Genomic DNA, 72,089 nt, shown 5'->3' with positions numbered 1-72,089 from the left:
TTGAGGTAGAATATAATACATCCAAGAAAAAAGTCCTCTGTGTTTTTAATTAATATTGAAGGGAGATTTAATGTTTCCATTCCCATTTTCCTTTCCTGGTTATCTTAAGATACTCAATTCTAATATTGACAAAATCTTGAAGTCTTCCAAACAACCATATACAAGGCAGCCTCATTGTGTCACATTTCAAAGTGAGGCATCTTTGTGATAGAAAAGACAGCACAATTATTCAGGTTTGAAATATTTTGTTCTTGAAAAATATGCCAACCAACAAAATTAGAAGCATATGAGACTACAGCAAGAATAATGTCTAAAGAGAGAGCAGCAACTGAATAAACATGGAGAATAAATATAGATAGATTTTAAATGATTGAATAAATGAAACAGAGTTACTCTGGTACTGAAAGAACATGAGTTCATTGTAAAAATCAGAAACTCACCTTGAGTGTTGATAAGGAAGTGTAAGGGTGGCAAATGACAACATGTGTGTCCCAATCTCATGTATATGCTGAAACTTAACATATTTATCTCTGACATCAGGATGCAAATATGTAATTTTCATGAAATATCACCATGCACTTCATTATGCTTATGCATATGATTTGTAGAAAATGGTGTTGGAGGTACCAGTAACTTTAACTATTGATATCTTCATTCAGAAGATAGACCAAGAGTTTGGGATACATTGGAATGGTTTTTAATAGCACTCATCATTTAACAATTAAAGTCAAATAATATTTGACCTTGAATAAAGTAGCAACAACTGAATAATTTGCACAATGGTAGAATGGTCAAAAATTGCAAAGTCCTATTAGATGAGTGGTACGAGAATGTTGTTCTTCATTCCTTGTAGAGATAATGACTATGAAAATCTTGTCAGCTGAAAAGTGTCAAGCATTCCACTAAGCAATTGAGCCATAGAAGTATATAATTAATGCAAAACAAGAACAACTGTCCAAGCGGAATATAACAGAAACTGACAATAAAAATATTGCCTCTTTGTGATCTCTAGAATGATCGTCGAAATTATTGCAAAAAGAAATAATTTGTTATCAAGGAAAAGAAATGCTATAAATAATGCAAGCAGCTGCCCCACAGTAGCAGATCTATATTCTATATTCTGTTCCCATACCTATTCTATGTCCTGACAACATTACTGCCATCCTATTACTGGAAGTGAGCAACCTGGAGTAGGAAGCACTGTGTTTTAGATTTAAATGAATTTGAAAATAAAATCACGGTCTTGGAATATATCAAAATTTAAGTAGGCTTTCTTGGAACCATATCAAAGCTGAAGCAGATGTATTGAATTTCATTATTGATTCAGAGACTCATATGAACATGGTGACAGGGTCAGTCCCTTAGCAAAAATTGATAACTCCTTTCCCAAATGTTCAATATAAATAAGGAAAAAGGAGAGAGGGAAAGATTGTAGCGAACATCTTTGGCTTCTATATATACTGTGTTTTGTGATAGAAATGTTGAAGTAACATACTAGAGCAGTGTTACCTTGAACTTGGCAACTTTAAAGTGTGCGGACATAAATTCCTAGAGTTCCCCTGCCAGTATGAGAGATGACATGCACACGTTAAAGTTACCAAAACAGTCTACTAGAGGAGCGCTCTAGACTTCAATACTTTTTTTTAGTCTCTCTTAGAAGCAAAGATGGAAAGGGAGGATCTGTGGGACTCAGCTGTAAGTAATGAAAGATTGCTTGGAAAATGCAAGTCTGCCTGCTTCTACTTCTGCTCCCTATTCACTATTTCAACTGTCATTATAGTTCCCTAGATGTTGGTGCTAATTGAGCAGAAAACAAAAAAAGCTGTAAGCAGTATTTCATTCATCACCATTTCCAAGCCCCTGCAGCTATCCTTCTGAAATACGCAAGTGCTTTGCCTAGAGTCATTTTATGATATATGTCATTTTTATATAATATCTATTAAAACAAACTCAAAGGAGAGGAAAGGGACTCACTTCCCTCTTCCAGATTTAAAAATCAGTGTTCCTAATCTTCTGAAATATTGTTGGCTTTTTATCTAGGGTTTCTTCTACAGTCTGTGACACTTTATAACATTCTCACTTTGGAAAATGCACATCCTTTTTGGGGTTGTAATGTAAATGTACAGTAATTTATTAATCTGGAATTTAGCTAGTTTGATCCTAGCTAAGGGACAAGTTTGCCAGCTGTTTTCATTTAATTATGCCAAGAAAAAAGGTTTTTCTTGTATTAAAAAAGTAAAGTTAGCCAGAACAAAAACTCCCCAGTGTGAAAATATGCTACAGAGAAAGTTATAGCACTTGTTGATTTCAATTTTTAGTCAAGAGTTTCATGTTTGTACAATAAGATTCAGAATCAGGCCTAAGTTGAATTAAAGGGCTTCCAGATCAATCTGAATTGTATTAAACTATTTCCCAAATTGCCAATTCAGGATTCAAATAGAATATTTCTAGTGATACAACTAATTATGGGATATAAAATGCCTCCAATTAAGTCTTCCAGGAAGGTCCTACTATCTCAGCTGTGGTGGTACACATCGCTTTCTCATAATATACCTGTCTTGTAGATCTCTTCTCTCAGATTTGCTAGTGCCAAGGCTTATAAGCTTTGGATACCTTTTAAACACACACCATTTTAAGTTAGTTCTATAGCCATTTCACTCCCTTTCATCTGAAAAAGAATCTGAATGCTTTCAATGTTCGTATTTGATTTGCAAACCACTTGAAGATTATTTTCTATGAGAAACAATATAAAATACTTTTAATAAAGGGACAACTAAAATATATATGGAAAATTTACTGAGATTGTTTATACATTAGAATATTTTTAATCAGTTATATGTTGAATGACATGCATTTACTATTGTAGCCACAAGATGTATGTTGCAAGGACATTTTACTTAAAGCAGAACAAGAGGAATAATTACATAATGAACAAGCACTGAGCAAAAATATAAGAAGGGGAAAAGAAAGAGAGAAAAAACTTTCTTCTAAAATGTGCTATGACTGTGAGAGCAGAGATGGCCCTAAAGAACACAATATCCTAATCAAGGATAAAACAAGGATAAAACCACACCCCCTCCAGCACCGGCAGGATAAGCTACTGTATATACACAGAGAGCAAACACCACACTCACTTGACTGATATTATCTAGTTGGGTAATGAAACGTCTACAAGAAAAAAACCAAACTCTGAGAACTCCAAAGATTTCATAGTTCTATCCTGAGCTAAAGAATTTTTTCTTTCTGTTGGAACCACATATGGGTTTGATGCTTCAGAATTGAAGAAATTTGCAGGTACACAAAACTTCGTCAAGGAACAACTATTTTTATGCATGAATGCCTACAATAGCTTGCCCCGCCCATCATTGTCAGATACAAACCTCCAATAAACTGCACAGCTGTATGAAAAACAGTTCAACAAAATGATTGAAAAATGTTAAACTAATGATCATGGATGCTTACCCCAGACTAAACAATATTTTTCCATCCTCATAGTTCACCAGCTACCATCATCTCATCCTTCTGGCCAGATTTCTGTAGGTTGAAAAAGGCAGTAGCAGAGCTGTGAATGGGAACTCAGCTCCTCTACCCCCATTCGGTCTCAAATTATCTGAAATGCTTGCTCTGATATTTGTCTTTGGCATTTTGGCTTCATTAACCACATCTAAAACAGCACACATTCAAAAGAGCCCAGTCACTCTCTGTGGTATAAATATGATTCAGCTGGCCAGGCTAGTGTTCTCAGCAGCCCCTCTACCCTAGGCTTTTCTCTGGCCAAATTAGCCCCTTTGTCCAGGCAGAGCATCTCATCTTGCTTCTCAATGAAAAAAAATATGCATATTGGCAAACATGTCTGAAAGCCGGGGAAGTATGTCAAAAAACGTCAAGATTGCACTCTTGAAGGCCATGTTGCATTGATTGCATAGTTGCACCAACTCTCTTCTTCCTTAAGCCCCTTCCCAGCACTCCTTGAAATTGGTACTTAATTTCCAGCCACATTTTCAGTGGGCATTGCTGTTTTAGTTCCTATATGAGGAATTATATTGATCTTTGATCAATAACCCTAGAAATAGTTTGAAATTGTGGTTTTAAAAACCACAACATTAAAAAAACCCCAAGCTTTTCTTGTTAATCCTTTCTAAAACACTGACTTTCATTGTGCTTTTGCCTGAGTGATTGCTTCAGCAGTTGAGGTTGCACTGTTCCATGTCTGAGGCCCTCTGAGAAGGATCAATGCAATGACTTGGATGCCCTGCTTCAGGGACTATTTCTGCTAATATTAGTTAAAAGAAGAAAGAAGAACAAGGAATGTCTGCTTTCCCTCAATTGCAAATGCCTTGATTCCTCAAACCAAATCTTATTCCTTTTGAGGGCTTCCCTAAACTCAGCACCTGAATGCAGGCAAACATCTAAAGCAGAACTAAAGAAGCTTAGCCCTTGTTCTAGTAAGTATGCTATAAATCAGTACAATGTAAAGCCTATTGGCCAACAAAGCCTGTGTTTAATTTCTTCAAAGATGGCCCTGAATGCAAAGTCAATTTCCATATCAATTTGTTTGATATTGTTCCAGTATTGGCCTTCATGTAATTAAACAGTATTTGCTCACCATTTGACTTTTAAATATTTGAATATTCTTTCAAGGTATAACAAGAAATATTTCACATTTCAATTCTTTGGTGTTATTATGAAATACTCCATATTTTCTAAGCATATGTGTTCTGTCACTTGATTTCCTTTTTGGAAAAGAGTTAGGTTTCTTTAAAAAGCTGATCTTTGATAGGAAATAAATTTTCTGGTCCCTGAATCATTATCTGACAGATATAGTGATCCTGTATATAGTTGATCATTCCTGATTGAGATAAGGTTGATATTGGGTGTACTGATACTTATATGATTTGCGTCTAAAGACAGTTGGGAATAGAGAATGGACACAAGGCAAAGGTACTTTAGATAACATTGGAAGGAGAGGAGAGGAGTAAAATATTGGGCCAAGGTTTTCACTCTCTAACAATATTCATGATGCTCTATAAAGGAGTCTTCAAATGTTTGTGAGGAGCAAGTGTGTTCTTGCCAGAGTGGTAGTAACATTCAACTATGGAACTACTTGGTTTTTCAGACAGAAAAATGTATTCAATGGTCCTAGCAAGAAAAGGGGATGAACAGTGCTTATAGGAATAAGTCAGTGGTGGGTTGCTCCCGGTTTGGCCCGGTTTGGTGGAGCCCGTAGTGGTAACGATGTGATGTCACCAAACCGGTTCTCTTTGACTGGGAGCTGGCCCTCCCACCTGCCCCCGCTTTACTCCTACCTTTATTTCTTGTTTTTTAGCCCAGCTGTTAGGCGCGCACCTCAGCTGGGCAGAAACCTAATGCGCTTGTGCAGAGTGCAAGTTTGGCGTGTGTGCGAGTGAAGCGAGCATACGTGCTGCGATTGCGCGCAAAGCGCATGCACTAAGAGAACCGGTGGTAACACCAGTTGGAACCCACCACTGGAATAAGTTCTTCATGTTCACTACAGATTATGGCCCTTATACAGCCTTGGCTGGTCTTGAGAAACTAAACAGAATTGGCCTAATTGTGTAGTACATGGATGTGAAAACAGTAAGAAGTTTTAATGCTGAGAAGTAAAAAGAAAAGAAAATAAATATTGGAAAAATGCAATAGCAACCTAAATATTGTCAACAGAGATGCCTGCAGGTTATGGTTAAAAGAGTCAAAATGTTGTCATGTTGGTGCAAATGAAAGTTTGCCTATTTTTTACGTCCATCATCTGTATGACACACATTAAAAAACATCTGAAGTTTCACTTGTGCCATTTCAGCTGCAATCTTGCCATCCCCCCCCCCCACACACTTGATTGTTAAGGAACCAACATATAATTACCAGGAGTTAATCTTTTATATAATGAGATATTGGCAACAACTCCTTTAAAAAATGGCTCAAAGCCCAAATTATGATAAGTTGATAGAGGTAACTTAGTACATTTCTTTGTTTTTGAGATGAAATATTGTTCTGCACTCCATTCTTTGCACGTGGTAAGTGCCATATTATAACTGCATTAAAATAATTTCGTTTCAGTATCTAACAAGGATTTAGCTATATGCAAGTTTATAAAATATTTAATAGATGGCACCTTTGATCTTTAACTACCCACATTAAAAGGGGAGGTAAGGGGAATCGTGCAGTCATTTCTTTTGGAAATGAAATTCCAAGCATGTGAGCTTAAAAGTTTCAAAATACAGAACATTTGTTGCATGCAGCATTGGCCACTAGAGGTCTCTCTTGGAACAGCTTTCTTTTGAATTAAAGTAAGGCTCCTTTAAATATTTTACTCAAAAGAACAGTTTTAGCTTTTTTATTGCAATTCCTCCCTTTAACTTATGCCAGAGAAAGATATAATGCCTCCTTAACCAGTTCACCTGCTGATGAGTAGATGTTGGCTTGACTGAATGAATCATCTTGGATATTTTAATACACAATGGGTAGACTTTGGCACAGAAGTCTGAGCTTTCACCCTGGTTTTCCAAAGACTGAATATTCTGACCAGATAAAAACAATACAGTAAAAGTGCCTTGCTGTTGAGAGGTAGGCAGCATGAGACTTTCAGCTCCACTGAAAATGTTTAAGATTCAACATATACTTAGATCCCGTAATTGCAAGCACAAACCCTTTTTGACTCCTCTTCGAAGAGAAAGGTTGAGTGCATCATTATGACTTTACCCGTTTTTTTATAAAAATGAATTGGAAATACTCTATTGAAGGCACACATTTATCTTTTATTAAATATAGTCATAAGGTTTATTCCAGTGGGCAAAGACAGCTGAAAGAATGTAAAGTAGCCAGTATAAGTCATACTTTATTTCATTGTGAATATGACCAGGTCATATGCACAGTAGCAAATCATCATTGCTTAGTCTCTGAAGCTATCTGGAACCATTGAATCCCCCCCTGCTAGATTAGGGTTTGGAATTATTTTTCTTAGTCAGCAAATCCTTTTGCAAAGTTTTGGCAGGAACATTGTTTCACTTAGTTTATTCAATTTATGATCATGGAGCAATCATACAAAAAAAAAAAAGAGAGATAAAGGCAAAGAAAAACTATGTCTTCCAGATAAAACAACCAAGAAACCTAAACCATACTACAGTCTTGCAAACATCTATTGGAAATCTGGTTCTGCTGCAGAGCAGCAGCTACATTTTTCAAAGAAAGAATAGGATGAAAAAAATATGGGACAAGTTAACAGGGTACCCAGAAAAAAAAATCATCTTCTAATATATGCCAAGGCATGCATTATTTTAAGAGTAACTTTAATGTCAGCTGATGATAGATCAATTTATTCTAAGGAGAAAGCAATTTTAGACTCGGTGAAGTTGAAATGACCTGCACTTAGCATGTCCACAACATTTACTTTTATTTACTTTTCCCAATATAGTGTTTCCATCTTTACATTCTGAATTAATGTACATTGCTGATACCATAACCCTAGCTAGCAGGATTCCAATAGAAAACCGCAATGTTGGTGTCAAACTAAAGTTACCTGCAAATGTTGGCCTGATGCTTTCATTGCTTCCAAAGGAGAATCCAAAACATTTTCTGTCCTTCTACATCACCATAAACATAGAACATGTTTTTGAATCTTCTCTGAATTTACTTATAAACCTCTGTTGGTGAATCAAATCAGTTATCAATTTAAGGAATTACAATGGTTAAACCATGTTGTAGTCTACATCAAAGATAGGTTGTAGCATTTTTCTCTTGGATACTACAGGAAAATTTCAGTCAGGGGTAAACAGAGGTAGATCACATAAAAACCTAACTGAATATCTGATTAACTGAACAAAATATCTGAATAGGAATTCCTATAACTGCATATAAAATTGCCCATTCCCTCCAGAGATTTACATTTATTTGCACAGAATTAGACAATTTTTGTGTAATAAAAAGCACAAACTCTTCAGTATTTTGGATTTTCTCAACGTTCTGATACTGGCCATTGATTTGAGTAGATCAAAACCAACAGAGGAGAGAAAATTCAGAATATTCTTAATACAGAATCCAGTATCAAGAAAAGGTGTTGGAGTGGGAAGGCACAGCTGAATAATTGTCCCCTGGGCCTCTTGGAAGTTTTAAAAAGTCCCTGGGGAGAGCCTTTTATTTCAGCTTCAAGTAGGTATTATGAAAGATCAGCTGGGGTTCAGCAAAGGAGAAGGCAAAGGAATCTGGGAGCTGATATTCAAAGACCCAATCTGCACCCATCCACATTGTTTCACTATTTTCTTAACAATAGTTTCTTTTGTATTCCAGAGCTCACCAAAATGCATATTAATGCTATTTTCTTTCTGATTCTTCCAGCACAATCTATTTTTCTCTCTCTCTAAAAAGTAAGAACTCTTCTTGGCTTATTTGTAGTGCCCAGTCATTTATGTTAAGGGTGACTTTTGTACCATTTCTCACATGTGAACAAAAAGAAATAAAAATAGCCAATATTATTTCTCCCTAATCCCCCTTCTCCCATCAAGATTTTTTGGTTTTGCATGTATGTTCCTTCTTGAATTTGTTTTCCTATTTTCTTTTACCTAATTATTCTGCTATACTTATATTATTATATATATATTTCTTTTCTAGCCACAAGAAGGGCAGAAAGAACAATCTTGAGCATTGAAAAACTACTCTTAAAAATTTTGCCGTGCCAAATTTTCAATCTGCCCAACTATAGGGCTAGAATCTGTCACAAGGGTGTCAAACTCACAATATCACGCTGTCGTCACATGATGAATTGTGACTTTTCCCCCCTTCGCTAAACCTGGGGTGGGCGTGGCCAGCACATGATGCATCCAGCCTGCGGGCCATGAGTTTGACATCCCTGATCTAGCATTTTAACAAATAAAAGCTGAGATATTTAGCTAAGGAATATGCAACAAAGGAATTAATATGGATAACTGATATTTAGAAGAGAGGGCAGTATTGGCATCAAGCATAAAAAATGGAAGAAACTAGGTGAGTTTTTAAAATTGTCTGTTTAAATAGCTATCCTGGGGGCCATCCTGCTAGGATTCCTCCAAGCTGCCCCAAGGACAAAGGATTCTTTGAAGGTTTTTGAATCAGTCACTTTCAAGATTCTGTTGTTATAGTCAATTCCAATAAAAGTCATTTTAGCCTTCCTGTGGAGCTGATTTCCAGGTCTGGTCTACCTAGTGGACCTGACTTCAGCCTTGATTTTGTTGTATCTCTGCTTTCTTCTTATATTTCAGTAACATTAGGGAGGTGTGTGTCTTCCAAATGTTACCTTGTTCTGAATGTAAAATATGTTTCATCTCTTTTGCCTAGGCAATGGTCCCTACATATCTCTGCCAAGATTATCTGTCTTCTTCTCCCTACCAGCTCTTTATCCTGTCCCAAATTAGAATGTTATTTACACCAGACTTAGTATGTATGTAAAAATAAATAAATGCTATTTTTTTCTTTTCTGCTGATTGTTCAACCTAAGAACTCTTTTAATATGGGTAATGATAATAATATTTATCCACTCAGTCATGTCTGACTCTTGGTGACTTTATGGTAAATATCAGTGCCTTGCCTAATAGTCTAATACCCAGCTACATTTTTTCTTAGCGACACAGAAAGATGAATTACAAAAAGCTGATAATTGTGACACATAATTCAGATTACCTACACTGGCTAACAATACATCTTTAAGTTCTTTGGGCAGATGTCTGATCTGGAAATCTTAGGATTTGAACCTGGAATCTTTTATGAAAAACACAAAGATCTTCATCAGAGTTATGGTTCTTCTCAGTTTAAGGAAATCACTTAGTGTATTCTGCTTTTAAAAAGTTCAATTTAGTAAAGGTTTTATGTAAAACTAAAGTTGAGTTGAGATTTTTCCAATGCTTTAAAAAGATTGGAGTGGGTGGATGTCAGAAATTAATGGAATGGTGTGTGTGTGTGTGAGAGAGAGACGGGGGTGGGGGGGAGAGTGGGGGAGAAAATATAAAACAACATTGGACAGAATGTTATTGGGCAGATCCATAGGACTGTTGCATGAAAACTGTTGCAATCACCCTATGTTAATGGTACCAGCAGATACAGTAGAATCTCTGGTCATGAATGCTTCTGACCAGTTAATTTTTGCTAAAAAATTAACATTTTTTTTTCGTGGCCAATTTTCCTTTCTGCACCATTTTTTTTGTAAGCGCCAAATTTCCAAAATTAGGTTCGGGTCACAACCAAATCGGTTTGTGACCAAAGTTATGGAATGAATTATGGTCATGACCAGAGGTTCTACTGTATTTGGAAATTTGCATTGTAACTTGGGAAAGATTCCTTTCTGCCAAAGTCCTATGGAAAGATATAAAGCCAGGATAGCTATTCCAACCCTGGATGGGCTTGTAATCCATGGCAAAAACTAGTGGAAGCACTTCTTTCCCTGCCCCTGAACAGCCTTTTACACAATGCCTGGCACTTGATAACAAGCAAGTTATAAAGCAATTTCATTTAAATAAACACATATCAATGCTTCAAGAGTCATGAAATCCTACATAAATATACAAATATTGGAAACTGGGAAATTGTTCAAAGAATGAGATTTTTAGAAATGCAAGTAGAGCTGAAAAACTAAAGCCACAATTAAATCTAATTTCAGGTTTCAGTTTTATGGCATTTCTCTATATATACTTTTTTGTACTAGAGAGTTAAATCACAGCACAGTCTCAAATGTAGTTTGGAAGCAGGCCTGACTTTCACTAGATTTTAGCTTATGTCAAGCAGGCTTAGAATATTGCTCTTTTAATGTTACTTTTGAAATCTTGTACATTTTTACTGCCATAAACCTTCTAAAATGACTTTTGCAGTAGTGTTACAATAACATAAGCCCATATGCTTTGCTTACAAATAAATCTTGGCATCAATACATAGAAATATTAAAGAACAATTGCCTTTAGCAGCCAAGGCTGTTAAATCATCCACAAGCTGTCATCAAGAATTGAAATCTCCCTGCATATTTTTGGTATTATGTTTGGCTGTCTAATCAAAACAATATGTAAACTGTTGGCAAGTAGAAAGGTAAACCAAGCCAACCTTGTTTACAAGTTACATCTGCATTCCTGAAAATTTTCTGAAAAGCCAAAGCAAAACACAAAAATAGTATTGCAATGAAGCAATGTCTTTGTTCTGGATATAAATTCTCCACACATCACAAGTGATTTTTTTACTTGCATATCTTCCCCCCTCCACCCTCCTCCTCAGCTCTCCCATCAACAGTAAATGAATTTTCTCAGTTAGGGCATTTTATATATGCACATCTAGATTATCTCTGTCAACATAAAATACCAACATCAAATGTAATTGTAAATGTAAAGGAGAATTCTATGTGTCCACTATTTCTAAATTCTGATGGATTTTAATCTGCCCTCACCCACAATCTGCTAAAGGCACAAAGGCTGAGTTAGGCAAAAGGTGGCAATCTTCTTTGTGATGTTCCCTGTAGTAGTTATTCTTTATGTGACTCACAGGTAGGTGGTACTAATGCTCAAACATCTCACTCCTAGAAATACAAAAGCAATGTTCATGTTCTAGCAAGATTAGCACAATTTTTCAAGAGCTCAAGAAAAATGAAGTCTGTCCTCTGTGCCACGGTATTTTATTTTTCCAATGCCAGCAAATTTTGTCTTTGTTTAGATCTAGGATAATGCAAAGACTTCCTGCTAGGTTGGTAAAGGTGATGCAAACTGGGCTTTTAACTTCCCAGAAACAGTTTCTAAAAACAAGTTCACAAACTATGGTTTTTTTTTAAAAAAAAATTATTTATCTCTGATGGTTTTTATATTGTGATATGACTTTAATTGTATAGTATATAGTATATAGTATATAGTATATAGTATAATTTTGCTTGTAAAATGCCCAGAGTAACTTTTTGTGATTATAAATTTGCTAAATAAATAAATAGATACATAAAATCTCTTTACAGAGTTACTATTAGCATTCCTAATATAGAGGTACAATTAATTTTTGCAAATATTGCTGTAATTTTATGGATGGATAGAAGAGAGGAACTCATGCAGGATTCATTACTGTTGTGGTATGTAGGTGGTGGGTTTTTTAAAATCAGTTTTTAACTGTTTTGTGTTTGTTAGTGCTGCTCTTTCAACATATTTCATTAACTACAAGCAGATCTATACTTGGCCAATTGCCAATACAGGCCAGACACTGCTTCCAGAATGAAAAAAACAGATAATTTGTCTTCCCCCCACTCCCTGGTGTCTCCCAGCTTCAGTTCAAAACTGTTCTTGTTCAACTTGAGCTATCTTAACTCTTTCAAAATGGTTTGTATCCAGCACTTCTCTTCTAGTAGCAATCCCAGTTACAGCTGCAGGCACTCCTTTTCCAGCAGGGCTGGTCGCTGCTCTGTTCAGGCATTTCATTTTGTGCTGCTAGGCTAATATGTTGTCAATATTTTATAATTTTGCAATAGATCCAAGGATGGCTGATAAATCAAGGACCTATTCTTCCAAGCTAGAAGCTCATGCTTCATACAAACTTTACATCTCCCAAGGAGCATACTAATGGTTTATGTCCAGGCTGGGTGAACCACATTTTTCCACCCCCTGCTCATAATACTGCAAATATTCCCTTCCCTTTCTTTATATTTAACTTCTTTAAGTTGCAATGTAAGACGATTCCTTCTTTGTTTCTATGAAGCTAAACTGTTCAACCTTGCTGCAAAATTTCCATGAAATCTCTGCCCTTTTCCTATTGTTATGACTATTTGTAGCATCAAAGCAATGGTGAACCCAAGGGAAAAAAAAGAGTCTGTGTTAGTGTCAAAAGATACAATGTGGGAAGGAGTGTATGAAAGCGAAGTAAAAGCATAAGGACCAGTGAGAAAGAAATAATCACTGAATGCACTGAAAATGTTACCTAGTTGGGTAATGAAATATATGCAAGAAAATAACAAGCTCATAGACTATCAATGACTTCACAAAGGAAAAGGTAAATAGGAATAGACAATCACTAAGCTTGGCTTCCCTGAATGGATGGGAAGGACAAGCAGAAGGATTGTCAATTAGGTCTTGCAGTGGCCATCATTTGAATGAATGCAGCCCAGTCTCATAGCCAGCATATAGAAATTCAGACTGAAGCCATGAATAGCATAGCAGACAAACTGTGCCTGTTCTAATGCAGGTTTGTCCTGTGTCTTTCAATACTAGTTGAAAGGGAAATAAAGGTAAAGGAGGATAGGCACTGGGATGGTAGAAGGCCTTGTTTTTATTAAGATCTTCACTGTGGGTGTCCCCTTCTTCAGCCAGATCTTCCTCTTTATTTCTTCACCCTGAATTCAGATCTTTTGCTGAGATGTCAGTCAACCCTGCTATTTGGGAGGCAGGCAATACAACATATGGATGCCTTACAGTCATTTTAGAATCCAGCTCTTAAGCTTTTATATTTTAAAAAAGTTGATTTATTTTAAAGATTTCTTCCTTTTCATGTAAAGAACTTCAAGGTAGCTCCACAGTCATCCTCAATAAATTAAGGTAAAACTGGAATGCTACAATGCAAGTCATAGGACATAAAAAAACCCAACCTTGATTTCTGTCAAAAGTCTTTTATGATATTTATTAAAATCTTAAGATTTCCCCTTCCTATTGCAACTTTTTAAATCGCTCCCTATTTAAGAAAAAAATCCCAAACACCATGTTGTGAGCTGCAGCTGAGAATGAGAATGTCAAAAAGAATAGTGCCACTTTAAGTACAAAATGGACCCAAATGAACTGCAGTCTCCCTTTTTAGTCTCCAGCTATTTGTTTTCACAATGTTGCAAGTTTCTATTATAACACTTGCCTGCCTGAAAAACTATGGAAAGACTTTGGTTTCCATGGTGATACTTTTTTCCCCCCATACATATTTATCATTTAGAAGCAGGAAACCCACCCTCATTTTTTTTTTCTATCAGTGAATGCTACTTTTAGCACTTAATAACCGAAGTCAGCGCTGATTTATTTTTTGTGTCAGTGTGTCTTAAAAATATCCCTCCTATCAATAAAAACTCATGGAGTGGCACAGTAATTTTCAACTAAGTAGTTTATTTTAAACATGTCTTCTGAAAACATTCTTTGTCTCTCATCCCCTCTAAACAGAAGTGTGTTCCCTTCTTAAACTCCTTTTCAATTAACACATATACTTGGCCAGGTTTCTAACTATTGCATCCTGATCATGCCAAATATCGTCTTTAGCTGGGCACAGAAATATGACTGATTTTCCAATGGATTTTTTTAGTGAGTATTTTTGTATTTTAAAAAAAGACAATTGTAGTAACAATTTAACAAGAAAAAAATCATGTTCAACCTTTCCCTGTTAACTAAAGCCATATAATATGGACTTTTTGGATTTTAGTTCACTTGAAGTGAAGCCTGCTTTAGAATTCGAGTGTAATTGTCTATTTCATAATCTGGATAAACAAAAATGTTATGTCTACATCCCATGTTCACACTCTTTTTAACTGTTTGTATGCTATTGCTGTATGTTAAAGAAAATAGGTTAAACTGCAATGGGTTACAACTAGTAAGCATACTGAAAATTCAACAGTATGATATATTTCAGAAGTCTCCTGTGGCAGAGGTGATTTTTTTTACCCTGTGGGGAAAAAAATGGAAATCAAAGGAATTGATCCCATTGTTCACTTTACCCAGAAGTAAGATAATTTAGGTGTGTCTTCATGCCCTTGCTTATCATTAAATCATTCTGGAATAAGTGAATCTATTTTTTGAGTGGTGATTCAATCTTTTTTAAAAAAGTCCATTTAGAGGGTTCAATAACACTTTAGGGTCAAAAGTGGGTCAAGCAAGCTAGAAATCCAGTGGGCTTGAGTTGGACCTTTGGGCTGTCTCTTCCTGTTCCATCTCCATTAACAAGGTCTCAAGCACTAAATTTGGGAATTGTGAAATAATGGCCACCCAACCAGAGTACTGAGGTTGACCAAGCAGAAGGGTGAATGGCAGGCAGATGCAGTGCTATTGGGACCCCAAAACTTAATGAGCTAAGGACCAGCTTGAAAGAATGGCATTCCCTTTAAGGCAGATAATAGCCATTAATCATTGGGCCATATTAACTTTGGGGATGTTTTTCACATATACCCTATTATCATCTTACAAACAAATGGCCCATTACCCAAAGTGAGGCACAATATTTACTGCTTAGACTAGAGCAAAGAGGTCCTAGTATTCCATAAGGCTTGGGTATGTAGTGGAGTGTGGAAGACATTGCAATAACAGTGGTTATATTTTTATACAATCAGGAACACAATAACAACATTGTCTTAGAAATTTAAAATATAACATTTTAGGATTTTAAACCCATGGAATGTTTTCAGGCCTCTCTGGGCCAACCCCCATGAAGAGGTATCTAGAATCCACCTATTATATTCCGGCTATATTTCTGAGAGGTTTATGTATCAAAAGACACATGTGCTTTGTAACTTAATAATAACTGTGCAAGTTACAAGAGGTTGTTCTGCCATGAACAAATAGCACTAAAGTTAAAAAGATTCCCTGAAATCAGAATGCTTATGAAGGGCATCTCTTCCATATGTGCTTTCCACCCACTTCTTTCACATGTGCTTTGTGTTACAGAGCAGACTTATAATAATATAAATTATTTGTAATAATAGAAATCTAGCCAGCTTCAGAAATGGCTTCTTTTGAAAATAAGCTCAATATAAAGGAGGAATAAGTGTTTTAATGAGTTAGTACTACTTTAGTAAAAAGAGCAGTTGGAGAGATTTTAACATCTGAAATTTTATTGTAGGCCATAATTATAATGAAATTTATTTAGAAGGTCCATTACTTAGCTTGCTTTAGAATGATCCATTATATTTCTGTCCTTACTACAAGCATTTTCATTTTCTTTTGTCAAAATTTGGATGCATCTATCATATATAACTTGTTCCATCCAGTGTGATAACATCTCCTAGATTTATTTATCCTCTATTATACAGCTGAGGTGGTCTTCATATATGCACTAATAATATTTACATTTATAAAATGGAACACAGACATTCTGCTGCAGTGAAAGATCGTGAGGTCAACAAAACACTGAGTCTATCTAAGTTGACTGTGATGCAGTGAAATTCACAGATCTAGATATCTATCTTCTCATTGTGCAACTGAAGCCAAGATGTTACTTAGATAAAAAGTTTCTTCATTGTCTACCTTTTCAGTACTTAAAACAAAACAAAAACAAAAAAGAATGAGTACTACTTATTTGTTAGTTAAGATACTGAACACTTGTATAAACAATAAAGCGATAATTCTCACATGACCACAATCCAGGGTTCTTTTCTATATCAGTTTATCTGCTGAAGAATTTTTGCACAAAGTTAGTGAAACATCATTTTAGATTAGTTTGGAGATATATTTGTCCAAATATTACAATTATGTAGAGTTGTAACCAGACTGTTGGGCTCAATACAGCCATGTTTCCCCTCAACTAGGGGAACTCAACTAGAACATTCCCAGAAGCTTTAATATACAGAGAAAGGGCCATATGATGCTTTAACGATTTTTCCTTTATTACTAAATCTCTCTTTGGAGTCTATATAAAAAAAGATTTATTTTATACTTCCAAATTTAGGTTAAGAAATAAATGTATTATCATTGGGATTGAAGTCCCAATCCTTCAAAAGTATAAAACTTCCTGGCACAGTGAGTCTACATGTGTTGAACTTCAGAGTGTAAGAACTCCAACATATTGTAGTAGAGATTCTAGAAAGACCCATTTGATTAAAAAGGTTTCCTGGATTTAGCTATCCAGATTGAACAATAATTATTTGGAATTATTTGTTTATTGTTTATTATTATGATTTATCCTTGGATTTCTAGCACACATTTCTAAACAATTGAAATTTATTCTCCAAACATAAACATAAATTTGAATCTGAATTCCTGCTGGAGCTTTTGATTTTATCTACTGTTTTCCTTCAACCAAAACAGAACAATCCTGATAAAGAACTTCAAATGACATCCTTCTAAGGCAGTGGTTCTCAACCTTCCTAATGCCGCGACCCTTTAATACAGTTCCTCATGTTGTGGGGACCCCCAACCAGGGGTGGGTTCTAAATTATTTTACTATCGGTTCTCTGGGCGTGGCTTATTTTGTGGGCATGGCTTGGAGGTCATGTGACTGGGTGGGTGTGGCTAACTGGTCATGTGACCAGGTGGCCATGGCTATGTGTATAGGGTAAGGTGAACAGATTTTAACATTGGTAAGAAGGATACCATTGTGGGCGTGACTTATTGTGTGGGCGTGGCTTGGAGGCCATGTGACTGGGTGGGCGTGGCTAACCAGAGGGCTGAAAAAAGTCATTTCTGACAGGTCCTCGCACTTTTGACCGGTCTTCGCAGTTATGACTGGTCATCATTTATGCCCATTGTACCATTCTTAACAACCGTGTCACTCATTTCACAACTGCTTCTCTTCACCATGGTGACAAGATAGGACAAAAACATAAATTGTGAGGACAGTCGTAAGTTCGAGGACTGATCAAAAGTGCGAGGACCAGTCAAAAATAACTTTTTCAGCCCTCTGAGTAGTCCATATGCAGAAAAGGATACAGCAATAGAGAGGGATGAAGAAAGGGAAGGGAAATTAGAGTAGGAGTGAAGGTAAGAGAGGGAGGAAGAGAGGAGGAGAAGGAGAAAGAGGAAGTAGGGAGAAGAAGAAGAGGGGGGGAAGAAAAAGTAAGAAGGAAAGAAAAGACAGAGGTGGTAGGTTTGAGGAGAAAGATTGCTGTACAATAAAAAAGATGAAAGGGAAGAAAGCCAACCCCAAACAAATATTAAGATATTAAGATAAAGAATGAATTGTTAAACTTTAAAGAATAAAAGAGAACAAATAGGAATAAATAGCAATAATTAGAAACACACATACAAACATACAACATATTTTCTTTGAACAGAGTATTTGGCCGGTTCACAAATTTAAACAGTTGTAGGAGGTTAGCACCCACCCCTTTCCTAGAAGAATGAAATATTTTGGGAAATATTAAAAAGGCAGAATATTATATTTCCCTGGATGAGAAATGGAGAAGCATATTTTACAGACAAAGCAGCTCCCACCTTCCTGCCCTCCACCCTTTGTTAATGGGCCAGAGGCAGAAAGTCAGTCCTTTGTCAAAGGACATTTGCAACACAATAGCAACAGAAACTAACACAATGGGCCCCATCAAGCCATGTGATCCTGTCCACCATTAAACCATCTTTGCAAGCAGTCTCCATGTTTCCAGTGTCTTTTTCCTCACTTGGAGCAGAACCCAGAAGGATATTTCTTCCAACACAGTATTTAGTCATTTCAATTAAATTTACAATTTCTATATTTCCTTTTTACCATATTTATTCCTCATCTATTTTTTAAAAAAACCAATATTACCCTTAATCCTCATCTCTAATCTTAATCAAATTCAATTTTTCCCTTCTATTCTATATTATACCCCTTCGCATTGTCATCTATTTTTATATCCATCCTCACATTGGTTAATTATGTAATACAGTTGTTTAATACAAATTCAACATTTTAATATAAATCAATTAGTTATATAACTATCTTTTTTTGTATATTATTCATATAATATGAATATTCATTATGAATATTCAATATGAACATGAATATTCCAATTATTTCCATGCAATCCAATTTCTTACAAATCAATTAATTATATTTACCAATAATAATAAACCAATTAATTTCCCCCATATATTCCTCCAAACCACAACTTAACCATTTCTGCTTTCAACACAATATACAATTAATAGTATCTCAATTATTACAATTCCCTAGTTAAATAGAACTTTTTTTCTTTTGTGTTTTAAAATCTTGAAACTCCTCTTGCCCTAAATTTCCCATTGTTTGCAGTTTTGCACCTACCTTTTTTGGTGAGGAAAAAGAAAAAGAAATCTCTCTGCCTCATTTTGTCACATTGCAAGAAAGACCCTTCTTTACTTTCAATTTCACTTTACAGCATAGCTAGAGGGGAAAAAAATTGCTCCAGGAATTTACTTCTTTGCAGCTAGCTCTTTGAAGCCCCGCGGCAAGAATTTAAAGTTTTTTTTCCCTCTAGCCATCAGCTGGGACTCCGGAGGCAGCAATAGATTGGGAGTGGGCGGGGTAAACGAACGGCAACCGGGCGATCCAACAGAGGCAGAGGGTGAGGGTGAGTGAAGGCGTGGGGGGGGGCGAGAGAGGGCTTTGGCGACCCCTGTGAAATGGCTGTTCGACCCCCAAAGGGGTCGCGACCCCCAGGTTGAGAACCGCTGTTCTAAGGTTTTACCAATATATCTTTGGAAAACTAGTAAATGGATCTAAATAACATTTACAGAAATGCTACTGATATTAGCGTTATTTCTCTAACATGGAATTTATATTTTATATTTGGATAGAATGTTGCATGCCTGTTGCCTGGAGTAACTTTTCAAAAAGTTCAGCACTTTTCCCTTTTCTCCCAGTTGCCCAATAATGTTATTGGACTAAACTCTTAGAAGTATTCATTACTTTCTCGTGGAAAGGGGTTTTTTTAGAGAGGGCTAGGTCAATTTTTTTTATTTCTTCCACAATCACAGCTCAAGCTAAGAAGTCACATTTGAAATAACCATTACCATTAGTATTAATTTTCTCATCGTTCCTATCACCCATCTCCTCCCACTTATGACTATGACTGTAACCTTGTTGCTGGTATCCTTAAGATTTATATTGTCTGTTTCCCTATGACTATCATTAAGTGTTGTACCTTATGATTCTTGATGAATGTATCTTTTCTTTTATGAACACCGAGAGTGTATGCACCAGGACAAATTCCTTGTGTGTCCAATCACACTTGGCCAATAAAGAATTCTATTCTATTCTATAAGAATTGTTTTAAGCTTGTACCCTAAACTATCTGTCAGATAGGTCTGAAGACTGTTTTTGTACAGCGTAAAGGTAATTGTTGCCCATGCAACAATTCCTTTTTGTATGATGTTGATATATGCCATCTGCATTTCCCAATATTGTTTTTTCAGTTCATCCTTCTACAGAAATGTTGTTTTGTAGATTTTGAAAAATAGACTCTAAATGCAGAACTTTCTGAAAACTTTAATCATTTTAAATTCACATTTATCCCATATGTGTTTGGGATAAACATCAATTCATCACAAGTACTGAAATACTTCAACATGTGACTTAATGCTAAAGAATCCCAGGAATTGGAATTTGGTGGGGTACTGAAAAATCTAAGTTAAAGTTTTAAAATTCTATTTGCTATCTTTACTTACTAGGATTCCCTAGGAAAAATGAATTGCTTTTAAATAACTTTAAAGATTGGGCATGGATAGGCCAGGTATAGTTGCTTCATGTTCTTTGATTGCATTTGTGAGTGTATGTTGCTAGCTTAGAATAAATATTGTGCAAAGGTACAATGCCAGGCTCCTGAGGAAAGGGTATAATCATATCCTTGATTTAAAAAAAACACGCATTTCTTATAATAAAATTATTTCATTTCCCAAATCTAGGCTTGATGAAATCCACATGCTCTGGTATTTTTAGGTTTTAGATAGTGGATGATGAGCTAAATCCCATAAGGTATTGACCCTAAGGTCTTGCCAATTCATCTCCAATTTTTGATGCCAGATACTAAGTTGAACAAACAGATATGAATGTTTAATTATTCATGTCTATAATTATCTTTCTTTACACGCAGAGACACTTCAATGTTGCCATTTTCAATTCATAATTCCACTTACTTTCTGCACAAAATTACTTTCCACTATTCTATTTTTCCAATCAGTACCCAATTTTTCTTTCTCTGTCACAAAGCCGAGCAAATCAGCCTGATTCTTCCAGGACTGGAACTCTGAAATCCAAAGAAATACGATGTAGTTCAAGTTTGCAATCTGAGTTTGGAGAGCAAAATAACCTAATGTGGACTATTTAAAACTTCAAATGGGAAAAAGAAACTAGTAAAAAATTATAATAAGAAAGCTGCTGCTTTATTTTTTTCCAGACATGGATGAAAATAAGAGGGTTAGCAAACCCTTAAGAGGACATTCATAATGCTCAGTTTTGGCCAGATATCGTAAAGGATTTCCACTATATTTTTGGTAAGGTTTTTTTTTTTTTTTTGGCAAGGCAAGGCATAGATGTTGGTGTAAGTAAAGGACAGCACTGTAACCACCAAACTATCCAGCCAAAAGCCCAAGTTATTTTGGTTAATCAAAGCAGGAAATGTCATATCTTATCTTGAAAAATAAGAAATTTTAAAGAACTATAATCAATGAATTTTTCATTTGATTTTCTTAGTGCCAAACTTGGCATGACAATGAAGCTCAACCATCAATCTACTCTTATGGGATTTTTGTAACTTTGCTGCCTCTAAAACACTGGATTTTGCTTGCAGACAGAGGATTGTCTTAATTTATTGACAGGCTGGGACCTTCCAAGAAAGGATTCCATCATGTACATCTGTATCCATATATTTTTTGGATATATGTATTGGATTTTTTTCCTATGGAAATTTTTAAAAGCCCCTCTCACTTATAGGACTCAATTTTATCTTGCTCGGAAGACAAACCACATGTTTGTTTGTTTGTTTGTTTGTTTGTTTGTTTGTTTGTTTTAAATATTTATATAGCTGCCCATTTTATGTAAAAATCTGAGTAAATTCCAACCAGGAGCAGAATGCAAAATTAAAGGGACATAACGAGATTCAATGCCAGGGAGATAGACAAGCCAAAAGAAGGATGGTGACACAGAAAAACATCATTTGTTAATCTGCTAGTATATGTTTAGACTAGTATTTATAAATAATCTAACAACTAGAATCTTACTTTTACATTCAGCATGATTGTGGCAGGTTTGTAATAAAATGTGACTCATACACAGATTTATGGAGTTGACAGGCAGACTAAAGATATATTGGAACTGGGTTGGATAAGGGTGGTAATTCTTCCTTTAAGTTTATAAATTCGTAAAGTTCAATAAAAATATAATTGTTGCTCTATGGATGTATTTTTGACCCTCTCTAAAGCCAGCTTGTTCTGCAATGACATTGTTCTAAATTAACCAGTCAACCAATTCACCTTTAAAATGTCCAGCATACAGTTTATATAGTGGAACTGTTTAACAGATTAACAGAGTTGGAAGGGACCTTGTGGGTCATCTAGTCCAACCCCCCATCCAAGCAGGAGACCCTACATCATTTCTGACAGATGGCAGTCCAGTCTCTTCTTGAATGCTTCCAGTGGTGAAGCTCCCACAACTTCTGAAGGCAAGCTGTTCCATTGGTTGATTGTCCTCACTGTCAGAAAATTTCTCCTTATTTCTAGGTTAAATCTCTCATTGATCAGTTCCCATCCATTATTCCTTGTCTGGCCTTCGGGTGCTTTGGAAAACAGGTTGACCCTCCTCTCTGTGACAGCCCCTCAATCTAACAGTGATAGATTTCCCCAATTTTTAGGAAATATGAGCTATGCGATCTGAGTAAAAATATTTGCCAGAATTGAGGACCATTGTTTGTTCTTAGCCTTCAATAATTTTACAGGGAGAAAGTTTTGTCAGGGCTTTTACTTGCTTCAGCTGCATGGGGGAAAAAACCAACAGAAAATTGCAACCTGCTAGATCTTCTGGGCAAAGCAATGTACTATTGCTGAAGTTAGTGTTGTCCTGGAATTGAGCCTCTCTACATAGTATCTGATTTTTATTAGGTTAGGGTTAGGTTAGGATTCCCAAAATGTTTTAAATTCCATTCCCAAATGTACATCCCAAGTTTAAGCACCCATTCTTAGTGGCCAGGTATCTCTTTATCTCCTGTGCAACCTTAGAAAGCTTTTACATTAGCCACCCTTAAAGGGGGGGAGGCGTTTAGCAAGACACCTACTCAACAGTTTCTTTGCTCTTGTCTATTGGGAGAAATTAATTCTATCACTCACAATCTCTTCCATGGTTGTAAGTCAAGGACTACCTGTAGTTCCATTGTAACCACTTCCGGAATACCACCAGGGATGATGCCATCTGAATGAAGGAATATTCTTCTGCAGTAGCAAAAAAAAAAAAAAAAAAAAGTCTCCAAAGCATGATATATTGGGGAACTCTAAAATCCCTATTGAACCAGATGAGAACACAGTCCTAAGAATTCCTGGAGTATTACAGCTATTGACCATGTAAGAGTGCTGGAAAGACAATAACTCAGGGGTACAACATACCTACATAATGAAGGGTTCTTGATACTTTCTGAGTTTGGTTCTTTTTTTGCAGACATTTCATTACCCAAACTAGGTGGCATCATCAGCTAGCAATGATGATGTTATCTAGTTTGGGAATGAAACATCTCAGAGAGCACCAAGGACCCCTCATTTCCCTGAGCCACACATTTTCCTTTATTGATACATAAATAAGACAGATTCAATCCTTTTAGGCTAAGTAAAGAAACATCAGAATTGTGTCTGAAACTTGAAACATGAATCTTTCTATTACCTATAATTATTTGTGATGTGTTTATAGAAGATACAGTTCAAAGCACTGGGAAACCATAAAATTATTCTTCTGTAGTTAGTCCAACTGAGGTAAAAGGCTGCTCTCTATGTTCTAAATATCACTATTCAAATATTGATATCAAATATTTTGTGCCTATATCTGTCACAAAAATATGAAATAGGGTCACTTTATTTGGAGTGTTTCTTGTTTAAAAAATGTGAACTGTGGGACATAAGTCTATTTTTATCTATTATACATATTTATGCTAAAATTGGTCTATGAAATTCAATGTGGAAGACTGCAATTTTTTTTAAAAAAAATTTTTTTGCTGCTGACAGAGAGATTGGTGTACAAAATAGTTCAGGGGATGGAACCAATAATTGTTTTAGATTCTCTTGGGCTAGAATTAAATTTTATAATTAAAAGCAGGAGATGTTCCAATTCAAATAACACTGACGCATAACATGGCATAATTTTTACCATCTGAACAGTTTCTAAGTTTTATTTCCAAACAGTCAAGTAAATTAAGTCTACAATTTAACACAGAGTTAAGTGTAGTCAAGGTTATTCACTATGACAAAAAATCCTAATAATGTCATCCTGTCTATTTACTTGGGTGTAAGCCCTAACATATTTAATGGGATTTTCTTCACTGAGTATAGATAAGTTTGTAATTTGATTTTTTTGATAAAATGAATCATATATCTTATAAATATATAAGATATATTTATATAAAATATATATTCTTTATATAAATATATAAAGAAAAATAAATCTTAAATTTTATTTTAAAAACTATTTTTAAAAGGTTTATATAAATGAAAAGAAATACAAATTCTATATATCATACCTTACTCCTTTTCTTAAAATGTTGACATATAGGAATAAATCTTCAGAACAAAAATTAAGCTATTTCCTATTGCTGGGGTATTCAAATGACTTACAATGGTCAAGAAAACAAAAGCATGCTAGGTATTTTCCAAGTTAAAACATATTAAAGCATATTAAAACATATTCATCAATTACACTACACAAAATAAAGGTTGTCTCAAAAAATGAATGTTCTCATTGGGCAATTTAAGTTTTAAATCAAAGTTGACAACAAAGCCTAAGATATCTCTCTATATGACCTATGGGTACCTTTTGCATATATAAACACAGATTAGCATTTCATGGCAATTTGTTAATTTAATTAGGTATTTTCAGGATTTATTTCTAGTATTACTTAAGCAGAACATCCCCTATTTCAGGCTTTTAGCTAAAGGTCATATGAGTGAATCTTGTTTTGCCAGGTGGATGTCTAACATATACAGGACTTTGATAAAAAACAGCTGTAGCTGCCTGATACCAGCTATGGCCGAACTGCAAACAAATATATCTTGGCCCAAATACTTGCCACATCTGCCAACAATTAGTTATCTATCAGAACTGGAAAGCAACACAGAATAAACATGATCTGATTTCAGAATAAGCAAACAAACAAGAACCTCAGCATCATTATTCGTCAAGTGGAGGTGAAGTTACCCAATGTGTAGACTCAGGCTCAAATCTGTCAACTGGTAAAGTTTATTGGGCAGTATTAGATAACAAAAGATCTGATGATCTGAATGCTTTACAGATGTTCTGGGACTGAACAAACCAATCTGTCTTTGGGCTCTTCAGGGATATCAGATATGAGTGTCATGGTACCTTCCATATCACCCTAAGCATGCCTGCATCTCTGCTTAATCTTCTTCCTTTGTTCAGAATCTTCTTCTTTTGTTCAGAACAAAATTTATGTTAACTTTATTAAAGTAGCACGTTCCAGAGGTTAGCAGACTTTCTGTCTCTTAGTGTAAATTTTGGTTCTTCAACTTAGTTTTGGGAAGTCAGAAAACTTATAGACTAGTCTATTTAGCTTAGTACTGCCTGCCAGATTTCTATATTCTTTATCTTCTCAATATACATAAAGCTTTTGGGAATTGAATTTGGCAGAGCACTGAAAGCAAATTATTTATTTATTTATTATTTATTAATTAAATTTCTATACCGCCCTTCTCCAAATAGGACTCAGGGCGGTGCACAGCCTAAGTAAAAACAGAGCATACAAAATTTAAAAAACAGTATTAAAATAATTAAATATTCTGGCCGTAAATTAAAACAACCCAATTTAAAATCAATTTAAAATTTAGCTCAAGCCAGCCCAGCTAGTTGAAATAAATAGGTTTTCAGGGCCTGACGAAAAATCCGGAGGTCTGTTATTATACGTAACTCTGGGGGAAGGTTATTTCAGCGGGTGGGCGCCGTCACAGAGAAGGCTCTCCCCCTGGGGGTCGCCAGCCGACATTGTCTGGCGGACGGCACCCTGAGGAGGCCCACTCTGTGCGAGCGTACTGGCCGGTGGGAGGCTATTGGTGGCAGAAGGCGGTCTCGTAAGTACCCCGGCCCTAAGCCATGGAGCGCTTTAAAGGTGGTCACCAACACCTTGAAGCGCACCCGGAAGACCACCGGGAGCCAGTGCAGCTTGCGCAGGAGAGGTGTCACATGGGAGCGCCTCGTCGCCCCCATAATCCCCCGCGCGGCCGTGTTCTGGACCAGCTGGAGCCTCCGGGTGCACCCCAGGGGGAGCCCCATGTAGAGACCGTTGCAGTAGTCCAGGCGGGAAGTGACTAGTGCCTGAGTGACTGTGCGTAGAGAGTCCCGATCTAGAAAGGGGCACAACTGGCGTATCAGGCAAACCTGATAAAAAGCCCCCCTGGCCACGGCCGTCAAATGATCTTCTAGAGACAGCCATGCATCCAGGAGGACGCCCAAGTTGCGAGCCCTCTCCATGGGGGCGAGTGATTCGCCCCCAATAGCCAGCGATGGCGTCAGCTGGCTATATCGGGACGCTGGAAGCCACAGCCACTCGGTCTTGGAGGGGTTGAGTCGGAGCCTGTTTCTCCCCATCCAGGCCTGCACGGCCTCCAGGCACTGGGACATCACTTCAAGGGCATCGTTGGGGTGGCCTGGGGTGGAGATGTACAGCTGGGTGTCATCAGCGTACTGATGGAACTCCACCCCGAAGCCACGGATGATCTCACCCAGCGGCTTTACATAAATGTTGAACAGAAGGGGCGAGAGGACCGACCCTTGTGGCACCCCACAAGCAAGGTGCCTCGGGGTCGACCGCTGCCCCCCCGTCAACACAGATTGTGACCGGTCAGAGAGGTAGGAGGAGAACCACCGCAGAACGGTGCCCCCCACCCCCAACCCCGCCGCTGAGAGGTCTAACAGGACCAGGATAGAGGAGCAACCCCTATCCCAAGCCCTCCAGAGATCATCCACCAACGCGACCAATGCCGTTTCCGTGCTGTGCCCAGGCCGGAAGCCGGACTGGAGTGGGTCTAGATAGACAGTTTCATCCAGGTACCGGGGAAGCTGTTGCACTACCACACTCTCAACAACCTTCGCAACGAAGCGAAGGTTGGAGACTGGACGATAGTTAGCCAAAACAGCCGGATCCAGAGAGGGCTTGTTGAGGAGGGGCCTCACAACCGCTTCTTTCAAAGCGGCCAGCAGGACCCCCTCACTCAAAGAAGCGTTAACAATCTTCTGGAGCCAGCCTCGTGTCACCTCCCGGGAAGCCAGTACCAACCAGGAGGGACACGGGTCCAATAAACATGTGGTCACGTTCAGCCGTCCCAGGATCCTGTCCATGTCCTCAGGAGCCACGGGATCGAACTCCCCCCAGATAACACTCTCAAGACCTGGCTCAGTCATCCCATCCGGACATACCCAGTCAGAGGCCAGCCCTTCCCGAATCTGAGCGATTTTGTCATACAGATACTGCACAAAGTCCTCAGCTCGGCCCTGCAAGGGGTCATCCCGCGCTTCCAGATGGAGGAGGGAGCGGGTCACCCTAAACAGGGCGGCCGGGTGATTATCTGATGATGCGATAAGAGCGGCAAAATAGCTAGATTTCGCCGCTTTTATTGCCACTAGGTAGGTCTTAATATGAGACCTCACCAGTGTTCGGTCGGATTCGGAGCGGCTGGTCCTCCAACTACTCTCCAGGCATCTTTTCCGGCGCTTCATCTCCCTAAGCTCCTCGGAGAACCAAGGAGCTAGGTGAGTTCGGTGCTGGGTCAGAGGCCGCAAAGGCACGACACGGTCCAAGGCCCCGGCAGCCGCACTATCCCAGGCGGCCACCAGGTCCTCAGCCGAGTCATGAGCCAGAGTCTCAGGAAATGGCCCAAGCTCCATCTGGTACCTATCAGGGTCCATCAGGCGCCTGGGGCAGAACCACCTGGTCGGTCCCGCCTCCCTGCGGTGGGGTGCAGCGGTTAGAAAGTCCATTCGAAGGAGTGAGTGGTCAGACCATGACAAGGGTTCGATGACTATATCCCCTGTATCAAGGCCACTCGACCACTGACCAGAGACAAAAACTAAATCCAGAGTGTGTCCACCCGTGTGAGTGGGGTCATGAATTAACTGAGTAAGGTCCATGGCCGTCATGGAAGCCATGAACTCCCAAGCCACCTCAGACGTTTCGCCGACAGATGGCATGTTGAAATCGTACCAACCGCCACCTCAGCTATGACGTTGAGCAGCTCGAGCAGGGCCGTTGCCACGTGGCAGGGAGCCAGGTACGTGATCAACAAGCCCATCTGTACTCCACGACACCATCTCACAAAAAGGGACTCACATCCAGCTATCTGTGGAACAGTGGTCTCCCTCGGATCAAGACTTTCCTTTATAATAACCGCCACCCCCCCACCCCTGCCATGAGCTCTCGGCTGATGGAATGCTCGGAAACCTGGTGGGCACATATCCACGAGGGGAAACCCCCCCCTCATGGCCCAACCAGGTCTCCGTAATACCTGCCAGGTCCGCTCCCCTCTCCTGAATAAGATCGCAAATGAGGGGGGCTTTATTTACCACGGACCTGGCATTGCACGACAGCAGCCGAAGGCTCGGGCCCTGAGAGTCTGAACAGCCTGGGATACGAGAAGGGCTATGGGGACCGGGGCACGCCACCGCTCGAAGATAGCGAGTGCGCGCCCCCACCACATGATGCGGCCCCCTGCTCCCGCCATATCTGGTCATATAAATTGACTTCTGTTGCTCTTGGCATTTCTCAAACATGGCTCTAAGGCTCAGGGACATTTTCCTCCACCAGTTTACTTCCTAGAGAGACAGCAATAACAATTCATTCCTTTTGCCCAATTCTTGGTTGCATAGCAGCATGATTCCTAAGCTTGGGAAGATATCTTAATTAGCATTTTGTTAAAAAAAAAAAAAGATACCGCATCATAGTACCTTATAGCCCTCTCCGAGCAGTTTACAGAATCAGCATATTGCCTCCAACCATGTGGGTCCTCATTTTACCAACCTCAGAAGATTGGAAGGTTGAGTCAACCTTGAGCCAATCAGGATCAAACTGCTGGCAGTGAGCTAGTCTGCAATATTGCATTCTAACCATTATGCCACCACAGCTCTTTCTGATCACCATGGCATCCTTTCTGATAATCAATGACATTCAGCTCTTTCTCTTGTAGTCACTTTCATAGCAAGATCATAGACCAATGGTCCCCTACCTTTTTGGCACCAGGGACCGGTTTCATGGAAGACAAGTTTTCCACAGATGGGAAGGTGGAAGGGGGAGGGGAATGGTAACAAGATGACACACAGGGAAGCCTTCACTAGAAGAGGCTTTCTTTTGCTCCAGGGGAAAATCAGAAGACACAGAGAAACGTTCACTTGAAGAGGCTCTCTGCTTCTGCTCCAAAAGAAACCCCCAATCAAAGACCCAGGGAAGCAGAAAGAGGCATGAATGTGCACTGTCTGAACTTTTCAATGGCTCATCATTGTTTTTTTGTTTTTTTATTTATTTTATTTTGTCAAGAATGTATTTTATGACAGATACAAGTGTAAACATAATTATAAATACATGAAAAGGATACGAATAAAAGAAAACATTAGGACAGGGCTGGTAGGCATGCTGGTGCACTTATGCATGCCCCTTACAGACCTCTTAGGAATGGGGTGAGGTCTACAGTAGACAGTCTAAGGTTAAAGTTTTGGGGGTTTGGGGAAGAAACCACAGAGTCAGGTAGTATATTCCAGGCATTAACAACTCTGTTACTAAAGTCATATTTTCTGCAGTCTAGTTTGGATCGGTTTACCATGAATTTGTATCTATTGTGTGCTCTTGTATTGTTTTGGTTGAAGCTGAAGTATTCATTGACTGGTAGGACATTGTAGCAGATGATTTTATGTACTATGCTTCAGGGGTGAAATCTAAAATTTGTTACTACTGTTTCTGTGGGCCTGGCTTGGTGGAGGAGGGGTAATGTGACTGGGTGGGCGTGGCCAACTTTCTTTCTTTTTACTTTTAAAAGCATTTTTTCTACAACCTTAAGAGGTTGCAGAAAAAAATGCTTTTAGAAGCCTCTGACGATCAGGCAAGTCAGCTGGGATCGCCAGAGGCTTTTAAAGGCATTTTTTTTCCTACAGCCTCTTCGGCCGAAGGGGTTGCACAAAAAATGCTTTGAAAAGCCTCTGACGATCCCAGCTGAGCTGCACGATCATCAGAGGCTTTTTTTTTTACTTTTAAAAGCATTTTTTTGGCCGAAGAGGTTGTAGAAAAAATGCTTTTAAAAGTAAAAAAAACAGCCTCTGATGATCACACAGCTCAGTTGGGCATGGGGGGCGGGCACAGGGATTTTTGCTACCGGTTCTCCGAACCACCCGCTGCCATCGCTACCCAATCCAGTCCGAACCGGGAGCATTTCACCTCTGCTATGCTTAGGTCAGATCAAAGACGGCGAAGTTCTAAGTTGTCTAAGCCCAAAATTTTGAGTCTGGTAGCATAAGGTATTTTGTTGCGAGCAGAGGAGTGGAGGACTCTTCTTGTGAAATATCTCTGGACTCTTTCGATTGTATTTGCAGTGCGGGTTCCAGACAGATGAGCTGTATTCAAGAACTGGTATGGCAGACTTCCTGTTTGCTGCTGGCCGCCGCCAGACGTTCCTTTGGGATCGTCAGCTTCCACTGCCTGTTAGAGCCGCCTTCACAACGGAACGGCGGCTCGAAAAAACTCCGTTCCCATGAGGAAACGGAGATAGAGCCGGCAGGGGTGGGTAGAACTCTCTGCAGAGTCCCAAAAGTTTTTCTTTTACTTTTGGGATGGAGCGGATGAGATGCCCCATATCCCCAGCCGCTGCTCCGGGCTTTGGGAGACCTCTGCTAATGCAGAGCCAGGCGTCAAAAGCAAGCCTGCGAATTTGACAGATTACTCAAAGAAAATGTGAGCTGGACCTGTAATACTGAAGCGCAAGTATTTTACTTATCTTTTAAAAATTACTTAAGAGAATAGAGGAAGAGAAAGAGGAAAAAAGTTTTTTTTTAAAATGGCGTCTGCCGCGGCTGGAGAAGAGTTTGAGAGGGAAAGTTCTTCCGTTTTTTATTATTACAATGTAGCGGAATAAATACCACTGGCTACATTTGTAGACAAAACTCCGCTCCTGTTTTTGTTTTTCTCTTTTTCCCCTGGAGGCCTGATTGTTGCTGGCTGGAAGTCTTTTGTCTTGTTTTTTTTTTTTCTTCTAACAAAGCCTGCTTAGGTGGAAACATGGCACTGAGGCTTGTGAAGTCAGACAAACAAATAGGTGGGGGGGATTCCCCCACTAAGAATTTAAAGGAACAAGTTTTAACTTTTCAGTCCCAGAAACCTGATTTTAATATAATAGAATTTCTCTTAGAGGAGATTGAAAGAAGGGATGAGATTGTGAATCAGCAACTTGAAAAATTTAAGCAGGAAACTAAGGAATTGGTGAAATCCAAGTTTGACTTTTTGCAGCAAAAAATTTTAAAAGTGTCAGAATTCATGATTCGGTTGGATACAAATACTAATTTACTAGAGTCAAAAATGGATGAAATTCAAGATAAATTGGACAATAGAATTCAAAAAATTGAAAATGATTTGTTAAATATTCAGGATTATAGTTCAGAAGAAAAATTTAAAATGGATGCTGACCAAAAGTCTGGTAATGTAGAAAATCTGCAACAGAGGATTGAAAAAGAGGTTCTAAAGATACAATATAATTTCACAGAATATGCAATAAGACTTAGAGGTTTGCAGGAAAATAACAGAGATGACTTAAGGAAAATATCTTCTGAATTTCTAGCTGGGATTTTAAAGATTCAACCTGAGGAAGTGTTTTGTAGGATTGACAGAGCTTATCGAATAAACTCCTGGACTGCCAAGCAAAGGCAATTGCCTAGAGATGTGGTAATCTATTTTTCAGATAAAGAAATTAGGAATAAAATTGTGCAAAATTCCTTCAATTCTAATTTGCAATTGTATGGAAGAAAGATTTGGATTTACAAGGAACTCCCACCTAAGATATTAATGGAAAGGAAGAAATTTGGCTTTCTGGTGTCTGAGTTAAAAAGGAGAAATATTCAATTCCGGTGGGACGTCCCAGTTGGTATTATATTGAGATATCAAGGAGAAAGATACCAGTTAAATACTGTTGAAAGAGCGGAAGAATTTTATCAAAATAGGTTGAAAATGAATTTAACGTCTTCAGATATAATACAGGATAAGCAGAAGGAGCTGGAACTAAAGACAGAGACTGTACCAGATAAATTGCCTTTGGATTTATCGGATACCCCAGCTGGATTATCTACAAATTTGAGAGAAGTGCCATCTGATTTTAATGTGATGACTTATCAAGGCAAGGACAAGCATGGAAACCAATTAGAGGATATACAAGGGATAAAAAAGAAACGCGAGACACAAAAAATTAGGATGGAAGTCAAACCCACAAAAAGAAAACAAAAAAAGAAATAGGTTGTACAAAAATAGAAATTTCTAACCCAAGCAACAGTGAAGCCAGTGATTTTAAAATATGAATGATTATGTGAAAACATAGAGGAGGCGACATATTGGTCAATATCATCCTGAGGATAGTGGCAGATCTCTGCATTGCCGTAATTTTTGGGACATGGAAAGAGCCTCAAATTGATGGTTTTGAATTATCTACTTTGAAACTTCTTTTTGTGTTGATAAATATATTATAATTATCTTGAATTATAAGGCAAGAGAATCACATTGGGACATGCAGAAGATCGGGTTGTTACCCAATACGATGATGGAAATTAATAATCCTGATGAAACCCACAATTATTATTATATGGAATATAATTATAATGTCACTCGGGTGGTTGTTTTTACTTTTATATATATAAGAAGATGTTTACTACTGATGGGGGCAGATATGATTGGAGATCTTGAATAAACGGTTGCATCAGCAAGCTATGTTACCCTATTATGGATGTTGGTTTTAACAATCCAGTGGAAAGACTTCAAGAAGATATTATATGGACTATAAATTTAAAGTTATTGTCTTTTCTTTTTTTATTTAGATATAATGGAATATATATATATATATATTTTTAAGTAGTGTGGGCAGTGAATTAAAGATATCAAGAATTGTTGTGTATGGTAAATTTGTAAGACAGTGGGTGAATAAGCTAGCTACAGACTGATTAGTTTAAGAAAAGGGATTTTTAAGTGATACATTTAGGGGAGTGGAGGAAATGGATAGAGTGGAATAAATGTTAAATTAGATTTTATGGGGAGCCCGCTTTGAAATGTTATTAAAGTAGGACTTATCGTATAGTTTTAAAGTGGAAGGTGGTTTTGAATTGTTGCAATAATGTATAGATATAAAACACTATTATGCTAAATTAGAAGTTATTTTATAATAGTTATAGTATAATGTGTTTGTTTTTTTTTGTTTTTTTCTCTTCTTCTTTTCTGAAATGTATGGATAAAGGGGGATTTATAATACTTTTAGTAAGTAAAGGTCAGTATTTTGAGGAGGGAGTAAGTAATCTGTTATGAATTAGGGGTTTTTTTTGTTACGAAGAAGTCATAGGGGGGGAAGGGTGGGGAGGGGGGGTTAGGGAGGGGGGGGAGGGGGGGGGAAAAGGGGGAAAAATTTGTATTTGAAAACCTTTTCAATAAAAAAAAAAAAAAGAACTGGTATGGCAAAAGTTTTGTATGCCCTAATTTGAAGTTCAATATTACCGGAGAAGAAGCTGTGCAAGATTAGGTTAACAACTCTTAATGCTTTTTTAGCAATGCTGTTTTTTTTTAATTTGATTTATATGCCGCCCTTCTCCGGAGACTCAAGGCGGCTTACAATGCGTTAAGCAATAGCCTTCATACTTTTTGTATATTTATACAAAGTCAGCTTATTGCCCCCACAATCCGGGTCCTCATTTTACCTACCTTAGAAAGGATGGAAGGCTGAGTCAACCTTGAGCCTGGTGAGATTTGAACTTGCAGTAATTGCAGGCAGCTGATGTTAATAACAGTGCTTTAGTCTACTGCGCCACCAGGGCTTTGTTACAGTGAGCTCTGGCACTTAGATAATTTGAGATAAGTACTCCAAGGTCTTTGACAGAGTGAGGGTGGTCAAAGTTCAATAAAAATATAATTGTTGCTCTATGGATGTATTTTTGACCCTCTCTAAAGCCAGCTTGTTCTGCAATGACATTGTTCTAAATTAACCAGTCAACCAATTCACCTTTAAAATGTCCAGCATACAGTTTATATAGTGGAACTGTTTAACAGATTAACAGAGTTGGAAGGGACCTTGTGGGTCATCTAGTCCAACCCCCCATCCAAGCAGGAGACCCTACATCATTTCTGACAGATGGCAGTCCAGTCTCTTCTTGAATGCTTCCAGTGGTGAAGCTCCCACAACTTCTGAAGGCAAGCTGTTCCATTGGTTGATTGTCCTCACTGTCAGAAAATTTCTCCTTATTTCTAGGTTAAATCTCTCATTGATCAGTTCCCATCCATTATTCCTTGTCTGGCCTTCGGGTGCTTTGGAAAACAGGTTGACCCTCCTCTCTGTGACAGCCCCTCAATCTAACAGTGATAGATTTCCCCAATTTTTAGGAAATATGAGCTATGCGATCTGAGTAAAAATATTTGCCAGAATTGAGGACCATTGTTTGTTCTTAGCCTTCAATAATTTTACAGGGAGAAAGTTTTGTCAGGGCTTTTACTTGCTTCAGCTGCATGGGGGAAAAAACCAACAGAAAATTGCAACCTGCTAGATCTTCTGGGCAAAGCAATGTACTATTGCTGAAGTTAGTGTTGTCCTGGAATTGAGCCTCTCTACATAGTATCTGATTTTTATTAGGTTAGGGTTAGGTTAGGATTCCCAAAATGTTTTAAATTCCATTCCCAAATGTACATCCCAAGTTTAAGCACCCATTCTTAGTGGCCAGGTATCTCCTGTGCAACCTTAGAAAGCTTTTACATTAGCCACCCTTAAAGGGGGGGAGGCGTTTAGCAAGACACCTACTCAACAGTTTCTTTGCTCTTGTCTATTGGGAGAAATTAATTCTATCACTCACAATCTCTTCCATGGTTGTAAGTCAAGGACTACCTGTAGTTCCATTGTAACCACTTCCGGAATACCACCAGGGCTTTGTTACAGTGAGCTCTGGCACTTAGATAATTTGAGATGAGTACTCCAAGGTCTTTGACAGAGTGAGGGTGGTCTGTTAGGTCATATCCGTCCAGCTTGTATTTTGTGTTCCGATTTTTTTTGCCAATGTGTAAGACAAATGTTAGTTGAGATTTGGAGTTGCCAATTGTCTGACCATTCTGACACATAGTCAAGGTCTTTTTGTAGAGGAGCAGCATTGTCATGGTGTTGAATAGTTTTACATAATCCGCAAAGAAAACACAGCTGCTTATAATATGATCGCAAAGGTCATTTATATAAAGTATAAAGAGCGTGGGTCCTAAAACACTGCCTTGGAGGACACCGCTGTTAACAGGTGCAGGGTTAGATAAATCTTTCTCTATTTTGACTACTTGCTGCCTGTTTGATAGGAATGCAGCTATCCACTTATGCAGGAATCCAGAAATGCCATAAGTTTGTAGTTTTAGAAGTACCTTGTTATGTACCACTGAATCGAAGGCTTTACATCTACAATAGATGCATAAATTGCATCTATTGATTTGCCCTGGTTGAGTTTTGAAGTCCATATGTTTTTGCAGTGCAATAGTTGCAGATTGCAGGACAATTTTTTTCTAAAGCCAAATTGCGAGAGAGTAAATTGTTAGTCTCTAAGTAGAGGGTAATGGATTGGTTTATGATTGATTCCATGACTTTGCAGGTGACACAACATAATGAGATTGGTCTGTAATTATCAACTAGGCTGGGGCCACCCTTTTTGAAAATAGGGATGACCATGGCTAGTGACCATAAGTTTGGTAAGGAGCTGGTTCTAAAAGATATTTCGTAGATTATGCTAAGTGGTTCTGCTATGATGGTTGAGAGCTTTTTAGGAAGTAGGCACATAATCCATCAGGGCCAATCGATAGAGCTGGTTTTAGGTTGCGTAGTGCCTTTTCAACGGCATCTTCTGTGAAATTGACATGTAGTAGATTGTTGTGAGTAGTTGTGGTACGATTGGGAAATGAGGGGCATGAGCCATTGCTGTTTACAAAGACTGAACTGAAGAATGTGTTGAAGAGGTTGGCCTTAATGGTTTCATCATTACAGTCTTTCCCGTTTGGTCCTTTTAGTGGTGGGATGGATCTTGAGTCTTTAAGTTTGTTGTTTACAAAATTGTAGAAGGCCCGGGTGGATTTAGTGCATATTAGTTTTCCTCGTTGGCTGTGATAACTAATGCATTCTGCCTTTATCTGTCGGCATATGGTTTTGTAGTGACTTTTGAAGTTAGCTACATAGCCAGTTTTGTTTTTGCACCAAAGAGGTTTTTTTGGGGTCTGAAGCTTCCTTATTGTTATGGGTAATTTATTTTTCCTGGTTTTGGGGGTTATTAGTGGTACGTATATTTTGATGATTCTTTTGACTTTTTGCAAAAAAAATGTTATAATGGTCTTCAGCAGTGATGCAGCCAGTGAATAGAGTTTGCCAATCAAAAGATGAAAGGTCATCAGTTATGAGATCATAGTTGGCTTTTCTAAAGTTATAATTTGGGATTCCGTTATTATGATTGTCTATGTGAGGATGTAAGTTGAGATAAAATTCTATCATGCTATGGTTACTGTTGGAAAAGGGTTCTTTTATTTGTAGTCCATAAATTGAATTTAAACTGTTGCAGAAGATGAGATCAAGGCAGTTGTTGAGTCTAGTGTTATTAGTTACTAGTTGATCTTGTCCCAGATTAGTTACAGCATCGTACAGGATTTCATGTATGGATTCAGTTGTACATTCGTTTAGGATCCAATTAATAAGAGGTAGATTTAGTTCACCAAGAAAGATAAGAGGGTGTGGGCAGGAAGCTGCCCATGTTAGTAGTGATGTTAGTTTGTTCGCATGTACAGGTTGTAATCAGGGGCTCTGTAACAGAGTATGAAGCAAATTGTGGTGTTTAGGGAAAGGTCACATATGATGGTCTCAGGAAGAGCTAATTCCTGTGTAACTTGAATTTTTTTAGATTTAGGGATTTTTTAATAGACACCCCTGCGGATTTCACGGTCGGACCTGAACACGTGATAGTCTCTTATTGTGGTAATGGAGTCTGGTAATGATGTTACCCTTCCAGATTACACCAGTGAATTTCTGTTTCTAAGAAAGTGGGAAGGAAGTGGGGGAGAAGAGACAATCCTAATAGCCTTCCAGCAAAACAAGCCACATTAAGGAAGTGTTGAGAAAAGAGAGAGAGAGTGCGTGCAAACCAACTCTGCATAGAGCAATGCCACTTTGCAAATAAATCCAAAGTGTGCTTTCCAAGAGTAAAAGCAATGGTGGGATTCAAATAATTTAACAACCAGTTCGTCCAGGGTCAAGTTGGCTGTTGTGGGAGGCATCCCCCATCCCCATTTTCCAGCTCTGCTGCACATGTAGGACGAGCCTCCTGTGATGGCCAACCTGACCCTGGGTGAACTAGTTATTAAATTATTCCCCCCCCCCCTTATAAAGTGGATCCTGGGCACTGTGCTACAATGGAGAAATGGGAAACGGAATGGCCAGCACGAGGGAAGGAAGAGGCCACTTTTCCTCTTTCTTCTCCCAGCTCCTCCTCCTTCCCTGGTCCATTTCCCATTTCTCCATTACAGTGCAACACTACACCCATGGAGCTTGCCCCACCCAGCATCACCCAGATTCCCTCGCTTCCCCCAAGCATTTCTTTGTCTACCTGATTTCCAGGTCTGCTGCATTTCTCTGTCGCATTTCTCACCATCGTGTGCAGGGAAACAAAAGTTTGTGGGAATAAAAAAAAGTTCAATGAATCAATTCCAACTTCTCATGAAAATAATATATCTTGCAAAGTTGGAAGTGATTAATTTAACTTTTTTTTTAGTCCCACAAACTTTTGTTTGCCTGCACACAACGGTGAGAAACACGACAGGGAAACACAAAGGAGCTGGAAATCAGATTAGTAAAGAAATGCTTGGGGGAAATGAGAGCATCTGGGTGCCAGGTGCTGAAATGGGCCCATCTCTCTTCATCAGCTGCCCAAGCCTGCCGGAGGGAAGGCCAGCAACCAACAGCACTTAACCATGACAGCATTCCAGCTCTAGCCAGGAAGGGCAGCTGGCATGGGCGCTGCAAGCAGGATGCCCACTCACTTCAGCACCCTCCCCGACCCTCTGGTACTCTGCCAGTGCTTTGGCCCTGGGCTGCCATCTGATCTGCAGTTCATGCCTGAGTGAAATGATCCAAGGTGCCGAGACTCCTTTTGGTTTCTGTTGCTCCTCTCTTAGACTTTTGGGGAAGGATTTTTTCCCCACCTGGAAGGAAGTTGAATGAAAACCAGATGTATTCAGGAAAACACAGATTTTCTGGAACACATCTAACCCGTTCGCTGAACTCAGCAAAAAATTAGGTATCAGTTCTACCAAACCGGTGGGAACCAGCTGAATCTCACCACTGAGTAAAAGCCTTTTAAACTGTTGTGTATAAATGCCCACCGTTGTCCATCCCCAGGCATGATAAGGGTTAATACCTCATCCACCTAGATCCTCCCCTGACCCCTCCTTAACTCAGCTCCGCCTCCCAGGTACTTAAGGCATGGTCCAGGCATCCAGAGGTCACTTCCAGCCAAATACCTGTAATAGAAACCTTGATCAATAAAGAGAATTGATTCACTGCATCCTGTGTTTGGAGTTATTGGGTAAGATCCTAGAAATAAGTCACAAGTTGGTAGCAGAGGATGGTTTACCCACAACTCACAGAGATGGCAGAATCAGGAACCCAGACAGAGGCAGAGAAAAGAATGGCCACCAGAGCCTACATCAAGCAGATGAAAGAACTGCGGGCTCTCGAAGGTGCCATAGCAAGGACCACCACAACTGAAGATGATGGAGACTACAACCCGAGTCCACAACTCAGGGACAAAGGGCCAAGAGAAGAAACCTACTACTGAGAAAGGGCAGAGCCACCAAGCAACGAAGAATTCCGATCCACCATCCTGGAGATGATGGAGGCGACCGCCAGCAAAGAGGAGTTCATCGCGAAACTCCATAGCCTACTCAAAAGCAATGGAGCAGCAATGAGCATCCAGCAACAAAGAAAAGAAATCCCCAGCCCGGCAAGAGGAAGATATCCCCAAGCTGAGGCTCCGGATGTGGAGGATTTCATTTCCACGCCATGCTCTCAGTGGCCATCTTGGAATGGCCAACAGCCAATGGGAAGCCGAGATTCAAATCGAATGGCAGGAAACAACAAGAACCCCAACTTTGCTGAAGAAGACCCCCAAAACAGCACCCAAGCAAGATCACAAGCCTGTGGGGCTCGCCCATCGAGCCCGAAGCAGTCGAAATGATCGAAAACCTGGCTGCAGCACTCGGCTCAGCACTCAAGCCCCCAGCAGCCAGAAAGAAACAAACCGATGCTCAACACCCCCAAAAGAGCAGCAGGGTAGCCACCGGAACCCTGGCAACACCCCTGCAGACACCACGCGGGACAACGCACCCCAAAAACTACACCCAAGACCTGGCCACCTGCAGGACTGAATACCTGCAGGATTCGCACTCGCCACCCGCCACACCAACTTCCCTAGGCCGCGGAATGAGGAGAAGAAACAACGACTCACCAACCATGCGGCCTCCACCAGGCTTCCTGATCCATCCGGAGGCCCTCCAACGTCGCCCAGGGTCCACCGCCGCCGCCGCCGCACCCGAAGGTCCTCGACTTACGTCCGCTGCTGTGCCGCCGAGCTCCAGGGATCCTCGACCTATGACCAGCTCGCCTGCCCAGCTGTCCCCGATCTTCGCCCAGGATGCAGGGGCCCAGCCATGGCATCCGACATCCAGGGAGGGCTACGGGCCCGCCAGGAGCGAGCCCAGCCTCCCACCGGCAGGCCTAGGCCTAGGCCTGAGAGCAGCAGCAGAGAGCTCCTCACCCGATGACCTCCGGCATGAAATGAGCTTCACGCATGCCCAGTCGCCACTTACAGGAAGAGAGAGGAACATAGAGATAAGTACAAGGAACATAGAGATAAGTCCATACAGACCAGCAACAAGCATCCCCCCAGCATATTGCGAGTTCCCTCACCTACAAAATCACCATGGACAGCTCCAGACTGTGAGTAATTTACCATACAGCTCAATGACTTTGCCTGCTGATTTCCACAAGTTAAAATTAGATGGAGCTAATTTCTTAGAGTGGAATCATCAGCTACAGATCATCTTTCTAAGGGAAAATATGTTATTTTTACTTAATGATCCATCAAAAAAACCCTGGACTTTTGACACTGATTGCATGCACCACAGGGCATATTATTTACTAATGGCAAGCCTATCACCTAGCATATACCCTAGCCTTGGCCATCATCTGACTGTGGCTGAGATACTGCAAAAAATATTTAATCTATTCTATGGTAAGAGTGCAGCCACAACCACCAAGATATCTAGGGAGTTCTACTCAGCCAGGCACAAGGCTGGGACTCCCATGGGGGAACATATCCTTAAACTAAATGCTACCAGGGCAAAGCTCATACAAAGGGGGAAAACTATTTCAGAAGATAGCATGAAGAGCATAATCATAAATTCCCTAGACCCTAGTTGGGAAAACTTTATACTACAACTAGATAGCCTCAACATAGAGCATCTCTCCCTAGAAACATTCACCAACAGGCTGATAGAGGAGGACAGTCTAAGAAGGGATCGCTCATCAAGCCGTAGGGAGAGCAGACCAATAAAAAGGGTAGACTTTCAGACCAGGGATCATGACAAACCAGAGTGCTTTAACTGCGGCTCTAGAAATCACTATAGGAGAGATTGCCCCAGAAACCAGAGGGACAGAGACTACAGCTATCGTAGGGAAAGACAAGGCCGCAAACCAGGACACTCAGACAGGCACTCCCCAGAAAGCAGATTCAGGCGCAGGGACTCGCCCAACCCCAGAGATAGGAGAGGATATAGAGATAGCTCCAGGGACAGTCAGCCTGGGTCACTATATGAGCTTAGGGACCACCAACACCCACACACTCAAACAAAAGGAAAGAACACATGGCTCATTGATTCAGGGGCCACCAACCACACCACCAATAACAGAAACATTCTGACATCATTCACGCCAAAGGAATACCACATCAATGTAGCTAATCAGAACAAGGTATTGGTGACAGGAGAAGGAAGCGCACGCATAAATGGGATAGGGAAGATAGAGGGGGTGCTGCTCATCCCTGAAATACCCCACAATATATTGGCTACGCTCAAGCTCAGTAAAGACTTGGGCATTGAGACAACCTTTAAGGAAGGGAAAGCATACATGACTAAAGGAAAGAAAAACATAGGGAAAATCATCATAGAGGGGGGACTCACATACTTAGTACCCCAAGAACTCACAAACACAAACGCTAACCCAGAAAGTAAGGAGAAAGAAACAAGTACGCCCACGGAAACTAGAGGGGGTGGAAAGGAACACATTACAGAAAGCAAACCCAACTCAGACACAACACACAAAGGGAAGCCACACATTGGCAAACCCATTCATGATGAGTGCGCCCACCTACTGCATAGAAAGTTAGGCCATGCTAGTTTTCCAACGGTGCAAAAAATGAATGAATGTTCAAATGGCTTACCATTAAAGAACTGTAACAATTATTTGGAGTGTTCTGTGTGTAAATGCTCAAAAATCAAAACCAAACCAAGGCCCAAAAAGGCCTCCCGCACCACCAATTCAATATTCCAATTAGTTCACATGGATGTGGTGGGACCCATGAGACCCTCTATTAAATACAAGAAGAGGTTCTTCCTAACTATAGTCGATGACTATAGCGGTTACGGCTTTGTATACACCCTCAATCATAAAAGTGAGGTGTTCCAAAGATTTAAAGAGTTCTACAAGAGGGTAGAAACTCAACATAACATAAAAATAAAACAAATTATGACAGATAGAGGTTCAGAGTTCCTATCAAGGGACTTCTCCAATTGGACAAAGAAACACGGGATACTACACTTCTCCTCTTCACCTTTTTCGCCATTCCAGAATGGAGTATCAGAACGCAGGAACGGCATGTTACAAACAATGGTGAAGTGGGTGCTAGAAGACGCAGGGCTGGGGCAACACTTCTGGGCAGAGGCACTCACATATGCAAACTACACACTGAACAGAATATGGTCAAATGTAGTGAACAAAACTCCCTATGAGGTCATGTATAACAGGAAGCCCCAGATAGCTCACCTACACATATTTGGGGTAACTGCAGATGTACATATACTCAGACAGTTAAGGAGAAAGGGGGACAAAGTGTCGAGGAGACTAAGATTCATGGGGTACGAATCTGGAACCAAGGGTTACAGATTCATCGACAAGGACAACAGATTTGTTGTGTCCAGATCAGCTGTGTTCCACAAGAACACAAACTGGTCAAGAATACACCTCAACGAGGTACTGCCCGGACAAGGAGCTAATGACAATGTTAGAACCAACAACAAACCAGACACAACCGAAAACGAGACACACGAAAAACAAAAACCCAAACACAAAGAGGTAACCACCAAAGAATGGAAGGAGAACCACCCCATCATAAAGGTAAAAGTAGATGCGCTCACAGAGAGGGAAGCCCAACACATGCACGACTCAGAAACAATGCCCAGCAGACCCATAAGACAAAACAGAAACAAAATGCCAAAAAGATTCAACAATTACATACTTTCAATACACACAGGCACCACAACACCCAACTCCTACGAGGACATTCTCAGGCTACCACGAAAGGAAAGGGCCAGATGGGAGGAGGCCATAGATAAGGAAATGAACAGCCTGAGAGAGTTAAACGTGTATACCCCATCCAGAGTACCAGAGAACAAAGTAGCCATCGGGACTAAATGGGTTTTCAAAATCAAAGAACTAGAAGACAATAAGAGACTGTACAAAGCTAGGCTAGTCGCACAAGGGTTCGCACAAAGGTACCCGGAGGACTACACAGATATGTACTCACCCATGGTCAGGGCAGAGAGTGTAAAAAGCGCCCTGGTAGTAGCCACAATCCTAGGACTAGAAGTCTACCAGTTCGACGTGCAGACAGCCTACCTCCACGCAAAGCTAGATAAAGAGATCTTTGTCAGGGCACCCCCGTGGAGAAACACACAAGGGTAGGACATGTGGTTATTGAACAAAAGTCTGTATGGTCTGAAACAGTCCGGTAAGAGGTGGTACGAGTGCCTAGCGAAGATCCTCAAGGACATGGAGTTCACAGCCACCTCCACCGACCTATGCTTTTTCACCGAGAGGGAGGGCACATCCATAGAGCACATACTCATCTACGTGGACGACATTTTGTATTGTGGTCAGCATAAACAAAATTGTGACAAGTTTGCCAATCAGTTGGGGAAACACTTTGCCCTAAAGACTCTGGGAAAGGTGAACAAATACCTGGGTGTCCAGATTGATAGGACTCAGAAGGGATTCAGGATCTCCCAAAGGGAGAAAATATTGGACCTGTTAATCAAATGCAACATGAAGGAAGCCAAGCCATGTGATACACCCATACACATTGACTTCCTGAAACACATGAACGAGGAAAGTGAGGCTTTCAAGGACAATACCCTCTATAGGTCTGTTGTTGGGTCATTACTATATATAGCTAATTGGACTAGGCCAGACATCCTCCTGGCGGTCAACCTGCTATCCAGACATGTCAGCGATCCAAGGATGTACCACTGGGAGGGTGTGAAATATGTGCTCAGGTATCTAAAACACAGCATGGACGCATACCTGAACCTAGAGCCAGAGATGTCCAAAGAACCCATCCTAACCTCCTATGCCGACGCTGACTGGGCAGGCGACACAAAAAGTAGGAAGAGCACATCCGGCTACGTGTTCCTCATCAACGGCTGCCCAGTACATTGGTACACCGGGAAACAAAACCTGGTAGCCACCTTCACAGCTGAGGCAGAGTACATCTGTCTCTCCAAAGCAGCTAACAACCTGACATGGTTTGATGACCTGCTTACTAGCATCTGGACTGAACCGGCCTACACGAGGACAATAAGGCAACCATAGACATTGTCACTGCGTTATTTTATTTACCAGCTGAGCTCATTATTTCTGGACTGTCTGGCTCTCCGTAGCTTTGCCAACTTCTTATCAGTAAGCTACGTGTTTCCGTATCCACCCACATTCCATTCCTTCACTTGCTCTCACACTCTTTCCTTTGTTCTCTTGCCAGAGGTCCGGCTCAGATAGCCGGCAAGAATTACTTTCAAAATGTAACAATTAACTTTTCTTAGTTAGTGAGGTGTTTTATTTTCTTTATAACAAATAAATGAGTTTTATTAGAAACCTTCCTTCGCGTTTCTTTTCAGATTATTGCAACTTGGAATAAGCCTCGATTCATCTCCTCTAAACCAGGGTAATTAGTCCCAGAGCCAAACATGGGATTAATAAATGCCCTGACAATCTGATAGCACGAGGATGGTTTGATTTATGGCTTTTTTCCTTGTTTTGTTACTTCTGATAAGAGCGCATAGGCAATTAGTTTTTAGCTACTGAGGTACGCTAATTATTTTGCTAAGATGCCGAAACAGAAGAAGAAAAAAGGAAAAATGAAGCACAGAGCTTTATCCTCTTTGGAAGAAGAACAGGAGATAGTAACGCCCTCAAGATTCCAGCCTCTTGCTACGGCTACGCAATTGGAACAAGAAGGTGCCATGGGTGAAGAAGATCTGAAAATGCTTTCGGAAACACATCAAAGGACAGATATCAGAACAGCTGCTTTTGAAGATAATGAACTGCGACTGAGGTCGGTAGCTTTTTCTTCTCAATTTGCATGCTATGAATCTATTCTACCAGAGCCCACAGATTACGATGTGCTTGGTGCCAGGCCAAGAAAGTTTCCACAAACGGCAAAGCTTTTTCACCCCCACGCAGAGAGAGAAGTAATTCATTACTCTTCTCAAAGCCCTGAGCTCACCCAGCGTGAGATGGCCATCAAATCCTATCGTGAGCATGTAAAATATTATGAAAATGAACTGTCTCGATTTAAGAGAGATTTGTTTATGCTTGAGCATGATAAGGAAGAATCCCGTGACTTAAATTTTTCAAAAAGCGCCATCTTGTCTTCTTCCTCAGAGCCAAAGACACTCCCCCTGGTGGATTCTGTGTCAGGCCAATTAAGACAGACGGCACTGCATACGTCACATGAAAGTCTCCCTGATCAAGTTACATATAAACCTGCCACGCAATCATTTCTTGAAACTGAGCTGCCCAAAGGTGCAGCACCATCTGCTGGCGAAAGTAATTTACTACAGGAAGCTGAAAGGAGCTTAGATGAACATTTTAAATTACTACAGCAGACCCTGGCAAACCTGTCTCTAACTCACTCAGAGATTCAAGCTGAAACGCCACAAGTGTCTCCACGGGCTCAAACTCCAACACCCCTGGTGGTGATGGTGCCCTTTTAGATGGAACACAGCAAAGGCAAATGACTGCATCTCCAGCAGGTCATGCCAATATTGCAGCTCAAGCACAAATGGCAACTGGAATACAGCAGATTCCAGTGCATCAGCCACAGCAGCTACAAATGCCTGCATATGTGCCCCAGCCACAAGTGCAAATAGGGCCACCTCCTGGCCCACCTCCAATGGCACAACCAAGACCATTTTTAGGTCCACAACAGGCACAGCAAATACCACAGGCATTCCTGCCAGCACAGCCAGCATACCAAGTGCAGGCTCCTCACCAGGCATTTTCTGTCTCTCCACTAACTGGTGAGTCAAAACTAAAAATGTCAGGACATAATTACAAAGCCTGGGTCAGTGAGATTACACTATTGCTTCTTAGAGAAGGCACGCACTGTATGGTATTTAACCCACCTGCTCCACCTTGGACTTATGCAATAAGAGATTTAGAGATAAGGGCTCGCACAACATTATTGATGTCCATGGATACTGAACTGCAGGTCACTTTTCCACCAAACACAACAGCCCAACAAATTTGGGCTGAATTGGAAAATTGCTACAGGCCTATCTCAATTGAATCTTCATGTTTACTCATGTCTGAACTCCACGGTTCGAGATTGAAACCCGGTGAACAAATTGGAGGACATTTGACCAAACTGAAAGGTCTGAGAACAGAATTGAGAGAAAGAGGCCATAACATTGAAGATATTCAAATGATCAGCATCATTATTAACTCTTTGAATCATGACTGGAAAGATGCTGTTACAAAAATTAACCAAGTCCCAATTGCTCAACGCACAGTGGACAATGTCTGTAGACTTTTAATTGAAGAAGAGGCATTCATGTTGGCCACGCCACACTTGAGAGGACCACCCGCATCAAGAGCTCCAGCTAGACGCCCCTTCCGAGGAAGGACCTATGCTCCAAGGATGCCAAGATGCAACACCTGCAATCGTGTGGGACATGCCACCCGGGATTGTCCCCAACGAGTTCCAGCTCCCATCACATACCAGCCCAGAGGAACAGATTCCAGAGGCAGAGGCAGAGGCGGAAGACAAGGTCGTCGTGGTCCCCGGCATGATCCACAAACTCCACTCGCCACATTGGCTTTAACCAATGATCCACAACCTCAACCAGAGTACGACAGTCGACTCCTGTGGTGCAGCATTGCATGTCACCTACAGAAAGGAACTTTTCACAGAAATCCATGAGCCTGAATCTGAACTACGTGAACTTTATTCTTTTTCCAATCATCCTTGTCAGGTCAAAGGAAAAGGAACTGTTTATGTTGAAGAGCTCGATGCATTCATTCCTGATGTTTATTACATACCAACAGCAACCAGTAATTTGCTTAGTCAGTGTCACTTGTCTAGAATGTTAAAGTTCCAAGTTCACCACCTTGAAAAAGCAAGTTACATAGTTAAAGATGGAGATATTGTTGCTGAAACCATATTAATTGGTGGTGTTTATTACTTAAAGCCAAAGCCTAAAACACAAACACAGGCAAGTATGCAAACTCCAAAAAGGGAAGGCACAGGCCCAGATAGAGATGCTCCAGAGAGAGATCCTGTTGCTACCCCTAAGGCTCCTAAAGCCAACAAAAATAGAATTGGTAAACAGGTTGCTCAGAGCAAGCCTGAGGTTCCGCATAAAAATGTTAATGTTGAGAATTCACTAACAGGTAAACCTTTGCATTCCAGGTGTATTCACAAATGGCATAGAAGATTGGGGCATGCCAGTTTCCATGTTCTTAGGAAGATGCCGGAGTTCGCAAAAGGTTTGGATCTAAAGGGGTGTAAGGTGTTTTTGGATTGTGCTGTATGCAAAAAGGCCAAATCCAAAGCAGCAGCCATTCCCAAACGCGCTACACGCCTGTCAACACGCATTTTTGATTTGGTTCACATTGACATAGTTGGTCCTTTCCCGCCATCATTTGGTGGTAGAAAATATTTTCTAACAATTGTTGATAATTACTCTAGATATGGATATGTATATCCTATGAAAGAAAAATCAGAGACTTTTCAGATCTTTAAAGACTTTGCAACCCTTGTTTCTACCCAACACCAAGTTCGCATCGCCAGAATCCAGAGTGATCGTGGTGCTGAGTTCATGTCTCAGCGTTTCCAGGACTGGATGCGTAAGAATGGAATTATTCATCAGACGTCGGTGCGTTACACACCGGCTCATAATGGAGTCGCAGAACGAAGACAAGGGGTACTGCAAACCATGATGCGTTGTCTCCTAGAAGACGCCAACCTTGGTAAAATATGCTGGGGTGAAGCTATCAAGTATGCAAATTACATTGTAAATCGTACTTGGAGCAGTGTAACAAATCAGACTCCTTTCTTCATGTTGTATGGCTACAAGTCCGATCTTAAAAACATTCATATTTTTGGTTCATATGCTATGGTGAACATTCCCTTAGCTCAAAGAAGAAAAGGAGGTCCAGCAGCAAAGAGACTGAGATTTATGGGTATTGATGATAATTCAAAGTGGAGCAAATTTATTGACTCTAAACATGCAATTATGATTTCCCAATCTGCTAATTTTGAAGAAGATATTGACTGGTCCAGGATTCATTCCAATGATCCTGGAGTTTATTTTCCTAGAGATGATACTGCTGATGCTACGCAGATTGATGATCAAGATTCCACTGATTCTTCTCAACCCGATGTTCCGTCTTCGCAAGCCGCGGATGCTGACGCTAGCGACGAAAGTGAGGACGAGGACGAAGAAGAAGATTGGACAGTTGTTCCGAGACGTTCCAAGAGGGCCACAAAAGGAATCCCTCCACAACGATATTCTTGGCAACTGACAAAAGCACCCTTGCCTTTGATTTGCAATGTCACACTTCCACCTGATAATTTCACACAAATCAAGCAGCTCCCTGATTCAGAGCAAGACAAATGGTATGAGGCAATGCAGGCTGAAATGGACAGTCTAAAGAAACTTAAAGTGTTTACACCTGCAAAACCTCCAGCAAACAAAAAGGTCATTGGCACTCGATGGGTCTACAGAATCAAAAAGAAACCAAATGGTGAGTCACTGTACAAGGCCAGACTTGTAGCTCAGGGTTTCGCTCAACGTTATCCTGAGGACTACACAAATACTTACTCACCGACAGTCAGAACTGAGAGTGTAAAAATTGCTTTAGCAACTGCAACTATCCTTGGTTTAGAAGTTTTCCAGTTTGATGTTGACATGGCTTATCTACATGCAGACCTAGATGAAGAGATCTACGTGAGAAGTCCTCCAGGATTCCGACAGCAAGAAGGGGATACCTGGTTCCTAAACAAAAGTCTCTATGGTCTGAAACAATCTGGTTTAATGTGGTATTTATGTCTTACTGACAAACTAAATTCAATGGGCTTTATTAAGTCCGAAACTGATGAGTGCGTGTTCACAAAAAGATCTAACAATGCATATGAAATAGTTCTTGTTTATGTTGATGATATTGTTTATATTGGTCCAAATAAGCAAATGAGTGAAATTTTTGCCAAAGCTTTGCAGAGATACTTCACATTGAAATCATTAGGTCATATTAGCACTTATTTAGGTGTTCAGATTGAAAAAACACAGAAGGGGTTTAGTCTTTCACAAGAAGACAAAATTGAACAAGTTTTGCATCATTGCAACATGAAAAATGCTAACACAACAAAGACACCCATGCAAACAGATTTTCACAACTTGACACAAGAAGAAAGTCCTGAGTTCAAGGATCAAACACTTTATCGTTCAGTCATTGGGTCACTGTTCTACATTAGTAGTTGGACCAGACCCGACCTTGCACTTAGTGTTAATCTCTTATCTCAACACGTAGGTAAGGCAAAACAGTTTCATTGGACATGCATTAAGAAATTACTGAGATACCTAAAATACACTAAACATTTGAAATTATTGTTAGAACCAACACATACTGATTATGCAGAATTAAGTTGTTATGCAGATTCTGATTGGGCAAGTGATAAGAAATCACGTAAAAGTACTTCAGGTTATATGATGTTCTTAAATGGATGTCCTGTTTATTGGCAAGTACGTAAACAGAATTTTGTTTCTTGTTCATCTACTGAAGCTGAATATGCTTGTGTTTCAGATGCATGTAATTCCCTAACTTGGTTTGATGCTTTAGTCACAGATATCTGGACACACCCGATCCGACCGATCACAGTGATGGAAGCCAATGAATCGGTGGTTTATATTTCTGAATCTCATTTTACAGGTTCTAGGTCCAGACACATTGACATTCGTTACCAAAACATAAAACATTTAGTGAAAAAAGGTTTGTCAAAATGCAATATGTATCTACACATGATCAAATTGCTGATATGCTCAACAAACCACTTCCAGCAGCTGAACATGAGTATCTGCGTGAGAAGATGTGCCTTATTTGATGATGAACTGATATTCGCTCAACTGGCAAAGAAGGGGAATGTCACTGCGTTATTTTATTTACCAGCTGAGCTCATTATTTCTGGACTGTCTGGCTCTCCGTAGCTTTGCCAACTTCTTATCAGTAAGCTACGTGTTTCCGTATCCACCCACATTCCATTCCTTCACTTGCTCTCACACTCTTTCCTTTGTTCTCTTGCCAGAGGTCCGGCTCAGATAGCCGGCAAGAATTACTTTCAAAATGTAACAATTAACTTTTCTTAGTTAGTGAGGTGTTTTATTTTCTTTATAACAAATAAATGAGTTTTATTAGAAACCTTCCTTCGCGTTTCTTTTCAGATTATTGCAACTTGGAATAAGCCTCGATTCATCTCCTCTAAACCAGGGTAATTAGTCCCAGAGCCAAACATGGGATTAATAAATGCCCTGACAGACATATCCATGGCAGAAGCTGTAGGCCAAAGGTCCAGACACATAGACATTAAGCACAAGCATATCAGAGAATTAATGAACATTGGTTTCATTAAGGCTGTACATTGTGAGACCGCCAAGCAAGCCGCAGACATCCTGACTAAACCTCTACCAAGTAAACAGCATGCTTACCTTATGTCTAAATTAGGGGTACAGGTGCAAAACACACAAGCAGGTCCAACTGTTGGGCATTTAGAGGGGGATTTGTTGTGTATAAATGCCCACCGTTGTCCATCCCCAGGCATGATAAGGGTTAACACCTCATCCACCTAGATCCTCCCCTGACCCCTCCTTACCTCAGCTCCGCCTCCCAGGTACTTAAGGCATGGTCAAGGCATCCAGAGGTCACTTCCAGTCAAATACCTGTAATAGAAACCTTGATCAATAAAGAGAATTGATTCACTGCATCCTGTGTTTGGAGTTATTGGGTAAGATCCTAGAAATAAGTCACATAAACCCACCCACCCACCCACCCACACACACACACACACACACACAGAGAGAGAGAGAGAGAGAGAGAGAGAGAGAGAGGGAGGGAGGGAGGGAGGGAGAGAGAATGAGAATCACAAATATCAAATCAGACTGCAAGAAGCAAGCAGACTGGCCAAAACACATGACACATCCTCAGACATCAAAACAAAAGTGAAAAATGTGAGTTGAAACACAATGGAGTCCAGCGATCTTGGAAAAGGTTCAAACTAGAGAGGGATTCCCTTGGAGATGCAGCAATTAAGGGGAAAGATAGCTTCTAGCCACTCCTATTTGCACCCCAAGGAAAAGATACTCTCCCTTCACACACTTTGGGCGGTCCCTCTCCAACAAGTTTTTGGAGAAGCCCTTGGTTGCAAGCCAGGTTGCAGACTATGAAAGCTGCATGAAGGCAAAATGAGCCCAGTTGGGGTGCCGGGACGGGGAGAGGAGGAAAGTGAGGAGGAGGAGAAAAAAGAGGTAGCAAAAGGTAGAGGAAGCAGGACCAGGAAGAGGAGGAGGAAGAAGAGGTAGCAGAAGGAGCAGGAGGAGAAGAGGAGGAAGGATGCATAGCTCAGAAGTGGCAAGCCAGTAGCACTGGGCAAGATGGCTTCTGCCCCGCTCCTCTCCTGCCCCAATCGCCACCCCTGCAGACTCACCACATGTCTGGAGGTAGAAAATGTGCCTCCAGCTCACCTCTAGATGTGCAGCTTGGTTTCTAACTGGCCGCAGAGCGATACCAGTCTACGGACCAGGGGTTGGGGACCTCCACCATAGATGAAGAGTCCTTAACTCTGAAGTGATGAATTAATGGGTTGCACAAATTGGCAAGATCACAATGAGATGAGATTGCCAAAGCAATAGCATCAACCCAGCACTTTCCCATCTAAAGTTCTGCTTTAAAGTAATTTCTTTTGAGTTTTCATGTCATCTAGTACAAGTATGAAACTAATTTTTTAGAAAGAAAAGAAAAATTGCTCAAAAAATATGGCCAGTATAAATAGAAACCAAAATAAATATTGATTTATATCTTGCCTATTATACCAGCTTCAGGAAATCAGAAAAGAACAAACAAGCCTCAACCAACATATTGTGCAACAAATATATTACATTTTACAAATATTTGTCTTAGTTTTGTCATATAACTTTAAGATCTAATTCAGGAACGTATGGCTTTTCATCTCCAAGGTCACATATTTGGATTCCTAAACCCCATAGGTGAGAAGATTCCTACAGAAATTTCCTTGAAGAAAGATCATTGCTCATTGACAGAATACTTTACTTGCATGTGGAAGATTCCTGGTTCAGTTCTGAGTATCTCCAGGTAGGATTTTTCAACATTTTAAAGAGCTGGTGACATTGTGTGAATAAATTGAACTGATCAACTAATGATCTGACTCAGAGCCATAATAATATCAAGCATTATTTCTTTCTCTTCACTACCACAAAATATGATCTTTTCAACTTTCCCATTTTATTTTTTTATGGGGTTTTGAAAAATGCATTTTGAATCTTTAAGTAGTGATATAGTAATTATAAATTGAAACTTTTTATAATTCAGGCTCTTTGTTTCTTTTTAAAAACTTAGGCAAACTTTATTCCTGTGGACATTCCTATAGATGTCCACTTAGTCTTCTTGGCAATAGTACAGATATAGTTCACCACTCTTTTCTGGGGTGTTTCCTCAACTTTCTAGTTTAGCCTGCAGCCCAAGGATTCATTGATTGCCTCCCATCTAAAGATTAATCTAATCTGGTCCTGGTTAGCCTTTTCAGGCAAAATCAGCTAAGTCAAGCCTCATGCTAAGACCTTCTGTATGCATCTGTACTGATTAGGGAAGGGCATGAAAGAATGTGCATTTAGAAATCATTTTTATTAAGCTGAAGACACTAGTTTTGTTCTATGCCATAGTGCCATAAGAATCATAATGCTTACAATAGGCTCATTTTTCTATTGTTCCTATACTTGGTTGTTGTATGATATATAAAATATATTACTGTAGCTGTCTAATAGATGTTCAGAATAACTGTATTTTGGTAGGATATGTTTTATTTATTCTTTACATTTCTCATGTTTGTTTTAGCATGAGTTATTATCATATGATTCTTTGTTGGTGCACATAGGATAAAAGTTCTTAAAGTTGGCTTTAAGAAGTGATTGTGCTTTCACAGTCACTTCTTAAAACCAATTTAGTTGTATTTTTTTCTTCCATTCCTCATTTTAGACTCTTTATAACCCTCCTGAGCTGTCAGTTTTGTATTCATGTACATAAATATACAGAATTAAATGTAACAAATAACAAAAGGGCAAAATTATCCTCGTAGATCAACCAGCTGATGATTAGCTTTGATAAGTCTTTTCTCACTCTGTGCACCAATCATTCCTTTTTGCCAACAATAGATACATGCATGCTGGGAGTCTGCAAAAATGTTGTGCGGTTCATAGAATGGTGTTTTGACATATTTTAATCGCTGTAAGCATGCTGTTCCTGATGTTCTGTACCCTACTAGGAATGCCTATTGCAAGCTAGGATACAAATTATTCTGTGAGAACAATTGCAACTCTGACAAGAGATAAGTCCAACAGCAAAATAAGAGACAGGTGGAAATAACTGCTTATGCCCCAAAAGAAATATCTTCAGCCCACTAGAGAAAGATCTTTGAACATTGATTTCAGTATAAATAAGTATAAATTTTGAGCACAGCAATCTCTAGAATCTTTTCATAATGCCTTTATTAACTTTGTTACCAGAAATCTATATAATATAGTATTGGTGCCCTTGGAAAACTTTTCTTTCAGTGTCAGTAACTCCCAATAAAAGTTCCTTTTGAAATGCTACCAGTTTCAAGAGTTCTGCTTTCTTGAGGAGGTAGGGGAGGCAAGACCTTACATTAAGCAGGATCTGCAAAAATGGTCAATCTGGAGAAACTTTGCTCTACTGAGCACTCTAGAAAGAGGGGACCCTGCAAACCATGTTTGACTAGGGCAGTGATCATGGAGAAGGAGAGTGCTGGGGGGGAAACCACCACCACAGCCCAGGCAGATGCAGTCTCTGGAGTCTCGGTGGAGGAACCGGCTGCCCTGGAGGACCCCGTGAAGCAGAGATGGTCTGTTGGCATGGGGAAGAAGGACCAGTGGGAAGAGAGAACCAAAGGAGTCACCCTCACCTGAGGCAGTTGGCAAAAGGGCTGGAGGTGTGATCTGGAAGCCCTGTCTGATGACAATGATCTGGATGATGAGAGGGTCACATCAAGAAGCATGTCATGTGCTTCCTATTGGAAGTTTTCCAGCACCTGAGAGCCCTGAGTGTCCTGGACCATCTGGATGGAGGCAAAGAGAAACCAGGGGATAGAGAAGAAGGAAGGTCAAACCCCAGGAGCACCTGGAAATGCCACCGGGTTGGATGGAGCAGATGCCACACCAGTGGTGGGTTGCCCCCAGTTTGGACCAGTTCGCAAGAACTGGTAGTAAAACCAGTGGAAGGCTCCACCCACTGACCCGGACCGGATCAGGATCTGGATAAACTTTGACCATCATCAGAGTTGTTCTGCGCATGCACAGAAGCTTCTGCACATGCGCAGAAGAGCGTGCGGGCGCGATGCAAACCTGTAGTAAAGGTAAGTAGAACCCACACCTGTGCCATACCTGCCAACTCTGGGTGTGAGAGCAGGGATCTGGGGGTGGTGAACATCCACAGGGTGAGAGCAGGGAGAGCCCCCCCAGCTCAAATGAAAAGCACCACCCCGGGCATCAAGTTCAATGGGGACCCCCAACAACTGGGGTTCTTCCTCACCCACGTCCTCACCTATATGCAAGAGTATGGGTGAGACTTCCCAACCTAGGGACCCTGAGTCTGAGTAATCACTCTAGCTCTGGAAAGGGCCACTGCAAGATGGATGGTGACCCTCCACAACGTGGATGCCCTGGAGTTTCGGAATTCTAACCATTTAATGATGGCTCCCCAACGAAGATTTGAGGACCCCTTAGCTGACTGTAAAGCCAGAGACTACATCAAAACCATGAGGCAGGGCTGCCAGCCAGTGGCCAAATATATTGAAGAATTCAGAGATCTGGCCTGTCACATGGACTGGCCAGAGGACATCGTTGTGAGCTGTTTCAAGGATGGGCTGAATGATGACATCTATCATGGCTGCATTGCCTGCGGGACACTGAATTGTCTCCATGACAGGTACATTCTGATGGAGGAGACAGAAATCGACCAGGTGAGGAACCAGTACTGGTGCGCCTGCATCTGGAAAGGGTCCCCACCAGACAGGAAACGTGAAACTGCAAAGCCACAAGTAGTATCCCACGTTCCATTGCTTGTTTCAAGTATGGAAAAGAGGGTGACTGACCTGGTGAATGCCATTTGAAAACCCTGGCAAAGAAAAGCAATTGCTAGCCTACAGGAAAACCAGCAAAGCCAGACCATGCTCCAAAGACATGGCCCTGAAGACCAGTGAGGTCATAGAGTTCTGCCCATTCCTGAAAACCAGAGGGAAAACTCTGACCCCACCTGAAGGAGACCCCAGGCCATCTGACAGCGACCTCAAAGATGACCCTTTGGTAAGTGGACCCATCAAGCTGATCACCTTACCCCTAGAACTGTTAATCCCCATTCTGGGGAGGAGAATAAAATAGAGGGCGCTACTAGACTTGGGGTGCACCAGATGCTTAATAAGTCCAACCTTGGTGGGGAAACTGGGAATCATCCTGAAAAAATTAAGGAACCCGATTGTGTTTTGCCAGCTGGACGGGTCTGTCATGGGCTGAGTCCCTGAACCCCTGGAGCTAGCCATGGGGAGCCACACCAAGACTCTAATCTTTATAGTGGCACCTGGAATGGAATGGCCCCTCATCTTGGAACTTACATGGCTGAAGTGCTGGAACCCCTGAGTCAACTAGAAGGAAAGGAATTTGAGGTTGGGGGGGGACAGCTCCTGGCATTAGCAGTCAGAAGCAGGGAGATGGGCTGAAAGAGGAAGCGGCTGCTACTTCGAAAGACAAGCTGCTGCAGGGAATCCCCTGGGAGTACAAAGATATAGTTGGAGCATTCAGCGAGGTGGCTCAGATGAACTCATTCCCACCCCCTCACCGACCCACAAACTGTGCAATCAAAATCATCCCTGGGACTAAGTTGCCAAAGCTGAAACTGTATCCCATGACTCCTAGGTACCTGGAGTAACTATAAATAAATAATAAAATAAATAAATAAATAATTTTATTTCTATACCGCCCTTCTCCCGAAGGACTCAGGGTGGTGTACAGCCTATTTAAAAACACAAAAAACACGACAACAATTTAAAATTTAAAATCATTAAATAATTAGGCTCCAATTAAAATCCCAGAAATTTAAAATACCCCAATTTAAAACGTTATGTTAATAGCCCTGCCTGGCGGAACAACAGGGTCTTCAGAGCGCAGCAAAACACCCGGAGGTCGGAAATCTTTCGTATTTCGGGGGGCAGTTCATTCCACAGGGCTGGGGCTCCCACAGAGAAGGCCCTCCCCCTGGGTGTCGCCAGCCGACATAACTTGGCTGATGGCACCTGGAGGAGACCCTCTCTGTGGGAGCGGACTGGTCGGTGGGAGGCTATTGGTGGCAGAAGTCGGTCTCGAAGGTACCCGGGTCCTATGCCATGGAGCGCTTTAAAGGTGGTAACCAACACCTTGAATCGCACCCGGAAGACCACTGGGAGCCAGTGCAGCTCGCGCAGGAAGGGTGTCACGTGGGCGCAACGGGTTGCACCCATAACCACCCGCGTGGCCGCATTCTGGACCAGTTGGAGCCTCGGAGTGCTCTTCAAGGGGAGCCCCATGTAGAGAGCATTACAATAGTCCAACCGGGAGGTGACAAGGGCGTGAGTGACCGTGCGCAAGGCGTCCCGATCCAGAAAGGGCTGCAACTGGCGAATCAGGCAAACCTGATAAAAGGCCCCCCTGGCCACGGCCGTCATGTGCTCTTCTAAAGACAGCCGTGCCTCCAGGAGGACACCCAGATTGCGAGCCCTCTCTGTGGGGGGCAAGGATTCACCCCCAATAGTCAGCGATGGCACCTGCTGACTATATCGGGGCGCCGGAAGCCACAGCCACTCGGTCTTGGAGGGGTTGAGTCTGAGCCTGTTCCTCCCCATCCAGGCCCATACGGCCTCCAGGCAGCGGGACATCACGTCAAGGGCATCGTTGGGGTGGTCAGGGGTGGAGATGTACAGCTGAGTATCGTCAGTGTACAGATGACACTTCACCCCAAAACCACGGATGATCTCACCCAGTGGCTTCACATAAATGTTGAACAGGAGAGGCGAGAGGACCGACCCTTGCGGCACTCCCCATGCGAGATGCCTTGAGGTCGACCTCTGTCCCCCTGCCAACACAAACTGCGAGCGGTCGGAGAGGAAGGAGGAGAACCACCGCAAAACGGTGCCCCCTATTCCTAACCCCCTCAACCGCTGCAGCATGATACCATGGTCGATGGTATCAAAAGCCGCCGAGAGGTCTAATAGGACTAGGACAGAGGAGCAGCCCCTGTCCCGAGCCCTCCAGAGATCATCCACCAATGCGACCAATGCCGTTTCAGTGCTGTACCCCTGCCTGAAGCCCGACTGGTACGGGTCCAGATAGATAGCTTCATCCAGGTGCCGGGGAAGTTGTCGTGCCACCACGCTCTCAACAACCTTCGCCAAGAAGGGAAGGTTGGAAACCGGACGATAGTTAGCCAAAACAGCCGGATCCAGGGAAGGCTTCTTGAGGAAGGGCCTCACTACCGCCTCTTTCAAGGTGGCAGGAAAGGCACCCTCACTCAGAGAAGCACTTATAATCCCCTGGAGCCAGCCTCGTGTAACCTCCCGGGAGGCCAGCACCAACCAGGAGGGACACGGGTCCAATAAACACGTGGCGGCACTAATCTTACCCAGAACCCTGTCCACATCCTCGGGAGTCACAGGATCAAACTCCTCCCAGGTAACATTCTCAAGACCTGCCCTCGTCTCCTCCCGTGGACTCATCCAGTCGGAGTCCAAGCCATCCCGAATCCGAGCGATTTTATCGTGCAGGAATTGCACAAAATCCTCAGCTCGACCCTGCAAGGGATCTTCCCGCACTCCCCCCCGGAGGAGGGAGTGGGTCACCCTAAACAAGGCGGCTGGGCGGTTCTCTGCAGATGCGATAAAAGCGGAAAAGTGGTTAGACTTTGCCGCTTTTATCGCCACTAGGTAGGTCTTGATATAAGACCTCACCTGTGTCCGGTCGGAATCGGATTGACTAGTCCTCCAAATGCTCTCTAGGCGTCTTTTCCGACGCTTCATCTCTCTCAGCTCCTCAGGGAACCAAGGAGCCAGTTGAGATCGGCATCGGGTCAGAGGCCGCAAAGGCACGACGCGGTCCAAAGCTCCAGCGGCCGCCCTTTCCCAGGCGGCCACCAGCTCTTCAGTCGAGTCGTGTGTTAGGGTCTCAGGGCACGGCCCAAGCTCTGTCAGGAACCTTTCGGGTTCCATCAGGCGCCTGGGACGGAACCATCTAGTTGGCTCCGTCTCCCTGCGGCGGGGGACAGCGGTAGGAAAGTCTAGTTGGAGGAGCGAATGATCTGTCCATGACAAGGGTTTAATATCTAGGTCCCCTCTACCAAGATCATTCAACCACTGACCAGAGACAAAAATCAGGTCCAGAGTGTGTCCCCCTATGTGAGTTGGGCCTTGAACTAACTGGGTCAGGTCCATGGCCGTCATGGAAGCCATGAACTCCCGAGCCGCCTCTGACGCCTCACCCGCGGATGGAAGGTTGAAATCCCCCATGACGATAAGTCTGGGGGTATCAACCGCCACCCCGGCAATGACGTCGAGTAGCTCGGGCAGGGTCGCTGCCTCGTGGCAGGGAGCCAGGTACGTAGTCAGCAGACCCATCTGCACCCCACGGCCCCACTTTACACAGAGGGACTCACATCCGGCTATCTGAGGAACAGTGGTCTCCCTCGGACAAAGACTTTCCCTAATAATCACCGCCACTCCCCCACCCCTCCCCTGGGCCCTTGGCTGATGAAATGCATGGAAACCTGGCGGGCACATCTCAACGAGGGGGACCCCCCCTCCTGGCCCAACCAGGTCTCCGTAATACCTGCCAGGTCCGCACCCCCCTCCGAAATAAGATCACAAATGAGGGGGGCTTTATTAACCACCGACCTGGCATTACACAACATCAGCCGCGGACCCAGGGCCTGAGACTCTACACAACCCAGGACACGAGTCACGCATCAGGGGCCAGAGTGCGCAATCGCTCGTAAACAGCGTATGTGCACCCCCGACACTTGATATGGCCCCCTGCGTCCGTCATACCTGCCCCTCCCACTCATTATTTCAATTTCACAGCCCTTCCTGTCATCCCCCTGCTTCCTGGTTAAATTCCCTTTCGCGACCCTCCTGCTGCAACTAATCGACCCATCATCCCGCTCAGTCGCTATCTGGACCCCCCCAGGTCCACTTTTACAACCCCCCCTCCCTCCCGGGTCCCCTTAAAAAATTTTTTAAAAAATTTACCTAAAAAACCCCTCAACCCCCTCTTCGCTACATGCCATCTCTCGGGGTTCCAAAGCCCGTCATCAAGATAGGCCCTCGATAATGTGGAGGGCCAGGCCTGCGAGAGGGGGGAGTCTCGCAGCGCAAGAAGGTCGGCTTTTTGGAGCATCAACCGAACCAAAGATGGGAAAAAGGCCAGTCCAGGGGTCTATCATAGTCCAAAGGGATAACTGAACATAAAGATCACAAAGTGTCCATTTGTAGAGCTGGACTCCACTGTCCTCTCACGACAGGGAGAAAGTCCAATGTTCTTTTTCTCCAACGGAGGCTAATAGCTAACCGTCCTCTCACGACGGCCGGTCCCGTTACAAGAGGTTAACGGGAACAATGTTCTATCCTCCCCGTTGGGATACAAAAATCTCTCAGTTCTTTCAAATGGTGTTCAGTCTCTCCTACCAGCGAGGGCATGAGTGGAACATAGTGGGGGGGGGATGCGCCTTCATAGACAAAAACTTAGCCCCAGGTTTCATCCAACCAGCCAGACCCAAATTGGCTGCCCTGGTGTTGTTCCGGGAAAAGAAAGGTGGGTCTATTCCAGGGTTTCAAAACCCGTTGCTACTGGTTCACTTGTGGGTGTGCACACATTTGTGCGACATTTCTGCGCATGCACAGAAGCATCCAGGTGGATGGGCGGAGCCTCCCACCACCACCACCAGTTTGCCCGAACCAGGGTGAACCTGTAGCAACCCACCACTGATGTCTTCGCTTATGCATGGATTATAGGGGTCTGAATGCAGTGTGCATGGAAAATGTGTACCCTCTTCTTCTTATGAGGGACATTCTGGCCCACTTGTCCAAGGGAAAAATCTTTTCTAAGCTAGACCTGTGTGAAGCCTATTACAAGGTCAGAATTAAAGAAGGGGACAAGTGGAAAACAATGTTCAACTGCCCCTTGGGGTGTTTTCAATTTAACGTGCTCCCCTTTGGACTGCAAGGAGCCCCTGCCATGTTCATGCAGCTGATAAATGAAGTGCTCCATGAGCACCTCTACAACAGAGTTCTGGTGTACCTTGACAACATATTGATCTACACGGAAACCAAATTGCAGCATGTGAAGCTTGTCCACATGGTCTTAAACAAACTCTGTGCTGCAAAGCTATATGCCAAACTTTCCAAGTGTGAGTTCCACAAAGAGAAAATAGATTATTTAGGCTACTGCATCTCCCACAAAGAAGTAGAAATGGACCTTGAAAAGGTGTGGGCAGTAATTGAATGGGCCCTTCCCTGCACCCGAAAGCAACTACAAAGCTTCCTCGGTTTTGCCAATTTCTATAAGCAATTCATCCCAGCTTTTACCCAGATTGCACTGTCTATTACTAATTTACTAAAACCAAAGGGGAAGAAAGCCAAAACCTGGTCAGCCCATAAAATGGACCATGAAATGCCAAGTGGCAGTCGAAGGATTAAAGAGACTTTTTTTCCGCCAAGCCGGTACTAAATCACCTGGACCCAGAATGACCCTTCATCATCCAGGATTCCAGGCGGATGCCAGTAATGTGGCAGTTGGGGCTGTCCTACTCCAGGAAAATGAGCAGGAGAAATTTCAGCCCTGTGCATACATCTTGAAAAAATTAACATACACAGAGCAACAATGGGCAATGTGGGAAAAAGAAGCCTATGCTGCCTGCTGGGCCCTCCTCACTTGGCACCATTTCCTGGAAGGGAGTAAGATTCCATTCCAGGTGTAGACTGATCATAAAAACCTTGAAGCATTCAAAACTCTGAGGAAGTTGTGCCCCAAACAAGCACATTTGGTCCAATATTTCCAATGCTTCAATTCCACCCTCCAATATATCTCAGAGGGAAAAAACTTCCTGGGAGACACTTAGTCAAGGCTGACACAATACAATAGCAACAAACAAGAGATAGTTAGGCCTCTACTCCCAGCATCACAATTAACAGCAGGAGGGATTACTAGGGTGCAAGCGAGGGGAGTCTGTCCCCCCCAGACAGTGCCACCACCCAGGCTTTTGAACAGGTGTTGGCTGACGACAAGGGGTTCTTGAACCACAAGGACTCGTGTTCAATGAAAGAAGGCTGGCCATGGATGGGGGGAAAACTATAAGATTAAAGCTTATGCAAGCCTGCCATGACTCCAAGGCATCAGGGCACTTCAGATTCGTAAAGACAATTTTGGTGGCCATCCCTCAAAAAGGACATTGAAAGCTATTATACCCGCTGCTCTATTTCTGCAGCAAACAAGAGAGAGCAAGGGAAAACTCCTGGCCTACTACAGCCGTAGCTTAACCTTCAGCATCCTGGAGAGAGATTTCCATGGACACTATCATAGAATTGCCCAAAAGTGCAGGAAACAATGTCATTTGGGTAGTGACGGACCTGTTCTCAAAACAGGTCCACTTCATCCCATGTCAGAAGATTCCTACATCCAAAGTCCTAGCCAAAATGTTTCTGCACCATATATATCATTTGCATGGTGCCCTGCAAAGGATAATCTCAGACGATGGGATTCAGTTCATCTCAAAGTTCTGGAGGGCATTCCTGGCCCTCCTCGGGCCTGATCAGGGGCTGAGTTTGAGTCACCATCCTCAAACGAAAGGTGGATCAGAACACACAAACTCAGTTCTGGAACAATACAGTACCTAAGATGCTTCATACACTATCAGCAGGACAACTGGACTGACCTCCAGATCTACTCTAGCATGTGGCTCACCCTTTTCCGGGTGGCCACAGGCCAAGACTTTAATCCAATGCCAAAACTTCCAGCTGAGGACCCCAGCATACCCGCCCTAAAAGAGTGGATAAAACAATTATAAAACATGTGGCCAGCAGTAAGAAAAGCATTAGAGGAAAGAAACTGGGATAAAAATTTTCCCAATCATACACATTATAAAACCAGTCACGGTAGAGCTTCAGCTGCCAAAAGCATTAAGACAAGTACACCCAGTGTTTCATTGCAGCCTCCTGAAATAATCTCCCCCATCAGACCTAAAGCAGTCACACCGCCACAGCCCATTATGGTTGAAGGCAAACAGCACTTTGAGATTAAAGAAAACCTTGATTCAAGAAAATACCATGGCATGACCCACTATCTAGCACCTTAGAAAAACCTGCCCTGAAAATGAGTGGGTACATAAAAAACATGTTAGAGTTCCTAAAACACTTTCATTCCCAATATCCACATAAACAAAATGACGTTTGTATTCTCTCCCTCCCCCTCCTTTGTTTTTCCTTCCACTTGGACTTCTCCCCCTAGGGGGGCAGTATGTCAGGTCCCCATAGATCCCTATGGGGATGTTGCCATTCTTGTGGGAGGGCGCTTGGGTGCCATTTTATAACCTTTTCCTGTTTCTGGTGTTTCCTTTACTTTGATGTACCTTCTTGGGAATGGGAGGGGAGAGGGATAAACCTAAGGCCATCTGTTTTGTCTCAGCCTTGGAGAAATGAGCAGGCAGTGCCTGAGAACAACTTCTTATCATCTTCTCAGCTCAACATTCTCACAACAACTTCACATCTGTGAATTGGTTCACCTCAGACTGAACAGAGGGGAGGGGTTTCTACAACTTTTAACCTAAAGGTTTTGAGCAAGAACTTCAGATCCTGCCTTATTCTTCCTCCTATCACTATCTCCCAATAAAAGTTCCTTTTGAAATGCTACCAGTTTCAAGAGTTCTGCTTTCTTGAGGTGGTAGGAGAGGCAAGACCACATTGTTAAATCAGGGGTTTTCAACCCCTGGTCCACAGACCAATACTGATCGGTCTGTGGCCGGTTAGGAATGGGGCCCCGCAGCTGGAAGTGAGCTGAAAGTGTTCCACCTCCAGGCATGCAGTGAATCCTGCAAGGGTGGGGCTGGGGCAGGAAAGCAGTGGGGCAGAAGCCATCTTGCTCAGTGCAAAAGTTCCCCATGAGGTTCACTTGCAACTGGCTTGCCACTCCTGGGCTCTGTGTCTTTCCTTGCTGGGCTCCATTTGGGCTCCTTCCTTGCTGGGCTCCATTGAGCTTCAACTTGCATTTTTCACTTTTGATGCCTCATGTGTTTTGGTGACATCCTGCCTGCTTCTTGCAGTCTGCTTTGATATGTGTGATTCAGGGGTGGGTTCTACTTACCTCTACTACCGGTTCGCAATGGGGCTGTGCATGCACACTTGCTTTGCTCACACACACGCATGCTCTTTTGTGCATGCGCAGGAGCTTCTGCGCATGCGCAGAAGCATTCTGATGACGTCGGGGTCGGTGGGCGGAGCTTCCCACCGGTTTTACTACCAGTTCTATAGAACTGGTGCGAACTGGTGGCAACCCACCACTGGTGTGATTGTCATGTGTGTGTGTGATTGTCGTGTGTGTGCGTGTGTGTTTAAAAGGCTTTCTCTGCTTGGAAACCAAGCCTTTGCAAACTGAGGGGGCTGCACACTTCAAGTTTCTTTGCAAAGTGGCATTGGTCTATGTAGAGTTGGTTTGTTCTCTCTCCATCTCCCTCCCTCCCTCCCTCCCACCCACTCTCTCTCTCTCTCTCTCTCTCTCTCTCTCTCTCTCTCTCTCTCTCTCTCTCTCTCTCTCTCTCTGTCTGTCTGTCTGTCTCTGTCTTCCTTCCCACTTTCTTAGAAACAGAAATTCACTGGTATACTCTGGAAGGGAAACACAATAATGAGCCATTGAAAAGTTCAGGCAATGCTCATTCATGCCTCTTTCTGCTTCCCTGGGTCTTTGATTGGGGGTTTCTTTTGGAACATAAGCAGGGAGACTCTTCAAATGAAGATTTCTCTGTGTCTTCTGATTTTCCCCTGGAGCAAAAGAAAGCCTCTTCTAGTGAAGGCTTCCCTGTGTGTCATCCTTATACTCCCCCCCCCTTTCCCTTCCCTCCACTGTGGAAAAGTTATCTTCCATGAAACTGGTCCCTGGTGCCAAAAAGGTTGGGGACTACTGGTTTACATTCAATAGGATACATAATATAAGTGCAATGTGTCAATTATTATTATTATTATTATTATTATTATTATTATTATTATTATTATTATTATATAATTGTTTATTATTATTATTTATTATTTAAGTTATTGTTATTAAATAATGATTAGGTTATATGGGCATAATGATAAGTCCTACCTTGATTGGTAAATCTCTATGAAGCTTTAGAAAATACAATTTACACAATAAGTATTATTTTACTTACTTCTAAGGTGCCATTCTGTTACACTGAGATAACATTACATTTGTCTGCACAATGGTAACCACCTTGTATCATATTGCTAGAGACCTCTTGTGTTTACAGAAAAAGAAAGAAAGAAAGAAAGAAAGAAAGAAAGAAAGAAAGAAAGAAAGAAAGAAAGAAAGATTGTTTTGATAGGTTACAGATGTTTTACCATTTTAGACTTGTTGAATAGGCCCGCTCAGCATGATTCACAGAGATGCTGAAAATCAGGTCAGCAAAAGAAAATGTCAAGATGTTTCAAATGCAAGACTGAATTAAAGTGCTGTTCCAAAGAGGGTCACTGACCTGTCTGTAGTATCAGATTCTGAAATGTTTTAGGTGGCAGCTTTGGGAAGTGTACAATAAACTTGTATATCCCATTGATGCCAGTGGGTGATACAGCCGCAGCAGCATTAGAAGGTTAAGTAATTAGTGACCTTGTTTGCCCTGCCCTAGTTATAATAAATAGTGGATGCTGTTGTTTAATTTTATTAATTTTGCATGTTATGTACAAAGCTCTTTCTTTTCATTTTTGCAAAACCAATAGCAATCCCACTGTCACTATTCCTCATAGAATAAGAAAATAAATATGGTTTATATTTGTGGAAATTCTATAGACATTTAAAGTACATAAATATAGGCATTCAAAATATATAAATTAGAGGATAGGATCCCATAGAATTGGATATAATCCCTTTCTCCCTCACATGCTTTTACCATATATTTTGGATTGTGTTAACACTGCAAAAATGAGGCAGAAAATCTATCAGAAATAATTTGTACTGCCCAAGCAATTCTATTAAATGCTTAGCTACTTCTCAGTCAGGCCAACTCATAAGACTGATACAGTGACCCAGTACCTTTTACAGCATTCCTGAACTATTTGAAAAATAAGAATGGTATAAATATTTCAAGCAAATTCATTGATTCAAAATATCTCAAGTGAAAATTCCCCATTTAACTAATTCTGTGATAATAACAAGATAAAAGAATGTTCTCATACATAGAGATGATCTGGTATGTTGCTAATCTATCTCTGTTCTTTTGCCTTGGTTTGTAGATAGAGTACAAGCAAATGATTAAGTATTCTCTTCACTAAGCAGCTGTTTTATTTTATTTAGGAGTTCAAAGAAACATGTAACTCAAATTAAAACAGCTGAACGTGTAAGGATGTCTTTGCTAGAATCATAAAGGTGTGATACAGGCAGCAGGTAATCTGTTTAATGGGTGGGGTTTCTCCTAATTAGAGTGCAAAGACACTCTAATCTTAATATATAATTTCCTCTGACCAAGGATTTTCATGAGTAAATTGCTATGGGAAGAAATGCTCCTGCTATGGGAAGAAATGCTTTAAGGAGCAGTTTAGATTTTCAGAGTTATGTTTTCTTGGGCCAAAAGTAGATCAAAGCTTCAAATTAATATTCATGGTCAGAAACCCCATATAATATGTTTAATGAAGTGATCAGAACAGAGATCACTGTGGCCAAATTACCTCAGAAAAAGTCTAGAAATGGCCACATCTACTGAAACATCTGAAGGTTGTGATGAGATCCTGTACAATCAGTTTACCAATAAGATTTAATAACACGTACCTCTCCCCATAGTATACTTCTGCTCCCAGATCCGTAAAGTGACTCTATAATGATTCTATCTTTGTCAGGATTCAACTTCATTTTGCAGCATTTTCCATCACAAGGTATATTCGCTAAGGGAACACTTGACATTCAATTAATTTTCCATTTAGGTTCAAGAAAATTAGCCAAATTAATGAATGGCCAATAAGATCTAAGCAACTTTTCTGTATCAATAATGTCATTACTTGGAGAGGTCCTTCCCTGAATTCAAAGCCTCCATAAGGAACTATTTACCTCTCCCTTCCCAGTTGACAATGCCTCCTGTCACATAGTGTTGTTCCCTAGTTGGAATATCAAATAAATGGTTAGGAAGGATGAAGCAGGGAAAATGTAAATTAAGCACTGACAGTTCATTTTCACAGCTTGTATTGTATTCATCACTATGTATAAAACTCCTGTCAGAGCTGCTTTGTGAGTCATGGATTCCATGAATTTACATTGTGCATGACCTCTGACACTTGGGCATTTATCTGGTTAGATGAGCTGGCAGCATGATAGCTTTAGAGTCAGCATTTAGTTCTGATGTGTGATTCTGGTGATCTCTCTAAAATAGCAAGCAAGATTAGAGGCAGCACTCTTGATTGCTTAGTATAGTGGGAAATTGCAACCAAGGGAGATTTCAGTGGTCCCGGACAGCCTTTCTAAACAAATTCCAGTGGCCGTTGAACTTGTTGGGAGATATTTGGTAAGACTCTTTAGCTCTTTGTTGGCCATTCTAAAGATAAGCCAGTTTTTCTGCAGGCCCACAAAATTATACTTGTAAGTATAATTCAATATGGTTTTTTCCCCTCTTAGTGTACATGGGCAGGTAAGTCAGATGCTAGATAAGGACCTGCAGAGTGTTCTGCAGAGCATGTGGGATAGTGAGACAGAAGACAAGGATTCCCATGAAAAGAAGGCAACTATCAATTTCCATGTGAAATATAAAGCTACAGTATTTATTTCTTGGAATTATCTAATACTGAAAGATAGTTTAGAATGGAGAAAAATTGAAATTGTTCATTGTATGTTCTTATGAACGAAGGCAAATATGTATGTTATTTTCATGGTCAAAGGAGAGAATCTGGAATTTCTCTGAGGTTGTTCCCAACCTTACAGGCTTTTAAGAAGGCAATTAAGTCCTGGCTCTTTCCCTGAATCTTGGGGTCAGGAAGAGTTTAGTCCCCAGATGATGAAGATTTAAATTCTAGGTCATTTTTTAATTATTTTGTAATGTTTTAATGAAATATTATTTTTGTATTAATTCTCTATGGTTTTCTTTCTTTTATTTTGTACACCAGTTAGAGTAACATGGTTTAGGTTGAACAACCATATAAATGCTTTAATAAAAATAAATAATATATAATAGAGGAATAAAGGTCAGATATATCAGCCGTGATTTCATCTTAGAATTTAGCTTCAGCCTATTCTGTCCCATCCAGATCCTTCGTTCTGCTGTGCTCTCTCTCTGCAAAGAAAGCCCCTTTCTCCTGGTTATTGAACAGCATTTTCCTTTGGCTACAGTTCCTCAGTCCATCGTTCATCCAGCAAAATTGTCAAGCTCCTCATCTGAGTCTGAGTTCACCAGGACAATGTGTGAAGTCAACAGGTGGTAGAGCTCCTACTCTCCAATTTTTTGGAGTTTACATACCAGAAGGAATCCCAGATAATATAGCCAATGTTGCATTTTTTTTAATTTGATTTATATGCCGCCCTTCTCCGGAGACTCAGGGCGGTTTACAATGCAATTGTTATCATATTGGACCACAAAGACCTAAACTGGCCACAGGAGAGGCCGGCTGAGGCGAGGAGTTCCTGGGAGGGAGAAGGGCGAGCTGCATGGTGATTCAGCCAGTTTGCTGAACTGCACACAAAGTTAACAACCGGTTTGGTAGAACTGATGTGAAATGGCTGAATCCCACCACTATCTTTGCTTATGATTCTGTCTCTGCAGGAAGGTCAGAGGGCTATACACTATAGACACTATCTCCATTTGCACTTAGGCCCTTCAACAGACAGGTTTTCAAAAAGTTTAGATGGGCATTTGTAATCTAATGGTTGACCTTTGGTTGACAATCTTTAATTTTATTTTTAGTATGGCAGACATTGTGGCTCAAGCAGTGAGAATTTTACTATAGTGAGGAGCATACCCCTGACAATGATATATCCCATGATGTTGTTCTGGTAGAATGACATCTGCCAGTGAAATGAATTCTTGTTTCTCCAATCTGCTCTGTGGCATTTTGAGATCCTTCCTCCTCATGGTTGAAGGAGGTAGAGAGTAAGAGTAAAATGAGAAGATATCCCATTTCTCAAACAGAAGCCACTTCACAATCTTACAGTAGCTGTATTACTCATCTAGTTTTGTTGACTCCTTTCACCATCCTCAACCCTTGAAATGTATTGAAATATTAATTTCCCCACTAACACTGCTTTCTTCAAGCCTCATTCATCTAAAGCTATCACAATATTTGATCAATTGTTGATGGATTTGTGCTTTATCAATCCCTGAAGAAAAGATGCTCTAGAAATTGAGATTGGAAAAATTGAGAGAAGATCATGGAGATTAAATGAAAATTTGTTTAGATATGAAAAAAATATAATAGAACTTAAGAAGCAGATGAAAGAATTTTTTGAAATTAATTTGAACAAGGGTACCCCTATTGAAATTGTCTGGGATGCAAGTAAAGCGTATATGAGAGGGGTACTCATTCATATGAACTCTAAACATAAACTGAATAGACAAAAGAAAAGATTAGAAATTGAAGCAGAAATAAAGAAAAAAGAACAGTTACTTATCAAAAATCCAGCAGATGAAAGAATACGTGGTGCTATAAAACTTTTGAAAGATCAATTCCAAATGCTTATGGTGGATCAAGTTGCAATAAATTTACAATATGCAAAGCATAATACATTCTGTAATGCCAATAAACCGGGCAGATGGCTGGCTCATACATTAAGGAAGAAACAGAGTATGTGGACTATCGATATTGGAGGGAAAGAAATTTATCAACAAAAATTAATTAAAGAAGCTTTTGTAGATTATTATACTAAACTATATGCTAAAGATGATATACAGAATGGACTTATAGAAAAATATCTAGAAAATAAAAGAGTTACAAAAGTTACTAATCAACAAAAGGAAAGAATGAATCACCCTATAACAGTGGAGGAAATAATTGCAGCAATTAAACAACTGAAAACTGCTAAAGCTCCGGGAACAGATGGCTTGACTGCAGTGTTTTATAAAACTTTGCAAGCAGAAATGGTGGAACAACTTAGAGACTTATTTTGTAACATACAACAAGGGGGTAAAATACCCCCATCATGGAAAACAGCTTATATTTCTTTGATACCAAAAGAGCAAGCAGGTCCTAAAAAACCGGAGAACTATAGACCAATATCTCTTCTGAATAATGATTATAAAATTTATGCAAAAGTACTAGCCAACAGGTTGATGCCAGTAATTCAAGAGGTGATTCATGATGATCAAGCGGGATTTATAGAGGGTAGATATATGAAGGACAATGTAAGGCAAGTTATAGATTTATTGGAATATCTTGAGAAGAATAAACAGATCCCTGCAGTGCTGGTTTTTTTGGATGCGGAGAAAGCCTTTGACAGAGTGGATTGGAACTTTCTATTAAAGACTTTAAAAAAAATGGACTTTGGGGATCAATTTATACAAGCGGTTTCAGCAATTTACCAAGAGCAAAAGGCACAGATTATTATTAATGGAAATTTAACAACAGATTTTAATATTGAAAAAGGAACAAGACAAGGTTGTCCGTTATCCCCTATGTTATTTATTTTAACACTAGAAGTCTTGTTGAATACAATACGGGATTCAAACAGCTTAAAAGGTATAGTGATAAGGCAAGAGGATTACAGAATAAGGGCATTTGCAGATGACCTGGTTGTTACCCTTTCACAGCCGATGGAATCAATAATCCAGATGAAAGACATTATAAAAGATTATGGTACAGTATCAGGATTTAGACTGAACCAGAAAAAAACTAAGATGATAGTTAAAAATATGACACAAGATCGAAAACATGAATTTGAAAGGATGGCAGGCTTTGAGATTGTACCAAAGGTTAAATATCTAGGAGTTCAGGTTGCAGAATCAAATATGAAACTATTTCAAAACAATTATGAGGTGTTATGGCGAGACGTACGAAAAGATATGGAGACTTGGAAAAAGCTGCAGCTCTCGTTACTTGGAAGAATAGCAGCAGTTAAGATGAACATTTTGCCAAGATTTCTTTTTTTGTTTCAAATGATTCCGGTGCTTAAAAGTGATAAACAACTGAGAGAATGGCAAAGTGGAGTGAATAAGTTTGTTTGGAACAAGAAAAAACCGAGAGTGAAACTAAAAATTATGCAAGATGTTCCAGAAAGGGGAGGCCTTAAACTTCCAAACCTACAGTTATATTATGAAGCAGCAGCTTTGACTCAAGCAAGCGATTGGTTTGGAAGGAAAAAGACTGGAATATTGAATATAGAAAGCTTTGACCTTGATTTTGGTTGGCACGCTTACTTATTTTATGAAAACAAAGTGGATAAAGTATTTAAAAGCCATATACTTAGAGATTCGTTGATGAGAGTTTGGAAGAAACACCGATTCAAATGGGATTATAAAATACCGTTATGGTTGGATCTTGGTCATATTATGTGGAATACAAATATAATGTCACTCGGGGGGTTTTTATATAAAGAAGTTCTTTTTACAGATGCGGGCAGATGGCAACTAAAGACATTAGAGACACTGTTGGACGAAGGGATTAACTTAACTTGGTTACAGTATAATCAACTTCAACTGAGATGGAAAGAGGACCAAAAAACTGGTATTATGTTGCATGAGGAAGAATTGGTTAGACATATAAAAGAGAAAGGTCCAATGCATATTAAAAGGCTTTACAATGTTTTGTTAGAAAGGGATTCAGAAACTGAATTGGTTAAAGATTGTATGATTAAATGGGCACAGAATTTTGCAGAACCAGTAATGTTGGAAACATGGGAGAAAATATGGGTTCAGAACGTTAAATTTACACAATTGCAGAATTTGAGGGAAAATTTCTATAAAATGTTTTACAGATGGCATTTAGATCCCAAGAAATTATCCTGTATGTATCCTAATGTTCAGCCAAAATGTTGGAGATGTGATAGTTTAGATGCTACATATTATCATGTTTGGTGGAATTGCAAGAAAGTTAAGGCTTTTTGGATAAAAATATGGTGGGTTATGCAGAATGTTTTGAAGAAAAAAATTCAATTTTCTCCACAATTGTTTTTATTGGGTATAGTAAAGGGTTTTACATTGGATGAAACTAAGTTGATATTGTACATGATAACAGCAGCGAGATTATTGATAGGTAAATATTGGAAAAATGAAGCCTTACCCACCATTGAAGAATGGACTTTCAAGATGGCCAGTTTTGCGGAGATGGCGAAGATTTCAACATATTTAAAAGATCGCTCACAAGAGACTTATGAATGGGAATGGAAAAAATGGATAGATTATGTGCAGAAAAAATACCAAGTTAGGAAGTATCAAATTGCTTTTCACTGAAAGTTATATAAAAATAGAAATGTATGAATTGTGAAGAGAGAAAAAATTATAAGGGGGCTTGAGGGGTTCAAGTTTTTATAAAAAAGGGGATCTTGATGGGATTATATTCTGTGGAAGTCAGAGGGGGAGGGTTAGGAGGGGTTTGGGGGGGTTAGGGTGGGGAGTGAGGGGTGGGTTGGGGGGGAAAGTGGGGTGAAAATGTAATTGTAAAACTTTTGCAATAAAAAAAAAGAAAAAAAAAAGAAAAGATGCTCTAAACTTCTCCCTCTAACTAGCAAATGCAGCATGAATCAGTTCTTGCGTGCCATTAGTTTCAAGCAGGAAATGATCTCACAGAATAACATTTTACGAGCCATACAATGAAACTATATCTTGTTGCCAACTATATCAGTATAGGTAATAAAAAAGGCATGAAAAATGCTAGGTCGAAGAGGAAAATATCCCAGGACAGAAGAATCATTTACACTATTACCACTAATATTGGACTTCTTTATT

General features: G+C 40.9%; 1 long non-coding RNA gene across 2 annotated transcripts; it reads right to left on the bottom strand.

The window, feature by feature from the left end:
* Positions 1-20,654: 20,654 nt before the first annotated feature.
* Positions 20,655-66,387, bottom strand: LOC132710541 (uncharacterized). Of its 2 annotated transcripts, none has more exons than XR_015728990.1 (4): positions 66,002-66,387; positions 50,524-50,590; positions 22,976-23,045; positions 20,655-20,869 (listed from the first exon to the last, which is right to left on the bottom strand). It is a non-coding gene; the product is annotated as an uncharacterized LOC132710541 (long non-coding RNA). The 2 variants fall into 2 exon arrangements; XR_015728991.1 differs by having other exon boundaries at positions 22,944-23,045; positions 66,002-66,381.
* Between the last annotated feature and the right edge of the window lie 5,702 nt (positions 66,388-72,089).

Source organism: Pantherophis guttatus, chromosome 7, assembly GCF_059756535.1.
Source record: "Pantherophis guttatus breed Tessera chromosome 7, ASM5975653v1, whole genome shotgun sequence".
Taxonomy (NCBI): domain Eukaryota; kingdom Metazoa; phylum Chordata; class Lepidosauria; order Squamata; family Colubridae; genus Pantherophis; species Pantherophis guttatus.
This window is presented reverse-complemented; position numbering and strand designations above follow the sequence as displayed.